The following is a 72,089-nucleotide window of genomic DNA, read 5'->3' as shown; positions in this document are numbered from 1 at the left end:
AGAACAACAGTGATGACATATTAGGTCTTAACGGTCATTTAGGTAAAATGGCCATGGAAGTCAAAACCATTTAAGGACCTTTTAATAGGATATTACCTATATTTAAAAAGAATGGACAAACTGTTTTTTTCCCCACTGTATTTATTAAAAGCAGTGGCGGCTGCTATCATAGGGCGGCTGGGCGCAGCCCCACCAGAAAGAACAGAAGCAGTAAAGAGATTCAGAAGAATCTAGGTCTGAAATCAACGTTGCAAATTGCAGCAGCATTACCTTTGCCAACATAGCGGGGGCGCTGTGGCAACAATACAGTCAGTGTATAAGAACTCCTAAGTGCCGGGCCCAGCTTTCACAGCAGGGCACGTCCCGTTTTACTCTGCTTTCTTCAATAGTAGAGTGCGTGGAGCTCGAAGCTCTACGCACTCTATGTAAACCCCTTTAATTAGTAGGCTGGCGGGGCGCTTGAGGGGTGGCCCGCCAGTATAAAATGTGCGCAAACAGCACACTGAAGAATGAAATTCCCTCCCTCGAGTCCCTCCTGCGTGGATACAGTAATGTCATTGGCTGTTTGCCAGCCAATGACAACCCTTGCATTGGCTGCCAAACAGCCAGTGACATTACTGTATCTATGCAGGTCACCGCTGCAGGGTGTGTGCGTGCACCTGCTCCACATTCACACGTCTCTCCCCCTGATTCTTTGACGATGACGACGATGACGTGAGCTGAGCTGCTGCGCAGCCCTTTCCAGACCACCAGCCCAGCAGAGACGGCCTGCTCCACGAGCTTGCCAGCAGTAAGTACCCAGATGAAAGTGTTGTTTGTTAATTGTTGTGTTTGTAGTTTTTGAGCCCGGGGAGTGTAACACCACAGCCCCAGTCAGCACTGAACGATGTGTAGGCCAGGGCCTACAAGTCGTTCAGTGCTGCTGACTGCAGTGTAGGCAACTTGGGGCCTTGTGTCTGTCCCACTCCCCAGACCTACTACCTGAACCAATGCGGGGGCCACCTGGGGTCTTTCTTTACCCACGGTCCATGGCCCAAGGGCATTGGGCCACGGACCGTAATAAAGCAAGGCTCAGGCAGGTGTGCTGCTGCTGCAGTGTTACCCTGAGAGAAGCAGGATTTCGGGAAAAATACTGAAAATATAAAACGGCACATTTTGGAGATTCGCTACGTGCAGCTGCTGATAAACTTAGAGAGTGTGGATAAAATCTTCCGGTGGCTCAGCTCAACTTAGAAACTGTCCATAACTGTGGTATAGGTAAACGTAAAAAGAGTGAATAATAGCTTGCTGTGGTTTACGCTGAACCTAGAAACTATCCCTAACTGTAGTACAGGTAAATATAGAAAGTGTGTACAATTAACATCCGGTGGTATAGTTGAACTTGGAATGTATGAACAAAATCATCCCATACCAACTGTAATACAGTTCAAACTTAACCACACCATGGGCCTCATTACGAGTTTGGAGATAGCCATGCCCTTAATAAGGGCATGGCTGCCTCCAAACTCGGGTCCGGGTTCCCTGAATGGGGAATAACCGGGCCATTCCGACTTTGGAGGGCCCGGTATTTCCCCATTCTGGGAACCCGGACGATCCCCATCCTCATTTGAGCCCCTATAGGGCGCAATGGGAATGGGGAGCATGCTAACAATGGGCTGTTAGCATGCTATTTCCCTCGCGGGACCCGCAAAGGACGTCTGGTCTGACCAGACGTCCAGAGCGGGTCCCACGAGGGAACCTCGTAGTAGGGCGGAATGGGTTTAACGGACCGGCACCTTTACCGGCGCCGTTAAACCCATTCCGCCAGGGTCGTAATGAGGCCCCATGAGTCCACACAACCCACCATGGTCTGCCGAAAGAGACCTGCTTGCGCCCGCCTCCTTTCCCTCTCGCCCTACTTCCTACTGACCCCTCCCCAAACCATCCCGCCCTCCACCACATCCTCAGCCCATTCCCTATCCAACTCCCAAGACAGAAGAACCAACCCATCCAAACCAGCCCACCCTCCCGCTCACCCCATCCCCTATCCAAAAACCAAGCCAGAGGAGCCTGATGGCGAGCCGACCACCCCAAGACCCCTGTTCCTCCCATCCCCTCCCCCACCCGCCCACTATCATCATGCCCGCTCCCACAGCCCCTTCAACTATCGGCCTGCCCAACCTCACAGGCACACCCAGCCCACCAACCACCCCCCCACCCTTCCCCTCATCAACTCCCACCAACATCCTCCTCCGACCCCGCTCTTTGCCCTCCCTAAAAACTGCACGTCTCGCCCTGGCAAGAACAGTAGCTGCATCCCTTTCACCCTCCGACCCCCCTACCCTCTCTCACACACCAACCGTAACAAAAACCCTGAAGAGAAAACGTACCTGGTCTCCCTCAATCGCTCAGTGCTCCTCACGACTCCTGTCATGACCGACCACCTCAATCTCCCAATCTCGATCATCACCACCCTCCCCCCTTCCTCACCCTGCCTGAAAACCCTCTCCCTTGAATTCTCACAAACCACAACTGAAACTCCTAACCCCCTACACCCCACCTTCAAGTCCCCTGACCCAAATCCAACCAACCCCACACACCCGTCCATTCCGTCCCCCCCACACCCACAACCTCGACCGCCTGCCTACTCTTCCCATCAAGCACCGACCACCCCCTCTCTCTTACCCCAGTTTCCACACTTTGCCCTCACCCCCTCCACCCACCCCGCCACCACCCCTCCGACGCACTGCCCCTCCCCTCCCATCCTCCACCTCTGCAACTCCCACATCATCCTCCTGTACTGAAGTATGATGCATCCTTTCTAATGCCTGATCTGTAGCAAAAAACCGACACAGCATCTTTGACCTCCTCGCCTCTGACAAACCAGACCTCTTTATCACGGAACCTGGTTCTCTGACGACTTAGCCCCTATCGCCAATGAAGCCTTCCCCAGACTACTCCCTCATCCCACTAAACTGACCCTCTAGAGGAGGATGACTAGCAGTCGCCTTCAAGTCACACTTCTCCACCTCAATCATCGACAACCAGCCAACCATCCCTTCCTGCGAAATGCTTGCCGTAAAACTATCCCTCCCCCCTTCGTTCTCCCACAGCTTCCTAATCATCTACAGACCTCCTGGCTACGACAGACAATTCTCAAACAACCTCTGCGACTCGATAGCCACCCTCCAATTAAAACATCCCACCCTCACCTTTTTAGGAGATTTCAATATATGGCTTGACATCCCCACCAACCCTATGACCCACTCTCTGGTCGACTGCCTAGACGCGATTAACTTCCATGCCCACATTAACCGGGCAACTCATTATAAAGGACACACCCTTGATGCAATCTTCAGCTCCCACGACCAGATACATCTAAACCCTCCCACCCCTATCATCTGGTCCGATCACTTAATTGCCTCTTTCACCATTCGCTCACCCACGCCCCATACCCAAACCAGAACCTCCAAATCTATGCAAATGCCGGAAGAACCTGAAAGTCCTTCCTGACCTAACTGACACGCTCCTTCAGTCTCCTCCCCCTACCTGCCCACCTAATGAATACCTAACCTCTGACGCCTTTGACTCATGGCTCAATACCTCATTAATCCCGCTCACTCCCACTTGCAAACCATCAGCTCGCCATGGCCCCTTTCCTAGATGGTTAACCCCAGAACTGAAGACCGCAAAACAACTATATAAATCCCTCAAACGCAAATGGCGGAAAGACAAAACCACCCTGAGAAGATCCACCTTGGCCCGGCACCATCGCCACTACAAAGCTGAAGTCTGGAAAGCAAGAAAAGCCCATTACAACACCTGAATCCTGAACTGTGAAAACCCCAGAAAATAACTCCACAAAATCATCTTCGAATTCACCAAACCATCATGTATCAGCACCCAATCGACCCCCTCACAATCACTCTGTGACTCTCTCTCTCTCTCTCCACTTCTACACCACTGCTTTCGAAAGAACAAATTCTCTAACCAACAAACTGGCCCTCTTACACCAACCTCACAATCCACCCACCACACCTACCATCCCACCGCCTGCAACTGCTACCCACCCGACTTTCGACTCTTTCACTCCACTATCAACTGACCAATTTTTCAAACTTCTCTCCGCCCACAAACTATCCGGCTCCCCGCTAGACCCCTGCCCAGCCCAACCCTCAAAGAAATATTTGCATCTACCTGCGCAGGAGAACACGCAAGAACCATCATAAACGACTCCCTCTCCGCAGGAATTTTTCCCAACACGTTCAAAACTGCTCATGTCAAGCCTCTTCTAAAAAAACCTTCCCTCGACCCTCTTGATGCCAAAAACTACCAGCCCATCTCAAACACCAGATTCCTTGCTAAACTCATTGACTGAACCACCTACTCCCAACTAAGTGCCTTTGTCGAAGCCAACAATTTCCTAGACCCGCTCAATCAGGTTTCAGACCCCGACACGGAACCGAAACCACCCTGACCTCAATCTGGGATGACCTTAAAAACACTGCAGATTCTGCAGGATGCGCTGCACTAATCCTTCTTGACCTGTCCTTCGCCTTTGACACAATCAACCACTCAATCCTTCTTGACCGCCTCTACTCCCTAGGAATATGTGGAAATGCTCTCAAGTGGATAGCATCCTTCCTCAACAAGAGGAGCCAAATAACCCCACTCTCCTCCTATGCTTCCCCCGCCCGCCCAGTCAATACCGGAGTTCCACAAGGAGCGTGCCTATCAGCCCTCCTGTTCAACCTCTATTTGTCCACCCTCTCACGAATAATCCGCTTGCACAATATCCTGTGCTACAACTACACCGACGACACCACACTAATCCTAAAACTCCTTAATTCAAAACCCAGCTGCCAACCCGACCTCGCTGCCTGCCTCCTTGACATTAATCAGTGGATGACCACAAACCACCTCCTGTTAAACCCCTCCAAAACTGAAACTGTGGCAACACCGAACTTCTTCCGCACCCCCTACCCTGCCATCTGCCATGGACAATTTCCCGACAACCTCAACCTCAGTAAAAAACCTTGGATGCACTCTCGGCTCTGACCTAAGCCTCTCACACCAAGTCAACAACGTTTCTAAGTCCTGCCACTACCACCTCAAAATTCTTAGGTGCATTTTTCCATACCTCTCCTTTCCCAATAGACTCTCCGTGGTCCAATCAATTGTAATGTCAAGACTGGACTATGCTAACCCCCTCTACCTTGGAGTCCATGTGTACCACCTGACTAAACTACAAAGAGCACAAAATGCTGCAGCAAAACTGCTGCTAGCACTTGGCCCAAGAGATCACACCTCCCCAGCTCTAAAAACTCTGCACTGACTTCCGGTTGCACGACGGGTGACCTTCAAAACCTTATGCATCTCTCACCGAGCAATGCATAAAACAGGACCTCAATATCTTCAGGACAAACTTAAAACCTACCATCCACCACGCGCTCTAAGATCAAGCTATGCCCGCCTCCTAGTGATACCAAAAACCAACTCAGTCAGGTTAGGTGGATCATCATTCTCAGCCCTGGCCCCCACTCTGTGGAACTCACTTCCACCTCACATCCGACTCACCGAAGACCTCATGTCTTTCTGAAAATTACTGAAAACGTGGCTCTTCCCCTAAAAAAATCGACTCTCAACACAAACAGTATAACAGCAACAATAAACAGTAGCCCATGGTTGCTGTATCAAAAATAACAATCTAGCATCAAGACCCGATCGAGAAAAATGGAAAACTAAAACTGCTAGTGTAAATTAAAACGGATAAACTCAATAGAACGAATGAAGTGAATGAAAGGAATGAAGTGGATGAAAGGAATGAAGTAGATGCAGTGGGTGAAACAAATGCAGTGGATGAAACGGATGAAATGGATGCAGTGGATAAAACGGATGAAGCAGATGAATCGGATGCAGTAGATGTAACGGATGAAGCGGATGGAAGGTATGTAGCGGATGGAACGGATGTAGCGGATGGAACGGATGAAGTGGATGCAACGGATGAAGTGGATGGAACGAATGAAGTGGATGGAAGGATGAAGTAGATGGAACGGATGTAGCGGATGGAACGGATGAAGTGGATGGATCGGATGAAGTGGATGGAACAAATGAAGTGGATGGAAGGATGAAGTAGATGGAGCGAATTAAGTGGTTGGAACGGATAGAGCAGATGAGGTGGATGGAACGGACGAAGTGGATGGAACGGACAAAGTAGATAGAACGGATGAAGTGGATGGATCGGATGAAGTGGATGGAACGCATGAAGTGGATGGAACGCATGAAGCGGTTAGAACATGAAGCGGATGGAACGGATGAAGCGGATGGAACAGATGAAGCGGATGGAACGGATGAAGTGGATGGAACGGAACAAGTGGATGGAACGGAATAAAGTGGATGGAACAGAAGAAGTGAATAGAACGGAAGAAGTGAATCGAACAGAAGAAGTGGTTGGAACAGGAGAAGTGGACAGAACAGAAGAAGAATTGGATAGAATGGAAGAAGAAGGGATTAAAAGAAGTATCCTGAATAGATGAAATGTAACGAACAAATGAAAAATATGGTATGGACCAAGTAAACGAAACAGAAAAGTAGATCGAACGCATGGAAAGGATGGAGTGGACAGATAAAGTGGATAAAGGAATGAAAAGAATGGAAAAGGTGACTGAATTGAGCGGAGGGAGTAGATGGAACAGATGGAGTAGACAGAACCGATAGAGCGGATCGAACGCACAGAATGAATCAACGGATAGAGTGAATGCAAAGGATGGAACAAAATGCCAGCGAAAATAAGTCTACTTGTCAAAACGAACGGATGAAGTGGATGGAATAGACGAATCAAATGGAATGGAGTAAATGTACTGGCTGGCAGAGCAAATGGAACAAACGAAACACGTAGAGTGGTTAGAACGGATGGAGTGGGTGGAACTGATGGAGTGGGTTGAACGGATGGAGTGGGTAGAACGCATGAATGGATGGAATAGACTGAACGGATGGCAGGGTTCGAACAGATAAAACGGATGAGTGGAGATTGAATGAATGGAAAAATGAGTAGCTTTAACAAATGGAACAGATCAAATGGACTGAACGGATGCAGTGGATGAAACAGATACAGTAGACAGTACAGATGGAGTTGATGAAACAAAATGAAGCGGAATGAACAGATGGAGTGGATCGATCTGATGGAGTAGATGGAATAGATGAAGTGAACGGAACAGGTAGAGTGGATGAAACATGCAAAATGGATGGAACAGATGAAGTGGATGGAACAGACGGAATTGATGAACAGAAGGAGTGGATGGAACAGAAGGAGTGGATGGAACAGATGGAATAGATGGAACTGATGGAGTTGAACGAAAAGTTGGAATCGATAGAACGGTTAGAGCGGATGAAACGAACAGAGCGGATTGGAGTGGATGGAACAGATGGAGTAGATGGTACAGGTGAAGTGGATAGAACAGATGGAGTGGATGGAACAGATAGACCAGATGGAACGAATAGAGCGTATGGAACAAACCAAGTCGATGGAACAGATAGAGTGAATAGAACAGATGGAGTGGATGGAACAGATGGTGTGGAGTGAACGGATGGAGTGGATGGAACGGATGGAGTGGATGGAATGGATGGAGAAGTTGGAACGGGTGGAGTGGATGAAACTGATGGAGTGGATGGGATGGATGGAGTGGATGGGAATGGATGGGATGGAGGGAACGGATGGAGTGGATGGAAAAGATGGAACGGATGGAGTGGATGGAACGGATGGAGGGGATGTAACTGATGAAGTTAGTAAAATATATGGAACAGATAGAATGAATAAAAAGGATGGAACAGATGGAACACACTAAACAGAAGGGAAGGATGAAATGGATCAACAGATTGGATGGAGTAGTTTATGTAGATGAAGGATGGAATGATGGAATGGATGGAAAGACTAGTAAACTAAATGATGAACCAGACTAAATGTATGAACAGACGAAGCTGAGTGAACCCACCGAGTGAATAAAATGGATTGAATAGATGGTACAGATGAGTGCTCGATCTCAAGCGCCTTACTGAAAACCACCATATCACACTACCACACTTATTATTTCCTATACACCACCACTCAACTAGAACACAGCAATACTATGACACATTCGGTATAGCTGTTCTCATACTAACACCAGCCACAGACTCCTCTTCATCCTAATTAAACACAGCTAGCTAAGCACACGCCGCTAGCTCAAGTTTCACCCCAGGCCTAACACAGCCAGAAATCAGTCTGGGTGTCCACCCTCCAGAATGAACACATACAACTGACTGCCACACCACCACACCTACCGCTAAGAAGCAGCTATCATGCAACTTCTACACCAGCTGCACACATATCCGGTGCACCCACACATCTTATGACTCTCTCTACTGACTTGAACTACGGTTCCTGAGGGCGTTCAACCTACCAGCGCTTTGAGATCATACCAATGATACATAAGGCGCTATATAAATGCAACATAACATAACACAGATACATTTATAACCAGGGAAGTTTGTTGATAAATCCTGGTCAATGATTTAATTTTCAGGCCTTGCTCATGCAGCATTTTTCTCCCGGGTAAACAGCAGCGCCCACCACCCCAGGTCAGTGCTATTTTGGCTTGTTTAACACAGCAACGTCACAGATAACACATACTTCTGTGTCCATTGATTTATAGATGTTTCATACACTATCTGTAGCCTATGTTAGAGATTTCTGTTACCCTGTTACAAGTTCTGCATTATGTATGTTTTACCTATAGACTTCACGTCGAATCTGGAAAATGGCATTCCCCAAATGTGCGATTGTGAAATGAGAGCGTCTGGAAACACAGGTGTTAGACACATCTGAAGGTTGTGTGCCAGCAATTCCTGTCATGTCACTTGGGGCGGGGTCAAATGGCATCTCTTCCTGTGATGTCATCAGAGGTGAAGGGTCATGTGATGTCACTTCCACTACCCCTGGCATTTTGGTGCAATGACGTCCCTGCGTACTGCTAGCATGTCCCGGTTGCTAAATCACACCTTTCTACAGAGGGACAGGGCGAGTTTTGATGCCCGTTATTAAGCCCCCTCAGGGTCGCCCATTGCTACCCCGCCTTGCTTTAGTTAAAAAGATGCACTGGCCATGTAGGCCTCAGCGAGAGAGGTGCCTCGAAGTCGGAGCTGTGTAGGGTCAACACATTATAATTTGACAGGGATCTCGAACATATTGGAGGCTAATAAATGAAAATGGTTTTTTGAAAAAAGGAGCTCAGCTTGTTAGAAATAATAATAAAACAATGCCATCTGTCAATCAAAGACATACAAATGGGGTACCACGCCACGTTAGAAAGAAGGACCCCCCATTTATGATATGTAGTTCAATCATTACATTGACAGCACATGATGGATGCCACATATGAAGGCGTGTTTTGAAGCACAGATGGCAAAGATCAGACTAATCAGGAGGCCGCATCGCGGGACAGGGAAGCTCTCCTCAGGTGATTAAAGAGCCTCTTGTAATTGCTGCTTGACGCTGGGGCTTCCAGGTGCAGTGGCAGGGGACGCCACTGGGTGAGCGGGTCCCCTGGGGCCCCCATTCCTTCTCTTTAAATGGCTCTGCTCTGCATTCAGAGAAGAGCCGAGGGGAGAAGGGCCGACTCTGGTGCCAGGAGGGCCGGTGAAGTAATTGTCCGATCTATATAAGATTATCGCCTGTAATCGATACACAGTGGGATTGCTATAATCAGCATAACGACCGTCTGAATTGTTAGATCCGTGGCATAATTGCGTATTCCCCACCGCCCCCCACTCTGTGTTACTTGGTTCGGTCCACGGTCATGTCTTTCCAGGTCAGGTACAGTCTTTTCTTTCTTTCTCACCCCCTTTCCTCTAATTCTTCTTCTCATTGCATTACACCTGTCTTTGTTGCCAGACAACCATTTCTTCCTCTATTTCCGGGCAAATGCGTGCTTCCCATGCTCTTAATTTACACATATGTACATGTTTGAACTGGCCCTTTATTCTGCCCATCCTTGCACCATCTTTTCCTTAATCTGAAATGAAATGATATTTTAGTTATAAGGCGCTCATACACAAGTGATTCAGAGTGCAACCAGGCAAAGGGAGGGGAACAAAAACAACGATCTTACTAGGACCAGTGGCATTAAGAACACGCAAGTGCAAGGACAAGGGAAAAAGGGGGAACGTGCATGGAAGGGGGGAGAAGTGGAAAGTGCTGACCAGAGGAGAGGACAGAATAAATAATAAGTACAATAAATAAATAAGGCGATACGCAGTGGTAGTGCAGCCAGCAAGTGGAAAATAAATAAATAAGGCGATACGCAGTGGTAGTGCAGCCAGCAAGTGGAAGATAAATAAATAAGGCGATACGCAGTGGTAGTGCAGCCAGCAAGTGGAAGATAAATAAATAAGGCGATACGCAGTGGTAGTGCAGCCAGCAAGTGGGAAATAAATAAATAAGGCGATACGCAGTGGTAGTGCAGCCAGCAAGTGGAAAATAAATAAATAAGGCGATACGCAGTGGTAGTGCAGCCAGCAAGTGGAAAATAAATAAATAAGGCGATACGCAGTGGTAGTGCAGCCAGCAAGTGGGAAATAAATAAATAAGGCGATACGCAGTGGTAGTGCAGCCAGCAAGTGGAAAATAAATAAATAAGGCGATACGCAGTGGTAGTGCAGCCAGCAAGTGGAAAATAAATAAATAAGGCGATACGCAGTGGTAGTGCAGCCAGCAAGTGGGAAATAAATAAATAAGGCGATACGCAGTGGTAGTGCAGCCAGCAAGTGGAAAATAAATAAATAAGGCGATACGCAGTGGTAGTGCAGCCAGCAAGTGGGAAATAAATAAATAAGGCGATACGCAGTGGTAGTGCAGCCAGCAAGTGGGAAATAAATAAATAAGGCGATACGCAGTGGTAGTGCAGCCAGCAAGTGGGAAATAAATAAATAAGGCGATACGCAGTGATAGTGCAGCCAGCAAGTTGCAAGTCTAGATTAGTCAGATAGGGTACTTCTGATAAGTGCAGACAAAAAGTGGGAGGGGGACTGTATGGTTACATATACCGGCCCCAGTGCAAGGGTGGGCCGGAGGCAGTGCGGGAGGGTGGCAGGGTGAGCAGGTACCTGGGCCCGAATGACAGAGGGTGGCCAGGTTCACGGTGCCGAGAGAGAGAAACAGATCAGCAGGGGACAGGGGGAGCGAAGGCAGAAGAAAAGAGGAAGGTCTTGAGGTGCTTCCGGAACGGAGATGGTTCTCTTCTGCTCTCTCTCTCTCTCTCTGTTTTTCCTCTGTTTCCCTCCTCTTTGTGTTTTATATTTACCCACCTGCCGCCTCCTCTCTTTGCCTCTGTTCTTTTTCCACTGCCTGCTAAGAGTTATATTGCCCTTGCCTACACTGTGTGTGCACTCGCATGACTTTACTCCAATACATAAAGACGGTTTGTTAACTACTTTTAGAAGTACTGAGGTACTGGATGAAATTCACAAACTAGAGATTCACTAAAATGCCTGAGAAATGTGTTTAAAAGGCCCAGGCTCCCTACCAAGGGCATGTGTAATTCCCTGTGCATAACTTACTTACTGACCCAAGGATTTAGGTTGTTCCAGACCTGCGTGATAAAAATATGGGAACCGTAGACTTATATCCGCTGGGCTTCACAGGTAGGTTCATGCGCTGCAGGCTACCTCGCCAACTCAAGCACAACCAGGAGGACCTGGATGTGTGTTTTATTTATTTAATTACTGCTTGCTTACTATGCACTTATACAGGAAATACATTCTGTTTCAAAGCACTCACAGGGCAGCAGGAAGGGAACATGGGATAGCATTCCAATCAAATGCAAGAAATACAGTGGGGGAAGGTACAACCGAACCTACTATGCCTTGTGAGTATTCAGAACCTGCAAGTGCAGGAAGGAAGAGGGCAGTGGGGTAGGTGCTGGGGTGTCCGTGCTCGAGGTGAGCCACAGATGAGGTGGAAGGTATGGTATGTGCTATTTGGGCAGGTCTCCCGTTCGGTGGAATGTGCGAATCTCCAATGCGGTGGGTGTGCTGAGGAAGACCGATGCTGGGGAGATTGGGTGTGAATGGTCAGAGTGCCAGAGGATGCATAAGGGTACAAAACACCAATCACAGCAACTGTGGGATTAGCAGAGGAAGGAAGGAGGGAAGGAGGAGGAAAGAGGAGAGTCTTGAGGTGCTTTAGGAACTTCAGAAGGTCCTGCTCAAGGCACAGAGTGAGGAGGAGGCTGTTCCAGAGGAGGGAGCCAGCTGAAGAAAGCGACTGGCCTCCTGCTCTCTGTTTAGCAAAATGCTTTACACACAGAGAGTTGGTGCCAGAGCAGCGTAGAGGTCTAGAAAGAGAGTATTTTGTAGGAGGGAGTTGCATGTGGTCCCCAGGCCCAGTCAGCCTTGTGGATAATGTAGAGGGATTTGAATTTGATCCGTGCAGCACCCGGGAGCCAGTGGAGGCTTTTCAGGGCAGGAGAGATGCAGTCCCTGGGCTTAAGGCCAAGGATAGGTCTCAGTGCTCTATTCTAGATTAGCCAAAGGGGTCACAAAGTGGAAGAAGGTTGATTGATGAGGAGGCTGTTGCAATAGTCAAGCCTAGAGAGAACCAGGGCTCAGGAAACATTGAGCTTCTGGGGGAAGGTGAGAAAAGGGGGAAATCCTTTGAGAAGGAAGAGTTGAAAGTTGGACTTCAACTCCTGAGTTTGAGGGAGGACGAAGAGAGAGGGGTCAAAGATGACTCCAAGGTTTCTGGCTTCAGAGGAAGGAGCACGGGGAGAGCCCAAGGTGGGAGGCCAGAGAGAAGGGAAGAAGGAGGAAGCAGGGGTTCCAATCGGAAGGGTCTCGGTTTTGCTGGGATTGGAGCAGTGATCATTGGAAAAGCACCAAGCCTGGTTGGCAGACAGGTAGTCAGGGATGAAGGAAGGTGTGAGTGAGTGAGCAGGAAGTCTGAAAAAGAGTTGAGTGTCGTCTGCATAACATTGGAAGTTGAGAGAGAAGGAGGAGACGAGGCATGCCAGCTGTACAAGGTAGATGTTAAAGAGTCAAGGCAAGAGGATAGATCCTTGCGGGACACCACAGGAGGACAAGGAAGTAGGAGATGAGAAGGTGCCCAGGATGACATGGGAACAGTGGTTAGTTAGAAGGGAGGTCAGCCATTCCAGAGCCCGTTCCGAGATACCAAGGTTATCATGGAGCCTTTGTAAGAGGATGGAAAAGTTGACAGTGTCAAAGTCAGAAGAGAGATCAAGTAGAATGAGGAGCGCAGGGGAGTTGGAGTCCAGGGATGCAAGCAGTTCTTCACGGATGTTCAGAAGAGCAGTTTCCATGCCTCTGGATTGATGATCATGGAGACCACAGACAAGTTCAGTGTGCGAGTTGAGTTGGGGCAAGGCCAGCTTCTCCAGCAGTTTCCCCAGGAAGGGGGTGATAGAGATAGGGGGGGTAGTTGGAAGGACAGGTAGGGTCTGCTGAAGGGTTTTTTCAGTAGTGGCCACACAATGGAGTGATTTACGCAGGAGGGGAAAGAGCCAGTGGCGAAAGAGTGGTTGCAGAAATCAGCGAGCGAGGGGGCAATGGATTGTCTAGTGGATTCTGTTGTTAGTTATGCATTTTAAAACACACGATTTTGAGTTTTCTAGATTTCTCCTTCATCTTTTGCTCATAGTTGTTTCCCATTCCAGGTGCGGCCTAGTTACCATGGTGATATGAAGTCTACCTGAGTCTGGATGACAGAAGGCGCAGTGTGGTGGGGAAGGGACAGCTTGGTACCTGGTATTGCAGCAGTTCAGCGTCTCTTACAGAACAGCAGAGACTCAAGGCACCTCTTCGAGTGCAGGCGGTGGAGCAGGAATTGACTTCCAAGTGCAAGTTGAATATCTCAACGCCCGGACCCCAGTTCTGCAGAATATCAATTTCCAGCCATCAGAGATGTGACCAGGACTTGCCTCAATAGGCTCATCACACACACCCTACGCCACACGACAGCCAGCAGTATTTTTCTCAGACATGCCTGGTGCTGCCTGGGAGGGACACCACCAGCATCAGTCCAGAAAAGATGTTATCCTTCACACTGCGTTCGGGTCAGGTATTGATAAAAAGTGAAAGAGCAGTGCAGCCGTTCTTGTGGGGTGTAAAGCAGCCCCTAGCACACACGGTCAGGGCACAGACCCATGAATGAATGCATAACACTTAGATAGGTCCTTGCATTCATGCTAAGACTGTCGCTCTTCTTTGCATAGGGGCACGGGTATCATGTTTTTTTTTACAACAGGACTAAACCCCATTACCTCCCGTTTTAAAAGACTTGGCCCTGCTTCTCAACACTTCAGGTCTCCACACCCTGCATGGATTAGTCGGCTGCTTCACCACCAGGTATGTGCGATTATGTTACAGACGATCAATGCCACTTGTGGCTGATGATGCAGGAGACCTTAGCTCTAATCCTGGCTCCACCACTTGACCAACTTGTGTGATTCTGTGCAAATCAGTCTTTCCTCTCTGTGACTCTGCTTCCTTATCTGTCTAGGCCGGGGACCCTTGAATAAAATCAAGAAATGTATCTCCCCGCTTTTTCTTCAGCGGAGTGGGCCACATCACAAGTGCGGCAGTCCGGAAATAAGGGTGCCAGTCGCACCATACCAGAACCCTTTTCTGGACCGCCACACTACAACTCTGCGAACGGGTGCCGTTGCGCCCAACAGGTCTGACCTGCAGGGCGCAACGGCATCTGCCGCAGAATTTTCACGGAAGCTCTGGCACCGTTAGCCCCGTGACCTGTAATGTCCCAGTGGCACCAGGAAGTCAGGTGCCGGAAAAGTGTTAGGAGTCTGGCACCAGACCGCTGGTCACACCAGCGGGTTACCGCCAGACTGGTAATGAGGCTCAGTGTCACCAAACAAGAGAGTTCCCCAGTTCTGCATAAACATGTCTTCACCTCCAGGAAGGTGAAGGACACACAAATGATTAATTATTTTGCTCTAGGCAATCGACACGTGAGCCTAGCGAGAACCTCTTGCAACCCGGCTCCGCTTATTAGCTGAACCCTCGTGGTGCCTTACAGCAGTTCCATGTCATTACACTGCAGGATGTTTTTTCACAGGTTTTTTTACCGTGATTTGTTTAACGAAAAAAAACCATTGAATATTTTTTACATTATTTTTGGGGGGGTTACCCCTCAAACCTCCCATTTTCTAAAAAATTAGATGGTTTTTTTCGAAATAAAATTTGCGGTAAAAAAACCCTGCGAAAAAACATCCCCTGATGAAAGGACGTCGTACCCTTCCAGCGACCACCAGAAGCCAGGTATCATTCTGCCCTTGTGAAAATCCATGGAGAAAATTAATTTAGCACCAGTTTTGCTGCTTAGGTAATACAGAATGGGGCAGTTACATGTTGCCCTAATCCATATTATCTAAAAGGATTTGTGCTGGGGCACAAATGAAGCAGACTGTTTGGTTTTGATGGGTTTGCTGCCTACACTAAAGAGAAATATAGTAAAGAAGTTTCTTTTTATAGTACGTAGATAACATGGTACAGACGAAGAGTCTGTCCCATTGATTTTAGTTCATATGGATTGGGGTGAAACCTGTTTGCTCCACACTGTGTTACATAAGAAGCAAAATGGCTGCTAAGTGCGTTCGGTCCATTTTATATCCCAGTGCAAATTCCCCTGGGGTCTAGACCCATAAAGGAACAAGGTGCAGCAGAAGCCCACCTTGCAGTGGAGCACTAGGCTCGCCAGCAGTGGCAGAGGCACTGATGGCCAAAGCACCGAACTCACAACCTCAACTTGTATTTCAAAGATATGGGGTAGCGCTGATTTCCCAGAGAGAACTTTTCTCGAAAAGTAGAAGCTTCATTCTTAATTTGCATAGTTCATCATGAGAGGGAAAATGAGTCACACTCTTTTGTAACAGACTTTCTTAGGTCCTTTGCAGTTCTTGACTACTTTTACTAGGAAAATGGTGGCTTTTAAGTAGAAGGCAAGAGGAGGGCAGGGACGCTGTGCACACATGCTGCTTAATTTCAGCAGGGGTTGGGCATGAGGGCAATTCCTCCAATCAGTATTGTTCTTCTTCTTCTTCTTAATTACTGAATGTGTGGGCGGATCCAATAGGATGATGTTCACCAACCCACCAATCAATACTTAGCTCACATAAACTCACAACTCCTCCCACCGCCCCGTCTGTCTCACAAAATCCAACAACACACTGCTCCTCCTCCTGCCTCTCACCCCGTCACCTCCCACTCATCTCAGCCACACCCAGCGCAGACAACCGAACCCTCATCAATTCTCTCTCCACAACATGGCCCACAGTCTCAGGCACCCCACACACTGCACAGTCCCTCGACTGCCCAGAAAGAGGGCGGGCCAAAGGGACAACATCAATAATGATTGGGTGAATGCACTAGAGATAGGAAACCGCAAGGCTAAGCAATTTATCATTACACAAAGGCTGAAAGCCCTCTCTAACAACATCTATTTGCCACTGAGGTGGTGCAGACGCCATCTCGCAGCCAACACCCCTCACTGGTATCCCACAAAATGAGTGCTTCTCTGCACCGTACATGGCATATGTATACAACAACCCATCATTTATTATTTTGGATTTCACCCCAGTAAACATAGCACAACAAAATGAAGGTACGTACAGGCATAGATCACTACAAACATCAGTCCAAGACATGATCAAATACTGTGTATACACCCATGCCATCAGCACAGCAAATGAGCATTTACAGAATACAACCTTCCTCTAAAACTCACTGAACCAGCCCACAGTAATGTCCAATCATGCTGGCATCACTGTGGTGCTGCCCCCTTAAGGGATGCGCACGCAGCAGCGTGATGTTGCACGCTGCCGCGTGCATTATGAATAAAGGGGGCTTTCCCGTCCGCGACAGTGCGACCGGGGAGCCCGAACTGAACGGACGTGTTTGCCTGTGTCTGTGGGGTTGGGGGCTCACGGGGAACGCCGCATGGGTCACTGAGGGACCCCCAACAATCACCATCTTCATGCACAGCCAAGCTCTCTTCAAAAACGGTGACACCGCAAATGCCACCTCACAGCTTGGGGGCGAGAGGTACAAGGCAAAGGCACCAGTGATCTGCTTCTCACAGCATATGTCAAATAACAACTTTACAAAGCGAACAGGAGGCTCAACAGTTTGTAGCGGTGCTGAGGCCCGCGTTCATGGGAGAGCTGGATGTACACAGCAGGCAGTAGCATCGTTTGTGGTGGGGTGAACGGGTGAGGAGGGCTATGGAGGTATTCCACAAAGAGAAAGCTCCCTTCCTCTGACACAAAACATGAGCGCAGGCATTGCGGGGTCAGACAGTGAGAAATAACTCCACAGACAGTTCTTTCCTCCCAACTCTAGTGTGAGTGAGCCTATAGGAGGGGATGTCGTAGAGGGCGGGTCCAGGCTACAACATCCAATACTGATTGGATATGCACTCCTAGAAAGAAACAGCAAGCCAATGTGCCCACACAGCACCTACAGTTTCATCTTGGATGGCAAAGTGGTGCATGCGTGACCTCTCACGCAAAACTAAAAATAACCCCTGCAGCCGTCCATTTGCCTTTACTCCCAATTATCTTTGCGCATGCACACAGTTTTTATCCCCCATGAATTGGCATGACACAAGATTTCAATTGGCAAAATTGGCCGCAGTTTTATTTCCATGACAACAGAAGTATTTGTACACAATAGTGACCTCATTCTGTACGTGTGGCGCTTGCTTGCCGGATTTCCTTTGCTTCCCCCTATACTTGGTATAGTAGGCCCCCAACTCCCCCGACCCATTGTACCTGTTCCTATCCTGCCCGTGCAGGGGTCCGTGGGTGGGGAGAGCGCCGTTTGTTTTGGGGGGGAAGCTGAGCCTTATTTGTTCCTACCAGACGCCCCCGCCGTTTAGGCCCCCAAGAGGCGCTGGTCCAGAAGAGCGAAGACCCATTCCGTTTCCTTCTGGCTCGTCCGGAGTCTATCATTTGTGCTTGGTTGCCCAAACACCGCCAACTTGTCATCCTCTGACCTGGGTGCCCTGCGACAGCAATGCCCAGGTGTCCTCCTCCTTGTATTTCGTGGGTGGGTGGGAGGAAAACGAAATTCCTTGCACTTGTCAGGTGGCGGCGACCGGGTCCCAGTGCAAGAGCGAGATGCCTGGACCCTGGTCCCGCCTGCTTATATCCTGCAAGCCCCGCCCCTTTCCTTTTGTTTCCCCTTCGCGGGCTTTTGGGCCATTCGGCTTTTGGCGCCGTTCCGCCCCTTTGTCCTTTGCCCTTCCGGGTGAGGGTCCCCGCTCCCGGCGGCATGACCCCGCAGGGGTTACCCTGCTGCCTCCTCCATTTTTGAGGACGTTTTCCGTCGTCAGCTCCACAAACACTGTTTTGATCTGAAACAATTCGTCCTATAGAAAGACAGCACATGCATCTGTGTAGATCTTTTCTTTGTGAATGGATGCCAAAGGTGTGTGAACGTGAGTCAGAAAGGTTGCGTGGAAAGCAGGAAATAAACAAGACGGGTTTGCCAAAGCCAATAGGCCTGGCTTTTTAACAGTGAAAAACGTGTGCTGGTTTAGTACGAAGATGTACTGCTGTGTGTGCTTTTGTGAGACTGTGTATGGGGAGGTTACTGGCCTGGAGTGGAAGCACCAGCAGAGAGGGCAGGGATCCACTGGGCCTGCCTACACACCATCTGGGGGGGTGGGGATATTGGAGCCTCTGGTGCTACCCTTGTGACCCCTAGGTCAGGGATTACAAGGACAGCACCACGAATTGTAAGTAAAGAGAGTTCTTCAGAACTCTGCTTATTAAGAGATGTTCTCACCTGTTTCCCATCAGGACCCTCTGGAGACTGTGGAGGGGCTAGTAAAGCCTGGCAGACAGATTTGAGAGTGTATAATTAAACAGATGTAATTGAAAAGTCAGGATGAGGGTTGATTACCCCGTTGAATCAGTGCCACTTTTCCATTTCTCTTCAAGGTTCCAGCTTTCAACGGATGGAAACTTTTTTCATGAAGGGTGAGTTTAGGGGGCCCGGGGGGCTCCCTTCCCAACATACACAGTTTTTAAATCCTATGTTCATTTTTGGTTCATTTTGGTGTCACTCACCACTCTTAGTCTGCATGGGCAGGTTTGTACAGCTCTTGACGTGTCTTCTGTTCTTGCACAGCACTCTGGGAGATGTAGTTTGGTGGGTTTGTATCCTGCCAGGGGGGAGCATGCATTAAGGCGGTACCGTGTCTCATGTCAGGTCCTCACTATGTTCTGCTTCTTTCTCAGGAGAGTCCCTCTTTGTACTTAGGGGCCTATGACTCATTTCCTCAATGGGCAAAGTTTTCCACGGATACAAGGTCTCACAATTCTTTGTTTGCCAAAATGTTGTTCTTTTGTAAGCATGCAGTTCCTTAAATCAGCATGATAATGGATGCCTGCAGTGTGTTATGGCTTGGCTTGAGCCTATCGCTAACTGGTACCTCCAGCCCCCAGACACCAGGTTTGCAGAGCTGCAAGCTTCTTTGGCAATTTTCTTTTGCCGGCCAAAAGCTCTGGCCAGTTTTTGACACCGGCATTCTGGCCTCTGGCTTCCTCGATGTGGATTGACTCGGTGTTAACCACCCTTGGCCTGGGCATCATAGATCGGGTTCTTCTGACTCTCATGCTTGGGGCAGTGCAGCGCCACAGCGTTGACCCTCCTCTCTGCTACCTTATCTTACATGCATGTTCCAGCAAGATCTGGTGATGCGCTTCAAATTGAAGATCACCTGCTTGGGTCTTTTGAAGTTCCCATAGGCCTGGAAACTGCGTCAGCTGACATCTGAAGATGCACAGCATCACGCGAATGCCAGAACGCCAACTGCGCATCTGATGACGCACAGCCTCACACGATTAGCAGAACCCCAACTGCGCATCTGATGACGCGCAGAATCACGCGATTGGCAGAACCCCAACTGCACATCTGATGACGCACAGCATCACGCAAGTGGCAGAAACCCAACTGCGCATCTGATGATGCACAGGATCACATGATTGGCAGAACCCCAACGGCGCATCTGAATGACACGCAGCATCACGTGATTGGCAGACCCCAACTGCGCATCTGATGACGCACAGCATCACACGATTAGCAGAACCCCAACTGCACATCTGATGACGCACAGCATCACACAAGTGGCAGAAACCCAACTGCGCATCTGATGATGCACAGGATCACATGATTGGCAGAACCCCAACGGCGCATCTGAATGACACGCAGCATCACGTGATTGGCAGACCCCAACTGCGCATCTGATGATACACAGCATCACGCAAGTGGCAGAAACCCAACTGCGCATCTGATGATGCACAGGATCACATGATTGGCAGAACCCCAACGGCGCATCTGAATGACACGCAGCATCACGTGATTGGCAGACCCCAACTGCGCATCTGATGATACACAGCATCACGCAAGTGGCAGAAACCCAACTGCGCATCTGATGATGCACAGGATCACATGATTGGCAGACCCCAACTGCGCATCTGATGACGCACAGCATCACGCGATTGGCAGACCCCAACTGCGCATCTGATGACGCAAGCATCACACGCGTTGCGGAACCCAAACTGCGCATCTGATGACTGCGCATGAGGCGGCAAAACTCCAAGCATTCCCTGCAAACCTCCCTCACTGCGGCACAGTACCCCAGAGTATCGCACCCCATGGTCCTGGCATCCCATTCATAACACGTCCCTCCGTTTCCTGCATCAGTGCATAACTTGGGCATTTGTCCATCTTTCTACCAACACATTTGCTCATTCTTGTTGCCCCTTTCAATATCCAACCCAGTAAGGTGTAGAATGAAATATGTCTTCTTTGTTGGCATAACAAGGCCGCAGATTTATTTTCACAACATAATAAACTCAAAACACATCCAGAACATCCAGCCTTTGCTGCTTACCCAGCAATTTGTTGATGTGCTCTTGCAGCTGTGACCATCTCATTCCGGGCACCCCGTGCCCCTAAATTCGGTACTCGCCAGTGGTCAATTCCTCTCTTTCTGCCGTCCAGATTGCCCCGGCCCTAGACACAAATGAATGCCCCACTACCCGATGGACCGTTGCCTCCTCCGTGCTGCTGTTAGTTGGAAGGAGGTGAGAAGGAAGTTGTTAACACTACATTTTGTCCGGCCTGATGTGCCTCCTGAAAGATCCAGACTTCCATCCCCCAATTCTCATGATTACTTCCGGACCCAGGTCTACCTCTGCTGCTGATGTAGCAGCCCCCTATCCTGAAGGAGTGGGTACCAAACACCCCTCCGGTTACCGCCATTTTCTCCAAAGCCATGTCCATGACCCTAATGAATTGAAAATGGATCAAGGCCGACCCGTCCTTGTGCAAGAAAAGGGGGGACCCCACACCCGCCGGCCGCCTTCCCTGGAGATAGGTCATCAAGACTGCTACTCGACATACTAAGCTCCCCTGGATTTTATAGAGTGTTACCGGCCTCCCTTTCCCCTTCTGATCAGTCTTGGACCTTCTTAGGTAAATGCCTACTCATTCCTCCATTAACTGTTACAGCCTCCAACCTTAAAAACCCAGAGCCCTTTCCTTCTTTATTTTCATGCACCAGCTCGCTTACTCTAAAGGCTCAAAGAAAGCCAGTGCAAGGGCCGCTGTGAACAAAACCCTCTCTTCTATGCTATGGCAAACCGCCCGCAGGCTTTCAATTAAACTGTGCAGCTTTACAATATCGATGGGGCTCCTTACAACAGGTTTCCTTTCTGTTTGTCTAGCCCAACCCTTCATTGCCATCAAAATGTAGTGCTCCTTGGTGGGGTCCGCCTTACCCCGGAGTTTACAATAATGCGCTATCGCAGCCAAATGATAAGACATCCAGGATCTGGTTTTCCCAGACAGCCAGCCCCATCCGACAAAGGCATGCACTGGCGCTCCCCTCTGCCCTTCCAACAACATTTTGCCTTGAAAGGCCAAACACCGCTCCCAGCAACCCCTGTATCTTCTTGCTGTGCTGGGGGCCACAGCGGTGTGGATTAAAGAACTCATGTCCCCACAATCATGCCCCACCACTCCGCTTTGAATGGGGGTCATCGTCTTGCTCGCCTCTGGACAGTTCCCTCTGAAACTTCTCCCACTGTAAACGAGAGAAAGAGTCACCGGCCACATTTTTTACTCCCGGAATGTGCCGGGCTCTAACTTCTGTGTTCAATCTAAGCAGACTTTTAGTGAATTCTCTAAGGAGTTTCAACACCCTTGAGTTACTGGACATCCCCTGATTGATATGATCTGGACCACTGCGAGTTATCTGACCAGAGCACCACCTTCTTGTTATCCAAATTCTTCCTCCATAACTTGAAAGCCACTACAATAGGGAACAGCTCCAGCATTGTGATATCCCTGGTAATCCCTTCCTGGCATCACTTGCCCCCCAAAATGGCCCAAAACCGTGAGAGCCTGATGAGTCAGTGAAGAGTTTGAGTTTCTCGCTGGTGGCCCACTCCTCCCTCCATAACAATACACCGTTGAACTCATCCAGAAACCCATCCCACATTCTGAGGTCCTCCTTCACCTCGGCCGCCAGCCGCACATGCTGTGACGCATCCTGCAAACCCACTGTTTTGAGCTCAATACTCCTAGCGAACACCTTCCCTCCCGGGATGACCTTTCCCACAAAGTTAAGGTTACCTGACAGTGAATGGAGCTCCCTCAGGGTAGCTTTACTCCTGCCCCTCAACTCTTTGATCATTTCCTTCAGCTTCAACATCGTGTCCCTAGGCAGGCTGCACTTCCCTATGACTGAGTCAATCTTGATCCCCAGGAATGCATGCTTTGTGAGTGGGCCAACTGTCTTACCCTTGGCCAACGGAACCCCCATTTCCTCCATCAATTCCTGGAACATGCTCATGAGCAATCCGCACTCCCCGTCCCCTCTTTCCCGATGAACAAAAAATCGAGGTAGTGCAGTACCCCTCCACCTTGTGCCCTCTGTTTCAGAGCGAATTCCAGAAAGGTACTAAACATTTCAAAGTAAGCGCATGAAACAGCGCAGCCCATTGGTAAGCACCAGTCATAAAAGTACTCATCTTTCACCTTGAAGCCCAGTATATGATAGCTCTTCTTGTGGATTGGTAGTAACCTAAAAGCCGACTCGATGTCGGCCTTCCCCGTGAGTGTGCCTCTCCCTGACGACCTTACCAGCTCCACTGCATCGTCAAATGATAAATAGTGGAGCCTGCACATCTCTTCGGCAATGCCGTCATTAACCAATGCATCCTCGGGGAAGGACAGGTGCTGTATTAGACAGAACTGACCCTCCTCCTTCTTTGGTACCAATCCCAATGGTGGCACTACCACATTTTCCAATGGCAAGGAGGTGAATGGGCCCGCTACCCTCCCCAGCTCGATCTCCTTAGCAACTTTTGTGCCACAACCTTAGGCATACTCAATGCTGACTTCAAATTGTCGGCTTCACTGCTCACAATCACACCCTTGTACGGGATCCTGAACCCCCACCTAAAACCATCCTGAACCCTTACCTAAAACCTTCCCAGAGCAACTTTGCAACCACACTGTTGTGATATAAATTTAGAAAAGGAATCAGTTTATGCAGGAGTACTGGTGTGGGCAAGCGGGCCTCAATTACGTTTAGCCTTTTCTTTGGGTTTAGCGCCACTCCTCTCTTTCCCCTCGCTGGAAGAAGAGCTGTGTTCCCCTGAACTTCTGCCATCTCTGTGCTTAAATCTACATGTTTTACCAAATGGGCAGTGTTAAGAGGGATTTCTGAACTCTGACCTGGAGGGGCAGAGGTTCAGAAGGCCAACCTAGTTTCTTGGAACAGGGTAACGTCTGGACAAGCCAGACCAATTAGGGTAGCTATGGCAAGCGGTCAAGACTAAGTCTCAAAAGGGGTGAGGGTGACTGAAAGCCCTCAATGAGCACACAAAGCAAGGACACTTACAAATTACTCCAGACAGGTGTTATATTAAAAATATAGACACATTTATTACAAGGCCTTTGTAACATAGACCATAGCAACGAATCACAATAATACTAAAGTAAACCAATACATCACAATCGACACAATATATATACAAGACCAGAGGGGTCCAACGCATTACGAAGCACAAAATATGTAGACCACCTAGATGGGGAGGAAAACGGGCAGTGCATGTAATCTTTAGACCCAGTTCCACATCAAGAATACACCTAACTAAGAGGCAGTCCAAGCCCTACGAAGATAGGAGCCTTATGCTCAATAGTACATGCACGTGCTTGTGCCAATGGACAAAATAGGGTCTCTTCAAGGGTCACTAGCAGCTCAGGAAGGTGGATACTGTCGATGAAGAACAAGTCCCCACTATTCAAGCAGGACCTCCACTTGAGGGCAGAGGCAGGTTGAGAGTGCGGGATGGAGTCGCTATTTCGCAATAGCTGTGGAAAGGAAAGGGGCTCTCAGGGGCCACTTCGTGTGTACAAATGGGCTCCTGCACTAGGGGCCACCGGTTGGGATATGGACTACTCACTGGTCCCCGATGCAGGCAGACCCAGACTTCGCCAGTACAGTCCACTTCGCTGGCAGGTTCGAATGCGACAATCAGGACGTCTTGACACTGTGTAGTTTCCGTGGTACAGCGGAGATTCCCAAACGGGACAGGGGCGACTTCTCCACTCCGGGTGGAGGAATCAGCCCAATTCCACTACAGCAGGCTTCAGGGTCAAGGGGGTCACAAGTGCAGCGAACTTGCACAGGTCATTGCATTGCCACAGCAGCGCAACACAGTAACCGCGTTTACTCCGGTCTGGGCGCACTTGTCTCACTTCCGACCTGGGAATGCCAAGTGTACGAAATTCGGTGTGAGGGTGCCGTGGACACAAAGCAAGCAGTATACCAAGTTTCGAGGGCTTCCTCTAAACCGTGGCAGTAACAGACCAAATGTCCTGCGTAAGCTGGTCAGCCCACTGGTTGGCCCGGGGACACTTCCGAAGAGTCTTACTTGCAGGGTTTGATGAAGGTGCCGAGAATAGTTGGTCACACTATTCCAATGGGTCGAAGCGTCTTCGCAGACCTTCTAGGACGATCATATGCAGAGGGGTCTCGCAGGACGAAAGCGGGCTCAGGGTGCCAAACCTTCCAGCGGGTCACCAGCGGTTCCTCGACTCAGCTTCTTGTTGCAGGATACTTGGCTCCTTATCCTTTGTTTGTGTGAACTCAGGAGATCACCATGGTAGCAGTGTTCTCGGCCTCCTCTTATCCAAAGTTATATTCGCGCCAAAACTGAGAGGACCCATTGGGAGATCTACTCACAAACACTCACTCAGTAAGTGGACCATTCACGGACCACGGTGGTCCCAGGTATTCAGGACACTCCAGACTCTCTGGCACCCAGGATGTGTATTGGGAACAGACATCCCAGCCCACATCCTGGAGGCACACACACAAGGCCTGCAGAATCCCGCGAAAGCATCGGGTTTTGCGTGAAAGTGCATGACCAAATAAGGACTGACCCGGGTCGGCTCGACCTGGGGAGGGTGAAGGGGCAAGATGGCCAAAGGACAGGACAGAGAACCTTGTGGCATGGCCATTTTGGAGCCAGGCCACCTATTTGTGCCAAATGCGGTAAGCGCAGATAACATGGCAAGAAAGGGTTCAAAACATAAGAAAAACAATAGCTGCCACCAGTCCTGTCCGTAACACATCTGCACAGTTCATATAAAGTCCAGTGAGGGTTTCTAGGGCTTTTGGAATGACTAGAGACCCAAGAGTGCGGTAAAGTAAGTTACATTGCACTCTTGTTACATGTTGTTACATGTTGCACAAAAGCTGCAACATGAGGAAAGGACTAAGGGAAACGAAGTCTCCCAATACTGACTGTCTTAAGGGCATGTCATTTCCCCATAATAAGTGAGCGAAAGCCCAGAGGAGTGCGGCTGAGGTCTGCGCTTCTCTGGCAAAGGTTAGATCAGGGTGTAAAACAGCAGCAAAAAGTTTGGGGGTTGACACATGGAGGGAAAATTACATTCTAATATAAAATCTTTCCTAACACTCAGTACCCCTCTGCAAATTTTCAGCACACTGCCTGCTGCCCCTGATAACCAGGTCGACTATTCCAGGAGGAGCGCCCACGAAAGGACCCTGTTCCCCGGTATCCGTGGGACCTTCTGAATTTCCCAAAATGAGACTTCTCGCCTTGGGTCTTGTCTACCGTCTCCCTTGAAGGTAGCATTTTTCTACGTACTCCCTCACATCAACCTCATCCCATGATATTGCGGGCCAAACCTGCATTTTGAGCCTGAAACCCCTGTCATATTTTTGCCAGGCATTGTCTCCATACGTCAAAAACAATGTACGTATATACTGCTCATAGGCAAACAAAACCTCTGCATCCTGCGGGAATTTTTCAATAATTATGAATGCCAGCATCCTAAAAGTGGCCAACCAATTGTGGATGGTCTCCTCCACCTTGGGCCTCTCCCTATCCTTCTTCTCTCTCTTTTTCCTCAGATAACTCCCTCAAACCCATCCCCACCGGCTCCCTGTCCAATAAGGAAAGGATCTAAAAAACTCCATCTGCCAGATCCTCTTCTTAAAAGACAATGGAATGTGCCAAATCAATGAGTTCCCTGCTGCCCGCACCGGGGCAAAACCTGGCATTGCCCTCCCATATTGCGTGGCATCGCCCAATATTACACCCTGTACTTGGCCGGCTGCTGGCATTGGTATCGGCTGCCCCCACTGACTGCTGCCACCCAAGGGAGCTTCCAGGGATAGTGCCGCCCCTGGAACCCCCCACGCTGACCCCTGCCCCTGTGAGCCTGCTGGTGTTGCCAAAACCTATTGCAACTGACCAACCCCCTCTGCCCTGATGGGATTACACTGGGCATAGAGGAAACTTGACTCGTGCCCCTGGGGTTTACCGCCCCCCTAGCTCCCCCAACCTCAGATTCTCCCCTTGTTGGTGCACAGCCTCAGCATTTCTGCCTACATGGTCAAACGCATTTACATTACTACACAGCATTGCCCATTGCCACTATTCCCCCATGCTTGCATACACTGCATGAACATACCTTTCACCTGCTCCAAGGATGTGGGTCCCTCTGCTGCTGCTACCACCGCCGAGTTGGCCATAGGATCGCTCGGTGCACTGCCACTTTCCCTTGGAGCTTCAGCAGGTAAGGGCACCGTATTGGCCACAGGTGCCTGCTCCCCCCCCCCCCTTCCTCTAGCCTCAGTTGATTTTCGTTTTTTCACCACCTCAGCCTGCTGCTTGCTGGTTTTAGCCTTAGCTGTCAGTGTCCTCTTTCTTTTGGTTGCTGGTTCCTCCTCCTCGATATGTCCACCTTCTCCTTCTTCTATGGCCTGGATCTCGCGCATAGCCTCATCGGCTGAAAAATTAGGGAACAATAGAGGTGAATCAGCCTTCTGGCTTGGCCCAGCTGCTTCGTCGTCCAGATGTGTGGCCACCAGGTGAAGCCAATTTGGCCCCATCTTATCTGTTGCACAGTCCCAATGTTACTTCTTGGTACACTGCCCAGGCACATGCACTGCCTACTATCCACTTCAGCAGCAGCCTTAGGCCACACTTTTCTTTTAAACCACAGCTGCAACACTTGCCTTTACCCCGCTGCTTTCAGGGGTTTCTCCACTTACTATGCAAGTCCCGTGATTCACGCTCACCATTGTGTAGCCCCATTATCAACCTCCGTTCGGCCCGCTTCCGCTGCATACTCTATACAGGTCTGTTTTCACCCTGTGGCGGCCCGGGAAGTAAGAGAAGTTTGCAACACGGATTTTAGGATCCGTTGCCTGCTACGTTGCTTTCACCCAATGCTGCCTTGGTCCCTTGAACTGCTACGCACACACGTGGATGCTTTTAAAATGTTTCCTCCACAAGTAATGTCTAGCGAAATACTCGTCTGCCCGGTTATTCCTAGTTTACATGCAGCAACTTTGACTTGTCTAATTTCACCTATAGCGGCCCGTGGGTCAACGTCCGCTCACCTCGCACTGATTGCAGTGGCTCCGTCCGTGTGATGGAGTGGCTCCGTCTGCTCCCCTTAGTCTGCTCCACAACCCACTGCTTCTTCCGACGCCATTCCTGGCTGCGTACGACAGATTGCAGTGGCTCCGTCTGCTCTGCTTTGTCTGCTCCCCGACCCACTGCTTCTTCCGACACCATTTCTGGCTGCGTCCGACAGATTGCAGTGGCTCCGTCTGCTCTGCTTTGTCTGCTCCCCGACCCACTGCTTCTTCCGACACCATTCCTGGCTGCGTCTGACAGATTGCAGTGGCTCCGTCTGCTCTGCTTTGTCTGCTCCCCGACCCACTTCTTCTTCCGACACCATTCCTGGCTGCGTCCGACAGATTGCAGTGGCTCCGTCTGCTCTGCTTTGTCTGCTCCCCGACCCACTGCTTCTTCCGACACCATTCCTGGCTGCATCCGACAGATTGCAGTGGCTCCGTCCGCTCTGCTTTGTCTGCTCCCCGACCCACTGCTTCTTCCGATGCCATTCCTGGCTGCGTCCGACAGATTGCAGTGGCTCCGTCTGCTCTGCTTTGTCTGCTCCCCGACCCACTACTTCTTCCGACACCATTCCTGGCTGCGTCCGACAGATTGCAGTGGCTCCGTCCGCTCTGCTTTGTCTGCTCCCCGACCCACTGCTTCTTCCGACACCATTCCTGGCTGCGTCCGACTGATTGCAGTGGCTCCGTCCGCTCTGCTTTGTCTGCTCCCCGACCCACTGCTTCTTCCGATGCCATTCCTGGCTCTGTCCGACAGATTGCAGTGGCTCCGTCTGCTCTGCTTTGTCTGCTCCCCGACCCACTGCTTCTTCCGACACCATTCCTGGCTGCATCCGACAGATTGCAGTGGCTCCGTCCGCTCTGCTTTGTCTGCTCCCCGACCCACTGCTTCTTCCGACACCATTCCTGGCTACGTCCGACAGATTGCAGTGGCTCGGACCGCTCTGCTTTGTCTGCTCCCCGACCCACTGCTTCGTCCGACACCATTCCTGGCTGCGTCCGACAGATTGCAGTGGCTCCGTCCGCTCTGCTTGGTCTGCTCCCCGACCCACTGCTTCTTCCGACACCATTCCTGGCTGCGTCCGACAGATTGCAGTGGCTCCGTCCGCTCTGCTTTGTCTGCTCCCCGACCCACTGCTTCTTCCGACACCATTCCTGGCTGCGTCCGACAGATTGCAGTGGCTCGGACCGCTCTGCTTTGTCTGCTCCCCGACCCACTGCTTCGTCCGACACCATTCCTGGCTGCGTCCGACAGATTGCAGTGGCTCCGTCCGCTCTGCTTGGTCTGCTCCCCGACCCACTGCTTCTTCCGACACCATTCCTGGCTGCGTCCGACAGATTGCAGTAGCTCCGTCCGCTCTGCTCCCCACTACTTCTTCCAATGCCGTTCCTGGCTCCAGGCCTCACCAGCTCTGCCTTCGATCCCTCGCCGCACCGCGCTGCTTCACCTCGATGCAGCTCTTCCTTCTCCGCCCCAACAGCTCCCTGTGGCGGCCCCAGGGTTCATGCACCGCAGGTCTCCTCAACAGCACTCGAGCTTCGACTGTGCCCAACTTCTTCTTCCTCTTCCTCCTCGCTCGGCTCGACTCCGCTGCTGGTCTGGATACACCTACGGAAAAAGAAAACAAATGAAAAACAGGTCATTCGGTGCAGCGGGCATCCTTCTGCTCGAGCTGGATTCTCCTGCAGCAGGACGCCCGCCGCCTTGTATGCAGTCTGGCACGCCCCTTCCTATTGTTGCCCTCTGCAGGCATTTTCCCAGATTTGGCGCACTTCATCACGCCTCCCCCTTAACCAGCGGGCAGGGAAGAGGACCCTTCCCATGTTATTAGGGTGCCTCCTCCATTTCTCGTCGTCACCTTCCACTTCATGCACTTTGGCATCTGCAGTCCAACCAAACCCGGCAAACACCTCTGTACATGGCTGCCCCCCGGGCCAACGCACAGCGCCTCATCAGCGCTGGCTAGCACCTCACTTCCTTTCTCGTGACCCTCTCTGCATTCACCGCAAAGGTCCCAATCGGCACCAGACCACTGTAGCCACCCTGCATCTGACGTCATCATTCGGCCCCGGGGTGCCAAACAGGACGGAGCATGGACCCCGCTGCCCAGAGCCTCAAGCCATCAAAACACACAGCAACTGCTCCAGTCCACCACCTGCCGAGCCATGTGCAGCGACCAAATGGCCTGACCTCAGCTCCACACAGGCCGCGCCGAGATCTCCCTCCAGAGCACAGCACAGACACCTTCCTGCAAGTATGTAAGACTACAAAGAGCGGCCACGGTCACCCTTCTTCACTGCTCGGGTTTCACAGACATCACACAGTAGCAATGGCTCACTACAGAGTGGCCACATTCCAATTCAGCCTGGCTGCCCCTCGCAGCAATTGCACAGTACACGGTGGCTTCACTGCACTGTAGCTTGGCTGTCCCACGCAGCAATGGCACACTGAACCGTGGCTTCACTGCACTGTGGCTTGGCCGGCCCACGCAGCAATGGCACACTACACAGTGGCTTCACTCCACTGTAGCTTGGCTGCCCCTTGCAGCAATTGCACACTACACGGTGGCTTCACTCCACTGCAGCTTGGCTGCCCCTTGCAGCAATGGCACACTACACGGTGGCTTCACTCCACTGTAGCTTGGCTGCCCCTTGCAGCAATGGCACACTGAACGGTGGCTTCACTCCACTGTAGCTTGGCTGCCCCTCGCAGCAATTGCACAGTACACGGTGGCTTCACTGGACTGTAGCTTGGCTGTCCCACGCAGCAATGGCACACTGAACCGTGGCTTCACTGCACTGTGGCTTGGCCGGCCCACGCAGCAATGGCACACTACACAGTGGCTTCACTCCACTGTAGCTTGGCTGCCCCTTGCAGCAATTGCACACTACACGGTGGCTTCACTCCACTGTAGCTTGGCTGCCCCTTGCAGCAATGGCACACTACACGGTGGCTTCACTCCACTGTAGCTTGGCTGCCCCTTGCAGCAATGGCACACTGAACGGTGGCTTCACTCCACTGTAGCTTGGCTGCCCCTCGCAGCAATTGCACAGTACACGGTGGCTTCACTGGACTGTAGCTTGGCTGTCCCACGCAGCAATGGCACACTGAACCGTGGCTTCACTGCACTGTGGCTTGGCTGGCCCACGCAGCAATGGCACACTACACAGTGGCTTCACTCCACTGTAGCTTGGCTGCCCCTTGCAGCAATTGCACACTACACGGTGGCTTCACTCCACTGTAGCTTGGCTGCCCCTCGCAGCAATGGCACACTGAACGGTGGCTTCACTCCACTGTAGCTTGGCTGCCCCTCGCAGCAATTGCACAGTACACGGTGGCTTCACTGCACTGTAGCTTGGCTGTCCCACGCAGCAATGGCACACTGAACCGTGGCTTCACTGCACTGTGGCTTGGCCGGCCCACGCAGCAATGGCACACTACACAGTGGCTGCCCATTGCAGCAATTGCACACTACACGGTGACTTCACTCCACTGTAGCTTGGCTGCCCCTTGCAGCAATGGCACACTACACGGTGGCTTCACTCCACTGTAGCTTGGCTGCCCCTTGCAGCAATGGCACACTACACAGTGGCTTCACTCCACTGTAGCTTGGCTGACCCTTGCAGCAATGGCACACTACACAGTGGCTTCACTCCACTGTAGCTTGGCTGCCCCTTGCAGCAATGGCACACTACACAGTGGCTTCACTCCACTGTAGCTTGGCTGCCCCTTGCAGCAATGGCACACTGAACGGTGGCTTCACTCCACTGTAGCTTGGCTGCCCCTCGCAGCAATTGCACAGTACACAGTGGCTTCACTGCACTGTAGCTTGGCTGTCCCACGCAGCAATGGCACACTGAACCGTGGCTTCACTGCACTGTGGCTTGGCCGGCCCACGCAGCAATGGCACACTACACTGTGGCTTCCCTCCACTATAGCTTGGCTGTCCCTCGCAGCAATGGCACACTGAACCGTGGCTTCACTGCACTGTGGCTTGGCCGGCCCACGCAGCAATTGCACAGTACATGGTGGCTTCACTCCACTGTAGCCTGGCTACCCCTCGCAGCAATGGCACACTACACTGTGGCTTCCCTCCACTATAGCTTGGCTGTCCCTCGCAGCAATGGCACACTGAACCGTGGCTTCACTGCACTGTGGCTTGGCCGGCCCATGCAGCAATTGCACAGTACACGGTGGCTTCACTCCACTGTAGCCTGGCTACCCCTCGCAGCAATGGCACACTACCCTGTGGCTTCCCTCCACTATAGCTTGGCTGTCCCTCGCAGCAATGGCACACTGAACCGTGGCTTCACTACACTGTGGCTTGGCCGGCCCACGCAGCAATTGCACAGTACACGGTGGCTTCACTCCACTGTAGCCTGGCTACCCCTCGCAGCAATGGCACACTACACTGTGGCTTCCCTCCCCTATAGCTTGGCTGTCCCTCGCAGCAATGGCACACTGAACCGTGGCTTCACTGCACTGTGGCTTGGCCGGCCCACGCAGCAATTGCACAGTACACGGTGGCTTCACTCCACTGTAGCCTGGCTACCCCTCGCAGCAATGGCACACTACACTGTGGCTTCCCTCCACTATAACTTGGCTGTCCCTCGCAGCAATGGCACACTGAACCGTGGCTTCACTGCACTGTGGCTTGGCCGGCCCACGCAGCAATTGCACACTACTTTTTTTTTTTTTCTTTATTGTTGTTTTGGCAAGGAAAAACAAGTTTTTCCAAACTTTCAACATTTCACTTAAAACTTTGTTACAAACAAAACAAGTTTAGATTAGAAATTAAGTTAAAACCACTGTAAGCAGTCAGATTTTTCAGAAAAAAACACAATACATATAATTCATTTTTTTTTCCCCCATTTCTAAAACAAGTTTTTCCCAACATATTCAAATCTTCATGATTTTCAAAAAATTAATAATCGCATACTGTATTGCTTTCTTATTCGTGTGAAACAGTGTGGACCATAATTGGTCATAGGTTACATTGACATGCCCTTCAAAGAAGGGTTTGAACAGTTTAGCTCTTAATTCTGTCTGCTCCCCGACCCACTGCTTCTTCCGACACCATTCCTGGCTGCGTCCGACAGATTGCAGTGGCTCCGTCCGCTCTGCTCCCCACTACAATGGCACACTACACGGTGGCTTCACTCCACTGTAACTTGGCTGCCCCTCACAGCAATGGCACACTACATGGAAGCTGGCACTGCTTCACAGAGAGGGTCTACTTCTAGGTTTGGGGGGGGTTGGATGGCCCTTTCCTCTGCTGTGCCCCAGCACAGCCCATGCAGGTTCTTCAGCTCGTCACCAATGTTAAAATGGTACCTTCTTAGTACAGATGACATGGTAGCCTCAGGAGAGAATATTCACCCAACATTCCACACCCAGGCACCCATGACCTCACATACATTCACAACAGAATAGAAGGGAAAGGTAAGTCACAACAGATGGCCTTTGCCAAATGGAGATTGGGAAGGAATGTGCCTTTGTTAACCTCAAAGACATCCCTTTTAGAGCTTCAAATACCATCTGTACCGTCAACACCCAGAGCCCAAGGGAAGGGAATGGGGGGGCGTGAACCGTGGGGATGCACAAACATAAGGAATGGCCTTGAATTTGGCAAAGCCCACTAGTATGGAAATGAGGGATGCCTGCTGGTTTTTCCTACTGCTGTACAGCGGCAGAGAGGGGACAGGATAGGCTGGTCTGCCATGCATTCCATCCAATCAGAATAGCCAAAGATGTCTTGCCAGTCAGTGAGGCAGAGAGAAGGTCATTCTGTGCAATCAGAGCAATCTAGCGAATCAGAGCGCCTGAACGCTCGATAGGCACAGATTGGCACAGAAGGTTCCTGCCTCTCTGATTGGACAGATTACTGTGCTCAATAGGAGACACTTTGGTGGCACCAATTAGGCTTCCACACTGTAGAGCAGAACTGAGTGGGGGGTCGTAATACCGCCAGTGGTAATACCACTAGACCAAGTGGTGGTAACAGTAATACTGTTTGCTGGTGGTATTACCGCCAGAGATACCACCAAACTCATAATGAGGCTGTTTGTCTTAACAAGGCAGGTCTTGCCCAAGCCCAGCTGCTTAAGGAGTGGCAGGGGATAGGGCATTGCCTCTCATTAGTTTCCCTATCATTTTGTTTCTCTGATTGACCCCCCCTTGTGCCCTTTTGTCTATTTGCCCTCCCCCCCCCACATTACTAACTTGGGTCCAGGGGAATACCATTGCGACACACTAATAACGGAAAAGAATCAGTCACATGTTTCTGTGGAAAATCAGTCTGGTTCTCTTTCAGCATACATGGCAGCAAATTATGGTCATGAATTGTATGCTATTTTCCACTGAATTCTTGATTAAATTAATTTAATTCTGGGAAATGTGTCTGTTTGCTTTCATTAAATGATTCTAAATAATCTTCTAGAATAAAGCAGTCAGGAGGTTTGCCACACGTGATTACTGCAGTGCGCATTTGTCACCTTTTAAATGCATATTTCAATTTCTATTCATCACCAAAATGTTTAGAACTATTGTTGTTAGTTTCGTGTGAGCTCCTACCAGTAGTTATGTATACATCAGTGATCATATTAATGATGTGATTTGTGATGTGCCACGTGATAAAAGGCTAATGACGTCAGAAAAATCATGGGAGATGTTTTATTCAGTACTTTCTAAATGTCATGAGTCTCTAGATTTAATTTGAAAACAGTAGCAACATTTTAGGAGGTTTGTTATTAATGAATATTGATGAGTTAAAGCAAAAGAGACACTGTGTTATGTGTGAGTTGGAGCCTAAGTGACTGAAATATGGCAATTTTTAAAGTTCCTGTTGTTTATCTACATTTTAATGTTAGTCGTCAATAATGTTTATATACAATTGGAGCCACCTGTATACAGTACCAGTAATTTGTATTTCTCTCTTAGATGATTTGTTTGTACCATATGTACAGTTACTTTGCTTCCCTAAACTTCTGAGAGCAGACTATATACTAATGAAAGATCATTTATATTTAAACCTTTTTTTTCTTCTAGAACAGTTCTCATCCTTTGATAATCTTTTACCTGCTTATTTCTACAGGTCATGATTCTAGTCATTACACATCATCCAAGAAGCATTGGGCGCATGGAGAAGTCAAATCAAACTTTGCTGACTGAATTTTTGATTTTGGGACTATCACAAAATGCTCAACTTCAAGCCACAATTCTTATTGTGTTTTTACTGATGTATTTAATAACTCTGGTTGGAAACCTACTCATTATTACAATAATATTAGTTGATACTCATCTTCACAGCCCCATGTATTTTTTCCTCTTAAACTTGTCCTTTCTGGATATTGGATTCACATCGGTCACCATTCCGAAAATGCTGACAGTCACTGCTACAGGTGATAAATCCATCAGCTTTTCCCTGTGCATTCTTCAATTCTATTTATGTGTTTCCTTCATAAGTACAGAATTTTACTTGCTGTCAGTCATGGCTTATGATAGATACATTGCAATATGCAAACCCCTGCATTATACAAAAATAATGAATAACAGAACATTGATTTTACTGTCTGTTACCTCATGGACCCTTGGATTTCTAGACACAATCCCACATGCTGTTTTGATATCTAAATTGTCCTTTTGTCAATCAAGGGAAATAAATCATTTTTTTTGTGACCTCACGGCACTATTAAAACTTTCTTGTACAGATACTTACTACATCAATGTTGCAACATTTGCAGAAGGGGCTTTTATAGGTCTGGGTCCCTTTATGCTGACAATTATTTCCTACATATTAATTATATCAAATATCATGAAAATACCCTCTAACACAGGAAGACAAAAAGCCTTCTCCACATGTTCTTCTCATTTAACTGCTGTTATTTTGTTCTATGGAACAGAGCTTGGGGTCTATATGAGACCGACGTCAGAGTATTCACTAGAGAAAGATAAGTTGTTTGCTGTATTATACACTATCGTCATTCCAATGTTGAATCCAATTGTGTACAGTTTGAGAAATCGTGCTGTAAAAATAGCCATGAAAAAAGTTATAAATAAATAATTGAACACCAAATCATCTGGCATTAAACTCCATGCTGAATCTAACCGTGATGTGATCCTGTCAGTGATTGGACGTACCTGAGGTCTTTGCTTACTCTTGCCTTTGCTGAATAATGGCCGATAATGGCCGACCTCCACTAAGAGCCACGTCACCCTGTGTCCAACTGGAACTGGAAGATGAGTGACCCTCAGGGAAATTTCCAGAAGGGAAACCCTCTCTGAAAATAAACCCCTTCCCCACTGTGACAGGGATGATGTAGTCCTAGGCAGGACGGAACTGGCCGGAAGACACAGGAGACTGGTAGGCAAGAGCAGGGCTGGGTCTTGGCAGAGATTACAGAGTAGCTGAAAAGGCCTGGAGACTGGAGAGGACCTTAGAACAAAGGGTACTGGAGACAGAAGGAGACAGGGAAAAACAGCAGAAGACAACACCCGAGGACCCAGGTAGTCAGGCGGAGAAGAAGGCTCGAAACAGAGAGCGGGGCGAGCAAGAGGATGGATCAGGCAGAAAGGGAGCAGGAAACAACTAGCGAGCATCAGGACCAGGGATTACCTGATGTTGAGATGCACCAATTGCCTCTTGAAGGCAGCACCAAAAGGCTGCTGCCGTAAGAGTAATCGGAGTGAAGAACCCTGCGGGTGTCATGTTGGAATGGGCACCACGGCTGATAATGCCCATCATGTTGGTTGTGGCAAAGATTCCAGCTCTGCCACAGTGTCCAACGGGGACCACAGCTAGTGTGCCGCATGGCAGACCCATCATTTGTACAAAGCAGTGAAGAGTGTATCCCAAATAGAATATCGATCATCCACTATAAACTAATGACGTAGTTTGCCAAGTCACTTGATGCAGAGTTTCCCTTTCTAGGACTTGCTGATATTGAGTACTGAACCCTCATCCTTAAAATGGCGGATTTAACCATTGTCGTCCTGCACTAATCTTTTTACTGTGGGTGGACACTGCTTTGGTTGGCTGCTGGACATTGGCTTACATAAGAAAAGTGTTGTATAGGAGGAAATGTTTAGGTGTGATCTAATGCGTGTTTGACCCTTCACTCCAGAAGAACATTTGTCGATGTATTGTTTTACTTCTGCATTGAGTAATTGTCAACATCAAACCCTGATTTCCATTGTATTGCTAGTATTGGTCTGATCTAAACATAATTAGTGGTTTTTGAATAGTATTGTAATGTTTTCTGATGCATTCTAATTATTTTATTCTTGACATCATTTTATGTAATTTTGTAATGTCATTTTAAACTGATGTTTTTTATGCATATGTATTTTTATCTGAAATAAACACAATGAACTGATATCAAGTAATGGACAGTGGTCCACAGGAGTAGACAATTATTTGTACTTAACAAGGTCTATGCAAGTGTTTACGAGCATATACAAAACTGCGCCATTTTCATGATCTTGACAAACTAATATTTACTGGGGTTTCTCTGTAGTCGGCCATAGACGACCATGATGTGTCCATGGTATTCACCAGTGTTCCTGTTGGCTAGAGAGCAGCGCAGTTATACAAACACCATTAGTTGGGTTCCATTTCCCTTTGCTCCATTTAAATGGAGAAGGGGAGGGCAGAGGATGATTGCAGATCTTACAAAGGTCACGCTCCAGCTGACCAAATTCCCACTCAGAGACAATGCAAGGTTTAGAAAAACCTAATGGCTCTGTGCACCCACACAACCTCCCCCAGTCCCAGGACTCTAAACAATCACCTTGGTCTTACATCATGTCTCCACCACCCCCTATTTCATGTAGTGCTGTCTTTTCTATTGTTGACTTGCTAGTCTGTTTGTCCAATTTAAACTAAACCACAGCCTGCAGGTAAGGCAAGAGTCTGTCTGGACTAGTCACCTCAAAGTACAGTGTTCTCTTAACTTGCACTGTCAGGGAGTATAAAAAGGAAGGCATCTTGAAATTGATGAAAACAAAATTTACCTAAATCTTAGTTAATTACAATAGATTGTGATGATTAGGCTCTCTTGAATGCTAGAGACACAATACTCACTTTGGCACAAACATACACAGATTCCTGTTGGCTCTCCAATAGTGCAAACACTGAACCCTTACTCACCTTTGCTAGACTTGTGACCTGCCTCATGCACCTCAATTTACAATTAATCAAATATATGGAACAAGTTACTTACCTGTAACTATTGTTCTCCAGCATGGGTCTGGCATGGATTCACATGCTCATGAATACAATTATACAGCAGTACATATACACAACCACGGGAGGTGGCAAGGCTCAACAGAAGTACAACCACTTACTTCTGGAACAGACTCACCTCAAACAAAAACAGGTTGAGTAGCCCCGCCTGTCCGACTCTAGACTCCTCTGTGGAATCCCTGTCGACACAGTAAAATATTGTGAAGGTGTGCGTAGACCTCCACGTAGCAGCCACGCAAATGACCAGCAGGGGAACATCAGAGAGAAACGCTGTCATTGCTGCGATGGCTCTGGTGGAATGGGTACTCGGCCGGCCTAGAAGAGGTCTGTTGGCCAGACAATGACATTGCATGATGCAGCCGCAGAGACACCTGGATATGGAAGCCTTCGACAGGGCCTTCCTGTGATTCACAGGTCCAAAGTTTATAAAGAGGTGTGATGTCTTCTGAAAATTAATTGTGTGGGCCACATAGAAATTAAAGGCACGAGCAACGTTCCAGCATATGCAGCGACCTTTCAGCGTCCGAAGAAGAATTTGGGAAGACTATTGGAAGCACCAAAAGTTTGTTGAGGTGGAATTCAGACAGAAACATCGGCATAAAGGTGGGTAGGGGCCGAAGCACCAGCCTTGCAGCATGAAAAGACAAGTATGGGCATTTGCAGGAAAGAGCCTGAATCTCGCCGACCCGCCTGGCCGAGCTGGGGCCACAGTGATGTCCTTCCCGGTGACTGCGTGCACCAGGAAATGGCCGCCAGATGCACCTTGATGGAGGCGTGGGCCAATGCGGCCTTGGCTAAAAGTAACAGGTACGGCAGTAGTCAAGGGGCTGTGACACAGAGAAGTTTAATCTTTTGTGCCCTGCACCACACAGTGAAGCATTTTAATTTGTGGCTGTAACACAATAGTGTAGAGAATGCTCTAGACTTGGCCAGGACCTTCCTGCATTCTAGAGAAATATCACAATATCTGAACTCTGGGGTGGCAGGAGCCAAGCCATGAGGTTTAGTGACGCTGGGTTATGGTGTAGTATCCTTCCTTCCTACCTGGAGAGGAGGTCAGGAAGAGCAGGCAGCAGGATGGCTAGTGCCATCGCCATGCAGAGCTGTTCCGGGTACCAGATCTGGCGTGGCCATGCCAGGGCAATCAGCATCATCTTGCCGTGACAGCATTTGAGAGTGTTGATCACACGAAGCAGCAGAGATATTGGAGGGAACCTGCACAGAAAAAGGCCCTCCCGTGTGAACGAAAATGTATCTCCCAGGCTCCCCGGCTGGGGGAACCTGCTGGCTAGAGCCTGACACTTTGAGTTTGCTGCTTTTGCAAAGAGGTTGATCTGGGGTCATCCCCACAAGCTGAATAGACGAGACGGATGTGCCTGCTGGAGCTCCCACTTGCGGCAGGACCGCATCTCCCTGCTGAGGGAGTCCGCAACGGTGTTCTTGATGCCTGTCAGATGAAATGGGATGCAAAACATGTCCTGAAGCCACTGGGCCTGAGCCTCCAAGGAGAGAGCGGGACCTGCCCTGCTTCTGGATGTAAAACATGGTGGTGGTGTTGTCCGTGAAAATTCTTACCACCCATCCTCGTAGAAGAGGTAGGAAAGACTTGAGGGCCCAAAACACGACCCGCAGCTCGAGAACATTGATGTGAAGATCCTTCTGCTCTGGAAACCAGAGGCCTCTGGCATGGGACTGTCTGGTGTGGGCCCCCCATCCGTCCAGAGAGGCATCTGTAGTGACCGTAGCCTGAAATGAGGGAACCTGAAATGGGGCCCCCTGCGTAAGGTCCTGGTGCGCTCCCCACCACTGAACGGCATGTCTGAAATCCAGGTTGAGGGCAATTCTGTCTGTCCACTTACCCATGATCTGGAGCCACCTGGTGTCCAGAAACTCTTGTAGAGGTCTTATCTGTAGCCTGTAAAACTGATTCAGGTGAATGGAGGACGACATCATGCCTAGCAGTGACTTGATGGTGCACACAGTCATGGACGGAGCCGAAGATGTGGTACCTGTATCCGTGCCTGTTCCAGTGTCCGCATGGAGTGGATCCACCACTGGTACAGCTTGAGTGGGGAGTGGCGTTGGCCGCCTGGGCATTGGAGGGCGCTTTGGACCCTCAGGGTGGTGGTTGTGCCGTGGTTTTGGTAGGCTGTGCCTGGAGGTGCTCACCTCCGGGGCCAGCGGGGGCGGGAGCCGATGCTGTATTTCTGACACCAAAGTGTGCAGTGTTGTCAGAATATCCAGGGTCATGTCTCTGGGGCCCTGTTGAGGGACCACCGGGACTGGCACTGATGTAGGGCTAGCGCGCCTTGCCGGGATTGATGGCCGGTACTGATCCACAAGGGCATCTCTTCATGCATCGGGCTGTCTCCTCCTTTGTCTGAGCAGCAACCTTCTTGCAAGCATTCTACATCAGAGCTTGTGTAGATCACCATGACAGGATCCCTTGCTAGCTCCCTTAGACCCACCATAGGACTGGGGAGAAAATCTGTTGGTGGCAACAGTTCCCTTGACCTTCCTGTCTCCTTTGGGAAAGAAGAAACGACTGGGGCTTTCACAGACTGGGTAGTCATGGTCGAGGCAGTCGTACTCGTGGCTGGAGTGGTGGTAGTCGTGGGCCGGGGAGACAGTGTAACCCTCGATGAAGATTTTGCCGTTGACTTTGCTGTAGTTGACGACAGTACAGTCATCGACGAGGCTGCAGTTATGGTCGTCAACGGGGCAAACGTTGATGGGGTCGTGGGTGTGGCCATGGTAGATGGCGTTCTCCCTGATGGAGGCCTCTGCTTGTGAGGCACTGACGGTGTCGCTGCTGGCAAAGTCATGGATGTAGGCATTGGTGAGGGTATCAGAGTGTCTTCCCTGCGACAATGTTTCCTTGGTCTATCCTTTGATGAAGGGCCATGCTTGGAAGAGAGCGTCGGTCTCTCTGAAGATACACCACCCACCGGCAGGCTCACCATGGACAGGGAAGGTGAAGGGGAGCGGGTGTGCTCCGAACTGTAACCCGTGGCAGCAACGGCCCATTTCGGATCTGCAGCATGATGCTTAGACTTTCTGTGGACATCGTGTGGAGGACCATCCTCAGTGGATCTCAACCTCTTGCCTGAGGGAGAATGCTCCAAAGGTTGTCCAGACCTGGAGGAGGCCTGTGCATGTCCATAGGCCGCACCTGGGGCCCTTTCTTCTTTCAGCCATGCCACTAACCTAGCATAACGGTCCTGCTTCATCTTGGCGGGGAAACCTCAGCAAATGTTGCATCGGTCCTCCTCATAATCAGGATGCAGACAATAGAGGAACCTTGAGTGCAGGTCTTCTACGTAGATGTTCCTCAAGCCACATCAAGAGCAGAGCCTGAAGAAACTCCTCTTGCCTTCTTCCAACATGGTGAGGCATGGAGCAGGCCTCGATTAGGCCTTCCCAACTGGAAAACGAATCACTGCTGTCTGCACTGACCAAAGGTCAGTGAAGGAGAGAGGTTTGGACACAAATAGAACAATGAATCTATAGAAAAATCACAAATACGAAAAAATAGCTCTAAAAGCAACTCAGGAGGACTCCCTGCACGGAAGCGTGCAGTAAAAATCTGAAGATGGCCACCGGGGGTGGGGCTTTGGCGGACGGTCGTCATTGAATGGGTGCAGTATGATCCAGTCTCCAGTGATTGGTTAATAGGTGAAAGTCAGTTTCAAGCTTTTAAAGCAAGACTGCTTTCTTTTTTACAGAGAGTTCCCAGCCTGTCGACGGGGAATATTCATGAGCATGTGAATCGGTGCCAGACCCCATGCTGGATTACTTATTCGTCGGCCTCTCTGCATGAACCCATTTCTTCCTTGATCCATCTGTCGCTGATTATTTACCTGTGATACACCCATAGGTTGCTGAGTTCCCAGCCCTTCTCTGCTTGCCAAAACCATCTCTTCTAACAAGTATTTTGACAAATTCTTCTGCACTAGCTTGGCTTCTTCAAGTTTCATAGCTTCTTCCCATTTCTTGTTCTATTCTTGCAGCAGTCGACAATGATGCACTTAGTCAACTGTATTTCTGCCCATGGTTTTGCTTCCATAACCACTAATTTCTTAAGCTGCATCTGCGCTTGCTCTGGCAGTCCTCGACAAAGAATATGGTAAAATACCACTATTGATTTCCCCCAAGGCTTGCAAGTTTCCAAGGTCCACCATTCCAGAATACTTTGAATACAAGCAAGCATATCTTCCCCATCTTGGATCTTACGTGCCATTATTGCACCCATATCTGAGGTGTTAGGATACTGCACCCTCAGAGCTCTCCATACGTCTGCCCTACAATTATTAAAAGGGGCTCCATCATGAGCTGTATTCTGAGCTGTGACACTAGAAGAGCCTGATCCTGCCCAAATGTCATAAGCCCTTTCCCAAAGGATGGCTGCAAGGAGGCCCTTAATGTCCCTACGGCTAGAGTATTTCCTCCTGTCATTTTTTCTAGTTCATAAATCCATTTTACTGCACCCATCTTTAAACTGGGAAGTTTACATCTTAAATTATCCTTGTCAATCTGGGTCAAAGGGATATACTGTGGTCTGGCACCTCCATTCTCCAATAGGGGAAACTGCGTAAACCCAATTCCACCCTCTGCTCACATTGTCTGCCTATCCATAGTAGGGACAATGGTTCTTCATCGCCTTCTTCCTGGAAATGACCCCAATCTGCTCACATATGGTGGAGATCCTCCTCTCTCACTATGCACTCGTCCTTTGGGGCTCTCGGGATATGCTATAGGATCAGGCGTCCTATCCTTGGGTTGTTCCAGATCCAACCATCTCACTTCCTAGTCTAACAGTGTGCATCCCTCGGGAACACATGCGTCTTTTCTCTCCTCACAGAAGGTTTCCCTTTCTTTATCTGACAAATCTAGTCCCCAACTACTCGGGCTCTCATCCCTCTCATCTCTGTTCAAAGACAGCCTGTCTAATGACAAGGCTCTATGCACGAGATTAAACTGGCTTCTTTCATTGCCTCGCGACTGAGCAATTATGGATCGATTTTCCTTTCCCTTGCTTCCTAATTCACCTTTTGTCTTCATCGCCTTATAAACTTTGTTGATCCTGTCACTGATGCTTCCTATGTCAAAACTCTCATCTAGATTTACCCTAGATGGTCCTGGCGTAGCCTCCTTTAATGGAGCAAACTCCTCTTGGTTTGTTCCAAGTGGTTCTGCCATTGCTGCCTGTCGCAGGAGAAACTTCGCTATATGACTGCATGATATCACTGGACATGGTTCTAGTAACCCCTTTCGAATATGCTCAATGTCACGTTCCCTTTGTCTCCTTTTTCATTCCATTTCTTCATCTAATTCCCTTTGTTTTTTTGCTTCCCATCTAACCCTTTCCTCCTCCTTTTCTCTTCCCTTCTCTCATTTGCTCTACGCACTTCCTCATCTCTTTGTCTTTGCATTCTTTATCTTGTAATTTCTGCACTTCCTCCACTTATTTCTTTCTTTGTAGCCTATCCTGTTCTTTGAGTGCTCTCTTCCTATGTCATACTTTCTTTGTTCTTCCGCCCTTTCTTCTTTTCTCTTTTGTTCCTCTTTATACATTTGGTCTTGTCTCTGTCTATTGTTTCTTTTATTCTCATCTTCCCTCAGCCTTTTTTTTTGTCCTCTGTCTTTTTTATCTTGTTCAGCTTGGGCTTCCCCTTGACTAACTTCATCAAAGCTTTTCCCATCAAATTTAAGCAATATCTCTCCACCCATCCATTCGTTCTCTACGAGGGTTATCTCGTCAGCCTTATCCTTTTCTCCTTTCCATCTCTTAATCTCTCGTTCTATATCTAAAGCTACGTTTGGTCATTCACTTTTCCCCTCCTTGTTCTGCAAGGCCTTAAAGATGTATTCCTTTCTTTTACTATCTTCTGAACTATCACCACTGCTATATGCAGGTGCCTCCTATATCGGATTACTATACCCTGTCGTCGCTTTCAGGTCTCTCAACGGATATAGTTTTACATCTTCCGCACTATCCCCATTTATTTCTGATGGAGTAGGGGGAGCAGAAGACGCAACACCTTCCTCCCTGTTAAGCATCCATTCCTCAGGGTGCGGATCCTCTCGCTCCTCCTGACACATATTTCAGAGCTCTAAATAGCCAAACTTTTCTCTAACCTCTTTCCCGTGAATGATGCCTGCAAGTATGTGTTCATGTGCTGTAATACTGCTTTTGACAGTTATCCCCCTTGTGACCATGACATTAACATCTTATCTGCCATGCCTTTTACCCATTCTGCACTGTACTGTTGGTCTTGGGCAAGGTTTCACACATATGCATCAATGGTGTGACTTCTCCCATTTTGACAAGTCTCAATTGACTGTCTATACTTACCAGTGTTTACACAAAACATGTCTTTGGAAAAACAATAAATATGAGCGTGCTCCACACTTGCCGCTTAACGCCTTTACTTCTCAATGCATTTAATCTACCCTATGGTATGTGCCGACAATGACCCAGAGTAGATCATATCTTTTTACCTCTATTCAACACAGCCTATTCTTGCCGTCTCTCCCAATGCTTCTTTAAAACATAAAATTCACAAACAGACAAACGAGTCGACTTTCACATGAAAGTCATGACACCTCTTTTCAATTAGCCTCAAAAGTACTCCCATGGAGTTTGAATTGTCTTCCTTCGCAGACCTGTCTGCGTGTCGTCTATTTATCCACTTGGATTTTAAGACAATGGGCCTTATTATAAGGTTGCCGGTCTGGGAACAATGGTACCGACTAGCATACTGGTACCGTAGTTCCCGGACCGGCAAACTACGAGTTCTGCTCGCGGGTGCCATTGCAGCCACCAGGTCTGACCTGGCGGCCGAACCGGTTTATAACGGTGCCAGTGCATCCAGCTTCCCCATTCCCATTCAGCCCTGTGGGGCTCAAATGGGAATGGGGCATCATATTTTCCGGCGCCCAGGAATGGGCAATTACCGGGTCCGGCAAGGCCGTAATGACCTGGTAATTGCCCATTCCTGAGCGCCGTAAAAAAAAAATACCGGCGGCAGCCATGCCTGTATTACAGGCACGGCTACCGCCAGCCTCCTAATGAGACCCAATACCTTCTGCGCTCCTTGAACGAGGACTACAAGCTTTCCAAATGCTATACGTGTCACTTTAACTCTTTATCATATACCTTGACGTTCCTCGTCACACACTCAAATATTCCCGTTACTTTATTTTACCACAATCCCACCCCCACAGTTTGCAACTCTTCTTAGCCTATTCACCATTCGTGTTTCAGCTTTAGGCCCTCGGTATCGTCTCCCCTCCTTCAATCCGGCCACTGTTGCCTTCAGTCCTCCCAGCGCCTGTGGAAACCAGGAGGGATTTCATAAAAGAGGGGCCCGTCCCACCTGTATCTTCTTTGCTTGCAAGCTTGACTATTTCAGCCGCTCTCCACAGAAAATGTGCGTCCTTCCAGCTAGGTGGCGGAGGGTATCTGATAATCCGAAAATCTTGAGTCTACTAAACCAATGGATCTTTTATTTAACCATCCGACCCGCTACCATTTGAACCTATATAGGGCCCTCTAAGGACCCGTATAGGGCACTCGCTATCAAATCCACTAAGAGCAGAAACATCGTTCCCGGCCTTCAAGCGCAAGGCCTCAGCCTATTTGTCTGCCCAGGACTCGCTCTGACCCTAGTTCACAACGCCTATGGCCTCTACATCCGCCTCTCTGACTCACTGCCATTACCTGCTCTCTTTCCCAGTATATACTTCTTGTTTAAACAGCCTATTTATGTATATTTCACTCAAATGCCTTATTTTTTACCATGCCTGTAATTACATGCTGTATAATATGCATATATGTATAAACTACTCTAATGCTTTATTCTCACCATGCCTGTAACTAAACTGTAAACTGTAACTAAATAATGCGCCCAGATGCCCTTGGGACTGGTGAGCTCTACAAATAAATAAAATACAAATACAAATACGAGGTGGCACTCTTATGGGATGGATGGGGATGCAGAAGATGCAGAAGTTACTCAAACATCGATAAAAAGATTGACTCCGAAAGTTGGCAAAGGGTATGCTGTTTTATTAACAATTATCTAAAACAGGGAGTACAACGGACATCGATGGACGTCTCAAGGCAAGGTCTCAACGATTTACATAAAAAACAGTCTTTTATAAAAATGTGTCATCATTGACGTCATACTACGTGGAAAACTGTAAAACTTAAAGTGAATTGTGAAAGGTCCATGTGAAACATCTACATATTCTTTCTGTGGGATTTCGGGGTTGTGATTCGGTCCCTATTTTCAGGTGGGCAATTAAGCCCTCCCCCCTAGTGCAAATCATCTTCATCCTCATAAACTGCATGACAATTTATTGGTTCACAAACTAGATATGTGGCCCTCTATAATTGGTTGGCAAGCTTGTACCCTTCTGGAATAGTCCACTTGCTAGCAGCCTGCAAGCTGGTACCCCAGGTGTGGGTGGGTAGGGCTTGACCATCCCTCCCCACCCAATAAACCCAACATCTATCATCACTCTTACTTTCTGTCATCCTATTCGCCTTTGAACATGGCCTTGAAAGCGTCACAACTCCTGGGAATAAAAGGGAGTGTGAGCATGCTTGCATCTTCTCGCCTCAGCGGCGTCAGCCCAAGTATATTTTCATCTAGGTCACATGACTGAAGACCACATTTTGAGCTTCATCTCTGTATTTAATGGTTTTAAAACAAACAAAACTTGGCACTCGTTGCCCTTTCCTGTACCTTGGCAGGGCTCGGCCTGCCTATTGCATTCATTGTTTCTTTTGAAGCTAGAAAACCAGTTCTCGGCTGAACTGGCTTTTTGACACTGGGCCAGACAATCCCTCTTGAATTCTTCTTTGCTCATTAGCTACTTTTATTAACTGCGCAGCGATTTCGGCTTCCATGTTCATGGGGTCCCAGTTTGCTAAAACACGACGTGGAATATCCAGATTTCTTATGCATATATATACATTGGCGCATCGCCACAATCTATTCACTACGTATAGCCAGCCTTTATGATTACTTATTTCTACTTTTGTTACAGCATCTGTACAATTATAAAATGGTTTGCATTTTCTTCTGAGCTCATCACACGCGTATTCTTCATTTGGCATTGTGAACGTTTACTCGATTATTTTACTAGTCAACAAATTCTATATGGTCTCTTTACTTTCTCTTCTGTTATCTCCTTCTTGGTGTGTCACTTTATGTTATGTGACGACACCAGTCAGCTCTTTCCTCCATCTTCTCTCGTATTTCAGGAATGTTCTTTGTGACTGTCAGCTCTTCATGTATACATAAAGAAAGGTTTTCTCAATGGATACTTTGCTACAAAGGCTGCTCGTGTTATTGGCATCATCACAGTTGTCTTGCTTGACACTATTTCTGGTTCCCAACATATAGGCAATTTAGGGGTGGGACTTCCGGTAGAGGCTTTTGGCTCCTCCTCTACGCTGCTCTGTTTAGTAGGAAGTTGGGGCTGTGTGTATTGAATAAGCATTCGTCACCTACTCTCCGTTGGACCCTTTCACTCCCAGAGCCAGATTTGGCATCTCCCCCACCCCCACCAACCCCATCCTCCTCTTTCCCTCATGCGCTGTGAAACGACTTTTTGTCTTGGTGTGCTTTACAAAACACCACAAAATTAATGCAATGCACTCCTGCCTCTTTATGCTTTTAGTCTGGGTCATATCACATCCCAATTGCAGAGCCTGTGGGTACCCCATCGCTGCTGCCCATATGATGTGGCATCGCCCACACAACTGGGAAGAACATACCGAGTAGCCTGGGCAAACCCGGAAACACTCATCAACCTGTTGACAGCGCCCTCCACCAACAACCACAAAATAATCAATAGAATCAGAAACGTACTTGTGGACAGTGCCATCAAGCAGATTGCCACTATGGGCACAATATAGATAAATAATGATGCCAACCAGCAGCACCCCTAGGCACCCACAGCAGGAGAGCTATGGGGAGTCAGCTGTGTGATGCCCGCTGGTCTGCGGATGAGCTGTCTGGCTTAGAGGAGACAGGGGCACAGGCAGCTGCACGTGTGGGTGGTGTCTAGGTGCAGGGGGCATGCTGAGCGTGTGTGGAGGTGGGTGTGTGTGAGGCAGCATCCAGTCCTCGCGTGCCGTGCTGCAGGTGGTGGCGTCTGCTGAATGGAGAGGTGCACAGCTGCTGCTGGTCAGCTGGAGATGCAATGCTCTGGCCAATCAGTAATTTTTGTGCCAGGTGCACCGTGGAGCATAGGGGGCTGCTGTAGTTGAGGGCAGCTGGGCAGGTGCCCCATGGTACGGCATGTTGTGGGAGGCAAACACGTAAGACAGCTTTGCCCTGGTTGTTTTGGGCATAGTGGTTGCCGTTGGCCCATTTCAGGCGCACAGAGGAGTGGCCAGAAGGGCTCGCCGTTCCACCTGTCTACCTGCAGCTCAGGGCGTCATGGGTGGAATTTTTGGGGACTCTGCAGTAAAAGTGGACTTTAAAAGTGGCATATAGCTTGAGGGGACATGGCTCATGCACACCCGACTATCAGGTTATGCACACACAAGAATGGAGGAATTAGCTGTGGAATGAAATAAGCAAGAGTGTGAAGGGGGTCCAAAGGTTGTGGTGCCCCCCTTTAAGAGGCCCCCGCACGCGGCGGAGTGACGTTGCGTGCGGTATAAATAAACGGGGTGTTCCCGGCCGCGTCAGAGCCCGAACCTGAAGCAGCTGTGCCTGTGTGAGTCTGTGGACGGGCGGGGCTCATGGGAACTCCGGTGGGGGCCGGAGATTTGTAACAGTGATGATGAGTATCGATCTGCAGCCCGGGCACGGCAGTGAAAGGGGCGGTGATAATCTTTGCTTTTATGATGATTTCACCGTCCGAAATGCCACGGAGAGGGATGCAGACCACGCAGCCAGCGGCCATTTTACAATTCGGGACTAGGATGGTCGCAGATCGATTTTAGAGTGATGATGAGCCATCCAAGCCCAATTTTTGGAAAATGCAGCAGCAGACAGCTGCTAGCGGCACATGTTGTGCTTTCTGGTGTGAATTTGTGTTCCCTGGGCCCACCCAACTCAATTTTTGGGGCCACTGGCCCATGACTTTCACTACAGAATCTGTCCATCAGTAGACTGTGGGATTGTGATCATGCAGTTCACTCTGGAACGCCCTGTTTGTGTTCCCGTTTGACTGTCAGTGAAGTATTTCAGCCTCCCTGTGAGTTGTCAAAATGAAGGGGAGGGAAGTTGACACTGCAAGGTGAGGAGGTATGAGTTGCAGCCCCATTTAAGTCCATTTGGGGTGCCTGTGCGCTCGCTGCCATGAACAACGAACAGGCTGCGGTCCAGCAGCCCCCAGCGGCTGTCCCCCAACCGCCCCCAGCACTACCACCAAGGCCGGCGATGAGGCCACCTGGCGCTTTGCAGCCAATGCCTGAATTTGATATTTCGGGTGCCCCTTCCAGTCTGGGACCCAGATGGAAAATGTGGATGGACAGGTTGGAAATGTACTTCAGGGCCACCATGGAAACCAACGATGATAGCAAGGTGGCGACCCTGTTGTACTGTGCTGGGCCTGCAGCGCATAAAGTGTTTCTGTCCCTCCAGCCTCAGGACAATTCTTATGCTGCGGCGAAGGAAGCCCTCCACAACTATTTTTTGCCTCTTGCCAATGCCCATTATGAATGTTTTATCATGAGTTTGTCTCGCCAAAAGGACGCCGAGACACTGGACACATACTATGGGAGGCTGCACAGGCTAGCAGTTCCATGTGCCTGGGACAATCCTGATACCATGATAAGAAACCAGCTGATTCAAGGATGTGCGTTAGGCAAGCTGTGCCAACAGATCCTGAGAGAAACTGGCATAACTCTCCGTCGCATCTTGGAACTGGGGAGGTGTCAAGAGCTGTCGGAGCTAAGGGCGTCCTGCATGGAGGCTGGGGTACGCCCCAACTAAGTGGAGGACATCTGTGCTGTGGGCCGGAGCAGAGGGTTCAGGCGTCTGGCTGGTGGTCAGCGTGACAGAGGGTCTGGCCGGTCAACTCATGCATGAAGTGCAGATATGAGCACCTGCACCCAGCAGAATGTTCAGCAGTGGGGAAGTCATTTGGCCATTGCACCTTTAGTGCCGTGACACAGGGATATCTTTTAGACTTCCCTTGTGAACTCCATTTCTGGGGATGACTACTGTCCCCCAGAAACATGTAAAGTCACCATTGGCTTTACTAGACCTTTTAAAATACAGATCGAGTACAAGCCATCTTGGAGTACTGGAGGGGAATATCTTTCCCCTGTCCTTCTGTACCTCAAGGGGCACTTTGTGTCCCCCTTCCCAACTCGACAAGGCTGGTGTCAGTGGTAACTATAATTTTTACACAGGTTCCTGTGTTAGTGTTCTGGCTATGGTGACAGATGTGAACATAAAATCATCTACCCCATATCATTTTTATCGTGGATCCTAGCTTGGTTTTTGCCATTTTGTGTTGGAAAGGTCTTTCTTGTTGTTTGCTTTTCGCAACAAACCAGGTTTGGTTTCCTTGTTCTCCGTCCTTTGGTGGGCTTCTGCAAAGAAGTGCTCCTTTGGCGTCTGGGTGTCTAGGTAGGCTGAATGTGAGGGAGGGATTTAGTAACCCCCTGCACAGGGTCTCCTTGGAGACCCAAGTCACACTTTGTGTCAATTGGCTCAGGTGGTTATCTGGGCTGGACAACCCCCCTGCTGTGTGATTGACAGCCAGACTGTGTGAATGGGGGATTTTGGCATAAAAGGCAGGACTCTTGGGCTGGAAGTCAGAGTCGCCACTGGAACTACAAGAACCGAAGAGAAGTGAAGAAGAAGACGGCTGCTGCAACTCCTGGATCTCGGTGATGCCCTGCTGCAGTCCTGAGATATCTACCCTTCAACGACAGAGAAGATCCAATCCGGAGTCTTCTTACCTTGAGCCTGGTGGGATCAACCAGCTCACCTTCTACAGCCAGAGAGTCGAAATCGCTGCACTGAGTTGTAGTGGTCCGGATAGCCATCAGAAGAGCCCTCTCCTGTTTTTAAGGAGCGCACCTTTTATTCATCGTTGCTTTGCTGCTGCTGGCTTCATCCCTGGGTAGTGCAGATCGCGCCAGACGTTCTCCTTCTTGTCCCCACGACTGAAGCTTCAGGAACCGTGAGTCTGCAGGAACTACCAGGAACAACTGCCGTAGCACCAGCTTTCTTCATACGAATAAGGTTCTGTGTCCATTTGGTCGTTCTCTCCCTCCGACCTTGAGGAATCGGGGTGAACCCTTTTCCTTTCCGAAGGCTTGTCCTTTCTTCCTTCCGTCTTATAACTTTTGCTTCCCTTTGACAATAGCCAGTACTCCTGGCAACGTTAATCTTGAACTGTTCTAACCGTGTGATACTCGACAACAGAGCCTCTGCTCCATGTGACATTGGCGCAGGCCTATTGACTTTTATCTGCCTCTTAGAACACATCCTCTGATTCTATTGCCTTGACAAAAGTATTGCCTATGATTTTTATCCACTAATCCCTTGATTTAATTCTATGTGCTAAGTGTGTTTGACTTTGGTTACATTTCTTCCCGCGGATACGCTTTTCTTTCATAAGACCGAACTGCCATTACTGTTAAAAAGTGATTACGTATTAACCCACCGTAACGTCTTTGTTTCGATACACCGGTCTGTCAAATCCAAATGTACTTGCCTTGAATTGACCTGAACAAGAGGAATTGGTTTTGTGTAATATATTTAGAGTGTGGTTTTATTTAATAGAAGTGAAGTATTTTGTGAACAGATGGTTTAAAAATAAATGTACCTTGAGTCAGTGTTTGTTTGAGTCACAGTAATTGTAGTCCTTTGTGTAATCCCTATTACTGCTCATTTGCTCTTGAGATAAGTCTGGCTGCTCAGCCATCGCTACCACTTTACTGTGTAGTACAAGCTTGTACCAAAGGTGAAATTGTACTATCACTTGTAGTCTTAATTGTATGTAGTGTTCCCTAAGGGTACTGAATATGATTCTGCCTAACAACAAACACTCAGGTCTGTTTGAAGGAATTGGGCGGATGACTGGTGACCCGGTCAAATTGCACATAGATGACTCCATCCAACCTGTTGCATTGAAACATCGGCGGGTGCCCTTCCATCTGCTGGACCTAGTGGATCAGAAGCTAGACAACTTGGTCGAACTTGACATCATTGATAAGGTGGAGGGCCCTAGTCCGTGGGTCTCACCGATTGTGATTGCATGAAAGCCGAAGCAGCCTGACTCGATCAGGATATGTGTGGACATGCGTCTCCCCAATAAAGTGATCAAGCGGGAACGACACCTGATACCCACTATTGATGACATTATCACTGAGCTCCAGGGTGCACGTTTCTTCTCAAAACTCGATCTGCGGGCCGGATACCACCAGGTAGTGCTCCACCCAGACTCAAGGTATATTACCACATTTACCACCCACCGTGGTTTGTACCGGTACAAGAGGATCAGCTTTGGGGTGTCATCCGCTGCTGAGGTATTCCAGAATATCTTCAGGGAGGCCCTTGCTGATCTCGAGGGCGTGCTCAACATCAGTGACGATATTTTGGTGTTCGCCAAGACCGAGGCGGAGCACCTGGCCAGGCTGGCAAAGACATTTGATCGCCTCCATTCCCTGGGTCTCACTCTGCATCGTGACAAGTGCAAGTTCCTTAAGACCGCCATTGAGTTTTTCGGATTCGTCTTTAAGGAAGTGGAGTGTCGCCCGATCCGCTGAAGGTGAGGGATATCCAGGAAGCTCGGCCACCCGAAAATCAATCAGAAGTGAGAGGCTTTCTGTGAATGGTCACATATTGTGGCTGGTTCATCAAGAACCTAGCCTCCCGCTCTGAGCCGCTACGGGCCCTCACAAAGAAAGACCTCACCTGGCAGTGGGGGCCGTTGGAACAAACAGCGTTTGATGACATAAAAGGGGCTCTTACTGCTGAGGAGTCAATGGCTTTCTTTGATCCGGCTCTTCAGTCGGAGATTGTGGTCGACACAGGCCCTTTTGGTCTGAGGGCAGTGCTGACCCAGGTCGACGCTAATTTGGAGGTACGCCCCAAAGCATACACCAGCAAAGCCTTATCAGCCACTGAACAAAGGTACTCGCATGATTGAGCGGGAGGCGCTGGCAGTCCTATGGGGTTGCCAACATTTTAGACAGTACGTGCTGTGGAGGCCGGTGACAGTGGTCACAGACCACAAGCCCCTGCTGCCCATCCTGGCAGGCTCATCCTCCAAACCACCCGCGAGGATAGAATGCTGGATGTTGGTGCTACTTGAGTACGGCATGTCGCTGGTGTACCGGCTGGGCAGCAACAATGCGGCTGACTTCCTCTCCAGAAATCCCAGGGTCAAGAGGAGACCCTACCGTCCAGATGGGTGGACGAAGCGGACGAATATGTCCGGCTGGTGGTGGAGGCAGCGATGCCCAACTCCATGCCGGTGGGTGAATTGGAGCAGGCCTCAGCGGCAGATGAGTGTTTCATCATTCTAAAGACCGCCATGTAGCAAGGCGCATGGAGAGCGGTGCTGGACTCTCTGGCCAGAAGAACTCAGGAGGCCAAAGTCACCCTGGAACAACTGTGGAGGGTGCGAGAGGAGCTGGCATTCTCCGAGGCAGGCTTACTACTTAGAGGAGACCGCATAGTGGTACCACAGGCAAAGGTGCAGCAGATCATCGAGCTGGCCCACCAAGGACATCAGGGTGCGGCTAAGACAAAGGCCCGCCTTTGTCAGAAAGTCGGGTTCCCGAAGCTGGAAAGGAGGGTGGAGGAGTTTGTGGCATGTTAAGTAACTACAAAAAATGGAGTCGATAGGTATTCGCCTCCTATCTATACCTCAGTATTTTAACACATATGTGACAGAAGGCTATTTTGTTTACAAAGTTATTCCTAACACTAAGTCCCTAGTATAAAAACTGATTAGCCCTATGTGTAGACAATCTAGTGCCCAATCTTGCTTGGCCCTAGTTGGTGCTGATGTGCCGATTGCAAGGGGATGTCGAGATCCTGACCCTATCCTCTCTAAGCCACTTTCCTACTATCTACAAGTAAGTGCGCACTGTTTGGGGGTCGATGTCTGTATTTAATATTTTCGCCTCCAAAGTGTGTGTCTTATCAATGGTAAAAACAAAAACAAAAAGTTGTTTAAATGAGAGTTCTATGATATTTAGTCACATGCAACTCTATTAAAAGACTCATTCACTCTGCACCGTGCTAAGACTGTGGAGAGAAAAATAGAGTTATAATAACTGAATACATTTCTTTGTACAAGCCCTTTACTCAATGTGTAAGGGTATCGGAGTCTGGGTTATCAACCAGATACTACCATAACAACAGTCAACAGGTTTCAGCAGGATTCACAATTTGCCGCTTTCTTCAGGATGAATATCAGTAACTTTAATATTCTTTTGGTACTCTTCAATACTATGAAGCTTGTTGAGGATATCTCCAGGTCTCTGACCGGATTAGTTGGGTCAATCCCTGAATCCTACAGGATAAAAACAAAAAGAGACAAAGGGGACTATCATCAGTCTCCGAGTACTTCTAATCCTACTGGACAGATGTTTGGTCATTCGCCTTGCTGGGAAATGAGGCACATCTTACCTCTTATTCCAGGACTTATGGTCATGCCTGCTCCGTGCTGGGTATGTCTGCAACTCAGCTGCAGGTATTCTTGGCAGGGGCCTGTCTTAACTGATTCTTCCTGTGAGGGGGTCTGTGTCTCCCCAAAATTATTTCCTGTAATGGAAAACGGGAAGCTTCAGAACGTGGTGTATGCTTGAAGCTGAACATTTTTTCATTTTATGCTATATCGTCCAGCCAGTTAGCCAATGGGCTCATTACCACTCTATTCAGACTAAGTCAAGACAACTCTACTTGTGTTAAGCCACATTAGGCTCTTTGTAGAGTTATTACCACTCTATTCAGGCTACTAGTAACCCTGCGTATATTACCCCACTTTAGGGCACTGGCTCCTCAATCCCATCCATGTCTACCCCTTAGTGCGAGCGGGATCTTACGTTCTGATTCCTTTTTAATCATTGATAATGTGGCATGCCTGCCCATGGAAACTCTGATGCGGGGTCTGAAGAAAGGGGTCTGAACAAAGGGGGGCTGATAGGTACGACCGCTTACCTCGGTTACTTCTCTGTACTGCCGCTTTTCTTCCGCAATCGGGATATGCGCCATTTCCTCTGTGTTGGTTGTAGTCGCGTCCCTATCACATGATCACTCGCGAACTACAATTCAACCTCAGAGTGGGTAGGGAGATGTAGTTTCTCTCTCGCTGACGCTTATTCTTCCGTGATATTTGTTGTTGTACATGCATCGCGATCATGTGATCGCGTGCAGCCAGCAGCTCGATCCCAGAGGCAAGCTGGGAGATGTAGTTAGCCCAATATTTATACTCGAAAGCCTGTTTGCATAAATCATGTGCCAGACTGTGTTATAATGTACGTTGTTGTGTCATTGTCAAAACTGCTAAAATCTGTATATTCCAAAAGGGTTGTAGTGAAGTTATAATTATTACCCCTTCTGTTGTAGATAGGTATTTATACTAGTTGTGGTTCTCTCATAGGACTGCCAAGGCTTGCCAGCAAATTTCTTCATTAAGGCCTGTGACATGGCTCCGAGTCCTATAAATCCATTGTTGTTCTCTTCTCAGTAAAAGGGCTGATATATTCCCATCTCTTTTTGGTATTTTGACCCTTTCTAGTATAGTCCAAATTAGGTCATTCTCGGTATGGTTCATTTCAATGTAGTGTTCAACCAATGGGGCAGTCCTCTTCTTAGTCCTGATGTTAGATCTGTGTTCCCCAATACATATCTTGATTGCTCTTGTCGTCATTCCAATGTATTTTTTATTGCACGGACAATGGATTAGGTACACCACATTACTGGTATTGCAATTAGTGAACTGTCTCTGCTCCCAGGGGTATTCCCAGCCAATGTCTACGGCTGTTGTGCGTCGAGTAAATTTACATACAGTGCAATTTCCACATGGAGTGTGGCCCAAGGGTCTGGGTCTGGGTGTGTTCCACAGTGTTGTTGTATCAGTAGGAGTAGTTATATCCTTGTAGGTATGAACTAGTGAGTCCCTAAGGTTTTTTCTCCTTCTTATCGCAAATAATGGTTCAGTGAGTAGATTTTCATCGATGTTTAATAAATGCCATGCTTTCTGAATCTCTTTTTTCAAGCGGTTGATAACTGGAGAGTGACTTAATACTGCTCTGATTGAGTTAACATCTCTCTTTTTTCTACCATGTTGGTTGAGGGTTATTTCTCTTGGTATATTTCTCACCCTCTTTTTGGCTTGTTTTATTATTTTATGTGGATAGTTTCTCTCCTTTAGATTATTGGAGAGTCTTTCCGCTTGTTGGTTGTATTCAGTTTGTGTAGTACAGTTCCTCCTAAACTGGAGAAACTGGCCAAAATGTAGGTTTTCTTTTAATGACCTTGGATGAAAGCTGGTATAGTCCAGTAAAGAATTTCTGTCAGTTGGTTTCTGGAACACAGTAGTTTCAAATGTCTGGCCACTCCTTGTAATTTTCAAATCCAAGAACGTGGCCGCTGTTTTACTGGCCTCATATGTAAATTTGAGAAAAGGGTTTAGACCATTAATCCACTCTGTAAATTGGGTCAGAGTGGCGCTGTCTCCATTGAACAGTAAATAAATGTCGTCAATGTAGCGGCGCCAACTCACTATGTTACTAGCAAAGGGGTTAGTTGCAGGGTATATGTGTTTTTCTTCAAAATCTGCAACATATAGGTTTGCTAAAGATGGTGCAAACGTCACGCCCATGGCTGTTCCGGCTATCTGCTCATAGTAATTTTCTCCATTTAAAAAATAATTCTTAGTTAAGGCTATTTCTGCTAGTTGCATTATCAATCAGATGGGCATATTAATAGTTTTTGTTTTTAAGACCTTTTCAACAACTTTCAAAGTTTCCCTTTGGGGAATCTTAGAGTAGAGTGACTCTATGTAAATGGTCACGATGTAAATGTCTTCACTCTCAAGTGTAAGGTTATTCAGATACGTCAAAATCGATGTTGCGTCTTTTGTATAGGTGCGCATTTTACTCACTTCTTCCCTTAGAAAAAAGTCGGTGAACTGGGAAAGTGGTTCTAAAATGGAGCCAATTCCTGATACAATCGGGCGTCCAGGTATTGGGAGGACTCCCTTATGTATTTTGGGCAGTGCATAGAAGGCAGGTCGCCTAGAATGTTTTGGGCTCAAGAAAGCTGCTTCTTTGTTAATTATATGGCCTTCTGCCTCTGCCTCTTCAATGATGGGACTAATCATGTTTCTAAGGCGTTCTGTTGGATCACTTCCAAGTTTTTGATACGTGGTTCGATCTTCTATCAGGGTGTTTACCATTCCTTCATAATTTGTTCTGTTCATAATGACGATGGCTCCCCCTTTGTCCATGGGTTTTATGACTATATCGTCATTTATCTGTAATTCTTTTAGAGCTATATTTTCCATTTTGGTCATGTTATGGAAAATGCCAGAGTTATTTTCTGCTTCAATTTCTCTTATGTCTTTTTAGGATCAACTTTTCAAAAGTTTGAGATTCAACAGTTATTCCATGCGGTGGTGGGTAGTATGTTGATTTATTATGCAATCCTGTTACGTCCACAGGTCCTCTGTGGCTGTTCTTGGCAAAAAATGGTTTAAGACGTATTTTCCTCATTAATTGGGTGATCTCAATTCTCGCCTGGAAAGGATCATGTGAGGATGTAGGTACGAACGAAAGCCCCTTTTGGAGAACTCTCAAATGTATGTTTGAGAGAGTAAGGGTAGAAAGATTACCTACCAAGGATTCTTTTTCGGGTTTCTCATATTCTGTGCGTATTCCTAAGGGTTGTATTGTGGGTAGGCATTCTGCTGGTAACACCCTCTCCCTCTGCTCCTGGTGACTCTGGGTGATTGATCCTGCCACCATCCTCTGGCTTTGCCGCGTCCTCTTGGGGCCTGAAAACCCTGAGTTTTACCACCTCTATTTTGCTGTTGGTCCTCAAACCTGACGTTGCTGTTATTTCTATCTGTGTCTTTGTACGAACTTCCACTAGAAAAATTCCAGTTTCCCGGTCTTGGTCTATTCCTCTGTTGATTTTGTCTGCCTCTCATAGGTCCTGTGTATGGCATATTGGCATTTTTCTCTTGTTCTTCATAGTACGAATCTGTTGTATATGGATACTTTTTTTCGTGGGAGAATGCTGCAATATCGTTTTTGAGTTTAGTCACCTTTTTGTTTAGGTTTAATTCTTTAAACTCTCTGATCGTTGCATCTAAAGTAGCCATGCGCTTGAGATAATCACCTACAATCATTTTTGTTGTTATTGCATCCTGTTTAGCAATGATTTCATTCATCAACATCTCTGATACAGTTTGGCCGTATTTATGATTTGTATGATCCAATCCCTGGTGCATTTATTGGAGATAAAACTCCAATCTTTCCTGAATTTCAATTCTTCGAGTAAGATTCTGGGTTCAATTCTGTTAATGAGTCCATTGGGGGCAATGTGTGCCCGTAGATACTCCGTCATAATGGCCCCATGAAGTTCAGTTCTAATTAACTTCTTGCGTAGTGCTTCCAACTCATTCCAGTCATCGCCTTTCGTGGCTATTGCGGCTTGTTGTTCTATGCCTAATATTGAGGGGTTTGCGAGGATTCCCTCTATTAGTTCCTCTGCAAAGGCCAAGTACGTTGCCTCTGCCATCGTGTAGGTGTTTGATCTATATTGGTTAGAAAGTACTCAAGTGTGTAGTCCACGTCTCTTTTTGTTACTCATTCATTCTTTTTTTATATAGTGCCCTATTGGTACACTGACTCGCGGTTTTTCACTGCCAGAAGGTAAAGTAACTACAAAAAATGGAGTTGATAGGTATTCGCCTCCTATCTATACCTCAGTATTTTAACACATATGTGACAGAAGGCTATTTTGTTTACAAAGTTATTCCTAACACTAAGTCCCTAGTATAAAAACTGATTAGCCCTATGTGTAGACAATCTAGTGCCCAAGCTTGCTTGGCCCTAGTTGGTGCTGATGTGCCGACTGCAAGGGGATGTCGAGATCCTGACCCTATCCTCTCTAAACCACTTTCCTACTATCTACAAGTAAGTGCACACTGTTTGGGGGTCGATGTCTGTATTTAATATTTTCGCCTCCAAAGCGTGTGTCTTATCAATGGTAAAAACAAAAACAAAAAGTTGTTTAAATGAGAGTTCTACGATATTTAGTCACATGCAACTCTATTAAAAGACTCATTCACTCTGCACCGTGCTAAAACCGTGGAGAGAAAAATAGAGTTATGATAACTGAATACATTTCTTTGTACAAGCCCTTTACTCAATGTGTAAGGGTATCGGAGTCTGGGTTATCAGCCAGATACTACCATAACAACAGTCAACCGGTTTCAGCGGGATTCACAAGTAGCCGCTTTCTTCAGGACGAATATCAGTAACTTTAATATTCTTTTGGTACTCTTCAATACTATGAAGCTTGTTGAGGATATCTTCAGGTCTCTGCCCAGATTAGTTGGGTCAATCCCTGACTCCTACAGGATAAAAAACAAAAAGAGACAAAGGGGACTATCATCAGTCTCCGAGTACTTCTAAATCCTACTGGACAGATGCTTGGTCATTCGCCTTGCTGGGCAATGAGGCTCATCTTACCTCTAATTGCAGGATTTATGGTCGTGCCTGCTCCGTGCTGGGTATGTCTGCAACTCAGCTGCAAGTATTCTTGGCAGGGATCTGTCTTAACTGATTCTTCCTGTAAGGGGGTCTGTGTCTCCCCAAAATTATTTCCTGTAATGGAAACGGGAAGCTTCAGAACGTGTTGTATGCCTGAAGCTGAACATTTTTTCATTTTATGCTATATCGTCCAGCCAGTTAGCCAATGGGCTCATTACCACTCTATTCAGACTAAGTCAAGACAACTCTACTTGTGTTAAGCCACATTAGGCTCTTTGTAGAGTTATTACCACCCTATTCAGGCTACTAGTAACCCTGCGTGTGTTACCCCACTTTAGGGTACTGGCTCCTCAATACCATCCATGTCTAACCCTTAGTGCGAGCGGGATCTTACGTTCTGATTCCTTTTTAATCATTGATAATGTGGCATGCCTGCCCATGGAAACTCTGATGCGGGGTCTGAAGTAAAGGGCTTGTACAAAGAAATGTATTCAGTTATTATAACTCTATTTTTCTCTCCACAGTCTTAGCACGGTGCAGAGTGAATGAGCCTTTTAATAGAGTTGCATGTGACTAAATATCACAGAACTCTCATTTAAACAACTTTTTGTTTTTGTTTTTACCATTGATAAGACACACGCTTTGGAGGCGAAAATATTAAATACAGACATCGACCCCCAAACAGTGTGCACTTACTTGTAGATAGTAGGAAATTGGCTTAGAGAGGATAGGGTCAGGATCTCGACATCCCCTTGCAGTCGGCACATCAGCACCTACTAGGGCCAAGCAAGCTTGGGCACTAGATTGTCTACACATAGGGCTAATCAGTTTTTATACTAGGGACTTAGTGTTAGGAATAACTTTGTAAACAAAATAGCCTTCTGTCACATATGTGTTAAAATCATGCGTATGTTGCCAGGTGGCATCGCCGGCGCTGAAGGAGCCGGTCATTGAAACCATGCCTCGCGGGAACAAGACCATGGGAGGTGGTCCACGCAGACTTCGGATCCACGACCAGGGGCACACATTTCCTGGTTGTCGTGGATGAGTAGTCCTGGTAGCCAGAGGTGGGATTTGTCGAGTCAGTGGCCTTTGAGAAGGTGGTGGTGGCCATGGAGAAAGTCTTTGCTACCCACAGAATGCCCAAGGTGTTGTGCTTGGACAACAGTGCACCCTTTCAGGGCAAGAGCTTTGCAGACCTGATGAGAGGGTACGGGATACACCCCCAGAAGGTCACCCCTTTGTGGCCCAGAGCAAACGGCGAGGCGGAGCGAATTATGAGATTGCTAAATAAGGTGTTTCGCATTGCCCAGGGTCAAGGAGAGTGTCTGCAGAGGGCGTTGTATGTCTTTCTGCAGGGATACCGGACCACCCCACACACATCTACAGGGGTGGCGCCAGCAGAGGCGATGTTTTAGCGGTGCACGAGGGGCTTTCTGCCAGAAGTGGGGGAGCGTGAGCCCGCCATCATTGACAATGAGCAGGTGGAAAGGGAGAGAGTAGAATGGACAGAACTGGAAAACATTTGAAGGGGTCTCAAACCCCAGAGACTGGCTCCCGGCGACTAGGTGTTGGTGAGGAAACGGCATCCCCAAGGGAAGCTCTCTCTCATGTATGAGCCCGGGCCCATGGAGGTAGTGGCGGTGAAGGGGTCTATGGTCACTGCGTCGGATGGAACGGCATCTGTCACCCGCAATGCCAGCTTCTTTAAAAGACTGGGCGGATCTAGGTCAGAGATGACGTTGAACATGGACACGGCGGAGGTGCTGGATGAGGGCGGCGGCCCGGTTCTTCTGTTGGGGTCTCTGACCCAGGAGGGGTCAGGTGAAGGAACTCCGATCCAAGAGACTGGCAGGGGGTACCCCCAGAGGACAGGGCGAGGGAACCTGCCTGTCTCACTATGTGATGGACTGATTGAACTGGTAGTGTGTTGTTAATACATGGGGGCCGATGGTCGCAGGGGAACCAGGGCGGCTGTCATTAAAGGGGTTTCCATGGACATGTGTGTGCAGTGTGCCTTTATGTGTGGCAGTTAGTAATCCTTCATTCATGTGTTTAGTTGTTATGAGAAAGGAGGAGTGTGGTGCTGCCCCTTTAAGGGCGCGCGCACTTCGCTGCGTGCGGTATAAATAAACGGGGCGTGCGGTATAAATAAACGGGGCGTTCTTGGCCGCATCAGTAAGACCGGGGAGCCCGAACCTGAATCAGCTGTGCCTATGTGAGTCTGAGGATGGGCGGGGCTCACGGGATCTCTGGTGGGGCCCGGAGAGTTTTAACCAAGGTGACCACTAACCTAAGTTCTCCCTGCACAGAAAATGCCTTATCTCGTGCCCAATCCCCGCCACACGGCTTTATTCTAAAGCGCGAATAAAATGCCATTGCAAGACCTAAAGTTCCTGCAGTTAAGCGCAAGCCTGCCATAGATGCATGTATGTATTTAATATGTACATGCAGTCAGTCTACGAAAGTGCCCTGCGTTCCCCAGTGTCCCCTTCAATCAGTGTGATCCTGGGCATGCATTTGAAGTGTGACACAATGTCCCTTCTAAGAGCTCAGCATGCGTAAGGTCTGCAAACTCGCTCGCACACACGCACACAGACCCCCCCCCCCCCCCCCACACGCGCAACAGATGAACTAATCCGTGTGTTTTAGGACCTAATTACACGCATTCCACATCACCCCTCTATGGGTGGTTCTCCCCTCCCCAGTGCCACTAGAGGAATGCGCCTTTCCTTTGCCCAAACTGCACGTGCCCATGAGCCCGTTCGCACAAGCGAGGACTCATCTGCCCATTTGCGAGGCCTCATCTGCCCACGCGGACACGCTGCCAAGTCCTGTGGGATGCGCTGCGTTCAGGGGCTAGGGGCCGTCTCCAGGGGGCCGCCCTTCGCAATATAATGCCCTGCCCTCCATCGCTGAGGCGCAGCTGCCAGGGCACGTTACACCGGCACCGCACTGAGAGCGCCGCCCTGCCCACTCCAGGCGCTGGGTGACCTGCGGCACTGCCACTCGCGAAAGCACACTTTCCAAAGAGCCCGCCTGCTGAAGAAGGTGTGCACTTTCCCATGCAGTTCCTAGAAGCCGCGATCAGTGCACTTTACAAAAGGCGGAACGCACCCTCCAGCAGAGAGCTTATAGGAACGGCGCAGGTGAGTGGCACTCGCGGGAGTGTTCCAAGAAACAGCTACACATCGTTTTCTAGGGTTGTGCTGTAAATAAAATGCATTCATTGGAAGATCACTCAGTAAATAATATTTCCAACACATAAGGTATGCTTCACAGTAAACACTTTAAAATAAAAAAAATTGCAAATGCCCGTGCTTGGCAGTGTTTCGGATACGTATGCATAATTATTAACCCTTCAAACTAGTTCAAGTGTAGCGCCAATTTTAAACGTTTCAGGTCTCGCTGAGCATTTTTTGCGACGACAAACCGAAGTTCCATTGGGAGTGTAACTTTTAAGACTGTACCTCGCTGCATGGCCTGCCCCTGATGAAAACAGGATTTATACATTTCATTTATAGTCAACAACATTTTTAATGCATACAATTAAAATAAACATGAAAATTGGTAACAGACCTTTAGAAAAGAGATGATTGATATGTACACACCACAAATCCAACTATATACTTCTGAAATATTCAACTATAGTGGCAATGTCCATGCAGCATGACCATGGGAAGGATTATGGGAATTGTAGTCCAAAACATGTGGAAAAGCCGCGGAAGGACTGAGCAATACAGAGGCTCCCCACTCACCTATAATGCCCGGGCCCTGTGCAACTATGGTAATAAAAGTACAGATATGCTTATGCCAATTACAATAATCACATATCATAAGATAATAATACTTTTGGGCACCGGGTCTTGGGGTTACCCCCTCTGGCCCGTGTCGCCACACGTGGCCAGGTTGACGGCTGACCGCATCCCCCCAAAGATATCTCCTATTTACAACCCCTGGGGGCTAGAGTTGCTGCAATTTCGCGAAAGAAATGTTCCATGCCCTTGGTTGATAGGTGGGTGCCGTCTTTGTGAAAAAGGTCCGGATCACCCAGTGTAATGGCTGGGTGCTTTATGAAGCCCCGTCCTCTTGCTGTGCAGAATTTTTCTAGCCCCCTGTTGATTTTTCGTCTGGAATGTCTACAGATTTGTAGCAATTGGCCCCAGGATGGCTGGGAAATATATTTCCGTTCCTTTCCAATTGTGTGCGATGCCTGCAAGGGAGTCGCACATGTCCTCGGGTAACTGTCTCCTCCCCACTGATATAAGGTCATTGCCCCCTAAGTGGGTGATCAGAAATTCCGGCGGATCCCTGTGTGCGACCAGTTCTGCTAATGTTTCATGGATTTCTGCCCATCGCAGGCCTCTGTAGCCCCACCATGATGAAATGGTGTTCGTGAATGGTGGCCTTTCTTTGGTCTCCTCTGCCCATCGGCCCGTCCTGAAGATATTAGAGTGGCCGGCAATCCATGCTGATTGAAGCGCGGTCCTCCCTTCGCCTGGTGGTTCTGTATGAAGGGAGGGAGAAAGAAAGGGTGAGGGTGGCTGGCTATCTTAGTTGCGGTCTGATGTATCTTTTGTAGTAATCTGATTTCCAACCCCCTATGTTTTTTCAGATTTTGGGGGGGCTAAACCTCCGTGCCATGCTGAGGTGGCGGCACCTATTCTGAAGGAATGGGTGCCGAAACCCTTGGAGTCCCATCCGACATTGTTGATTGCTTTCATCAGCACCCCTTTAAATTGGTAGCGGCTTAGTGCCGAGGCATCCCTGTGGATCAAAAACCTCCGCCCAACCTTGGGTCTTTGCAATAGTAAAGCTTGGTGATATATACCGGGCAGTTTACTGCTTCATCGATACAACAAATATTGATGGTTCTTTTTGCCCCAGTTTTCGATTGTTGTACTTCTATGCTGATGCTCTCCTGTCTGACCCTGACTTCCATGACGCCCAGGCCGTTGCTGGCCTTGGTGCTGGAAGCAATGAGTTCACCCACTCGAAAAGCCCCGAAGTATGCCAAGAAAAAGGCTGTTCTGAACAGTAAGATCTCATATGGATGCCAACATATGGCCTCCAGCTGGTTTGCAATTTGAACCAGTTTGCGGAAATCAAGGGTCTACCTGCGGGCCCTCTATTCTGCCCCACCCTTTTAATGCATAAGTAATGAGGGGACTTTGTGTGGGGTCTGAATCACCCCGTATTTTAGAAAAGTAAGAGATTGCGACTAAATGTCTTTTAGCCCAGTCTCTCTTAAAGCCCTGTTTATGTGACCATTTTAAAAATGTTTCTATGTCTTTAATCGTTATTAACTCTTGGTGTTTTATGCCTGTGGCTTTAAAAACTGTTTGTAAGCACTAACTGTACTGCGCTGCGGTGGTGCTTGCCAACGCTTTCCCTGCTATCTCTGTGAGGAAGCCTAGGGCGGTGTTGACACCCGTCTTTGAGGTGCCTGGTTCTTGCTGGACATCCCGGCCTTGGCTCTCTGGCACTGGCGTTGATGCCGTTATATTATCGGCACCCGTTTTTGAGATGCCTGCCTGGTTCATGTTGTGCATCCCAGCCTGGGCGCTCTGGCGCTGGCGTTGATGCCGTTATTTTTGTTTTCCCATTATTTCCCAGCATTCCGCCGGTATTCGCGTCATCTGTTCCCAGCGTGCAGCGCTAGCTCCCGGAATCTTGGCCACTGAAAGCCAGATAAGGCATCTGCAATGTTATTATCTGCCCCAGCAATGTGCTTTGCTTTGACCACAATGTTTCTTTGTAATGTGACTGCTGTGATGGCTCGTAGGACTCTTAGCACTAAAGGGCATTTGGTAGACCTTCTGTTTATGGAGCCTACTACTGCCATGTTGTCGTACCAGACCAAGAGTTCCGTGTTAGCAAGCTGCCTGCCCCAGATGTGTAGTGTTAGCCAGATGGGAAATATTTCTAGGAGGGTGATGTTTTTTGTCCACCCGGCCTGTTGCCATGAGTTGGGCCAGTGTCCTGCCACCCACTCTGTGTCTAGTATGGCTCCAAACTCCTTGCTCCCGGCTGCATAGGTGAAAAGGATTCTTCTTGTCCATGTATTCACAGGTGTTCGCCACATGGAGGTCCCGTTGAAATTTTTAAGGAAATTCTCCCAAACGTCCAGATCTTGTTTCACCTTTGTGCCTAGTCGAAAGTGTAGGTGGGTTTGGTAAATGATTTGATTTTCAGTTCCAGGCTTCTGGAAAATATCCTCCCTTGAGGAATTATTCTGGCAGCGAAATTGAGACTGCCTGCGAAAGACTGAATTTCTTTGACTGTGCCCTTGTCTTTAGTTATCAGGGCTTGTGTCTTCTCTAAGAGTTCTGCGATTTTTGTATTCGTGATCCTGCATAGTCCTTGTGCAGAGTCAATTTCAATGCCCAGGAAAATTATGTTGGTGGCTGGTTTGGTCGTTTTTTCTTTTGCTAAAGGTTTGCCCCCGTGTGCGGCCATTCCTTCTAGCTTCGCCAGTGCCCTGTTGCATTCCTCTGAGTTTGCTGGGCCTATGACCATAAAATCATCTAGGTAGTGAACTACTTTGCTCCCTGGTCTCTGTTTTTGAAAGGCTCATTGCAAAAAGGAGCTGAAAAGCTCGAATAGGGCGCAGGACACTGCACACCCCATTAGAAGGCATCTGTCTACATAGAATTTGTTGTTAAAAGTGAAACCTAACCATTGCTGGGAGTCTGGGTGGACTGGCAATAGTCTGAAGGGGGATTCAATGTCTAGTTTGGCCATCCAGGCGTTCCTGCCGCATTCCTGTATGAGTCTTACCGCCTCTTGGAAGTGTGTGTAGGATACCGCAGATTCTGTGTGCGGAATGCCGTTGTTTAGGGATAGGCCTTTGGGGTAGGATAGATGGTGGATTAGTCACATTGTTCCTGGCACTTTTTTAGGGACCAGTCCCAGCAGTGATATTATGTACTCTTTGCGGGTCATATGGTCCCAGGGACCAGCGATCCTGCCTAAAGACAGCTCTTTCCTGATTTTGCTTTCCACTATTTGGGGGTTGTCCCTGGCAGATTGTAGGTTCAGTAGGATGTTCTGTGACCCTGAGCCCTGAAATTGTATAATAAAACCTTTGGAGAAACCCTGCCAAATATTTTCGCTGGTTTCTCTGTCTGGGTAGTTCAATAGCGCATCTCTAAAGTTGTATGGGTTAATTGGTGTACTACCTGGGGCCAAAACTTGTGGTTGAAACAGCGTGGTTAGCACTCGTTTTTTGGGATTTTGGCTGGCAGTCTGGTGCAGTTACTTGCTGCGTGGTCAAGTGTGTTTGTACCAGCATTCCTTCCCCCAAGAACATTGTTTTTTTCCAAAATTCCTGCACGGAGTATTGGCTTTTGAACCATGCTTTTTGTTTTGCTTTTGGGTATTGGACTTAGCCGCTCACGGCTGATTCTTCTGAAAACGCTGTTCCCCCTTTTTATGCTTTTCATTATCGTTATTTATGTGACCTGTGTTTTTGGTATTTTTCGAGCGAGTCGGGGTGGCCTCTTCCTCTGCTGGGTGTTCCGCATTTAACATGTACAAATCGTTTTGGACCTCGACCCATTCTATGGCTGGCCTCTCTGACATGCTTCTCCTAAATCTGATGTCGTATGCTAGCCAGGTCTTCCCCTTCTGTGCGACTTTCACCTCTCTTATTTTATCCATGTAGGCCCATATTTTTCTCCCATCGTGTGGGAATTTTTCCTCGTAGATTGTTGCTAAGACGGAGAAGGCTTGGAGCCAGTTGTCCCAGTTCTGTTCTACCTGGGCGTTTCTGGCTATGGCTTTCTCCTCTATCTTTTTAGGGTCTCTAAAAGCATCTTTTCCTTTGCGCTGGGCTTCTATTAAAGAAAAGATTTCTATGAATTCTTTGGCCCATATGGCTTCTTTAATTGTGATATCAATATTCCATGCTAGGCATCTTTTATATCTTTTCAGTATTTCAGTCTGGAAAGATGTAATTTTTAATTCTATTTGGGCATTGCAAATCGTTGCTATGTCTGTTGGATTGTTGTTGCTCTGCCCACGTTCGCCCTACTGTAACTGCATTGGGAGTTGACCATGCCTTCAGAGCCCCTGTTGGGTCTGCCGTGATTGCTGTTGGAGCAGCTGTGGGGGCAGTCGTTGGTGCAGCTGGTACTTGTGGATGTGCTGTGTCTGGAGATGGGATAGTTTGGATTGTTGCTGGTGCGGGGGGGGGTCATTGATATGTTAGGTTCTAAAGGTATGTTGAGGTTTGATGCCCCTTGTTCCCCTGTTTGCGGTAATTGCTTCTCCCTCATTTCCCTTAATAACTGTTGCATTTCAGACATGCTCTCGCACAATTTTGCCAGCTTTTTATTACCTTTTTTGGGGCCATCCATCACTTTATGTCTCTTTGCGGGTGTAGTGATGTCATCTTGGGTGGGTGGCATGGTTATCCCATCCCTTGGTAGGCCTTAAATATTCTCCCTTACCCAAGGCCAACGGTAGTGCTCTGCTGCTTCTATGGCTGCTAAAAGGTGTGGGGACTTGGGTTTTTGCGCTGTTGTGCTGGTATCCCGTGATTTTCGTTTGGGATCCATGTCTCCTTTTTTACCTGTTTTGATAGAAAGAAATTCTTACTGCGTGCTTCTTGCTGTGAAGCCAATTCTGCACTGTTCTAAAAATATTGACCTTCCTTCTCTTGTTTGTCTGCAATAGTTGCTTTATATCAATAATTTTGCACTTGTATCACACTACGAAAATTCAGGTATCTGAGCGCTGCTTAATATTGCCCCCGGCGTGTGGTGCTCATTTATCGACCACAAAGGAAGAAAGGCTGAATTTGGCCCCGCCGGGATTCGAAACTGCGCTTAGCAGTTTCTGTATGGATGTCAATAATGTGCGTGCTACTCGCTGTGCCACTTGAGTGCTTTTTATACTGTTGCAAATGCTTCACCCCTCTATGCAAAATGTTGTTTCCCGTGTTGGGAAAGTGTTTAAAGATGTCATAATATTGCACCCAGATTGCCTGTTAACTGGTAATACAAGAAGGCCCTCCCTGGGGCAATTTCTGATGCTTCTTAGCCAGAATTTTTCGATTTCCCGGGCCGGGCTCTCTCCTTTAGCTCTTGTGCTTACTTGCGTAAGCCTGGCCGGGCAGCGCGTGTCCCGTGTCCTGCCTGGGGAGCAGCTGACTGCAGATGTTTATTTTGACCTACTCGCGTAGGAAAACAAAGTTTTAATCTGCTCGACGGGACCCGGCGTGGCAGTTTACCTTGTAAAAGAAAGACGTGTGCTTGAAAACGCCACCGCCTACGCTGAGCCGCGCTGCAGGGTTTTCTCAGCTCTGCTTAGGAAATTGTTCCTGCCGCTTCTCCGCGATTCTTCTGATTGTGTTTTCTCAGAGCATGCCGCTCTGTATTTATAAGACCCAGGGGAGCCCTGGGTCTTTGATGTGTATAGTAGAGGGGCTGTTAAGTGTCAGCCCCCGGCCGGATAGCCGACTATCTGGCCCCCCGGGGGGGGGGGCGGTCTTTGAACCTGATCCCTGCCTGCTTGTTGGTGTCCTTCGGTGCTTAGCACCTAGTTGCATGAAGGAAGGGTGAGGTGATTGCTCACACCTCATCCTTCCTCAGCTTTGTGCAGGACAGACTGCGTGTCTCTATGACTAGGAGGGGGAGGAGAGGAGCAGAGAGGGGGAGAGGATGTGCTGCCCCTCTCCAGGCCTGCTGATGGTAACAGCAGTTACCCTGCCTCGCTTTGTGAGGCGCTGCAGCATTGCCCAAAGCTATTGCCTGGTACCAAGCTCCTTCCCGCTTTTCTGGCCTCCTGCTCCACACAGGCATAGCTATTGCCTGGCATCGAGCTCCTTCCAGATTGTCTGCTCTCATGCCCCCTGTTAAGATGCATTTCTGAACTCTGACCTGGAGGGGCAGAGGTGCAGAAGGCCATCCTAGTTTCTTGGAACAGGGTAACCTCTAGACAAGCTAGACCAATCAGGGTAGCTGTGGCAGGCGGTCAAGACTAAGTCTCAAAAGGGGTGAGGGTGAATGAAGGACCTCAATGAGCCCACAAAGCAAGGACACTTACAAATTACTCCAGACAGGTGTTATATTAAAAATATAGACACATTTATTACAAGGCCTTTGTAACATAGACCATAACAAAAGAATCACAGTAACACTAAGTAAACCAACACAACACTATCAATACAATGTATATACAAGACCATTTGGGCCTAAAGGGTTAAATGCACAAAACATGTCGACAACCTAGAGGGGAACGAAATAGGCAGTGCAGATAGTCTTTAGGCCCCTTTCGACATTGACAATACACCAAACTAAGAGGCAGTCCAAGCCCTAAGAAGAGAGGAGCCTTGTGCTCAATAGTACATGCAATGCAAGCGCACGCGGTTATTCCAATGGGAAAAATAGGGTATCTTCAGGGGTCTCTAGCAGCTCGGGAAGGTGGATGAGGCGATGCAGAACACGTTCCCACTATTCAAGAAGGACCTCCACTTGAAGGAAGAGGCAGTTTGAGAGTTCGGGATGGAGTCGCTATTTCACAATAGCCATGGAAAGGAGAGGACCCCTAGGGGCCACTCACGCATAAAAAAGGGGCCATCGGTTTGGATATGGAGTACTCACCGATCCCCGACGCAAACAGACCCAAACTTCGCCTGTTCAGTCCACTTTGCTTGCGGCAAAAAGGACATCTCGGCACCTTTTAGTTCCTGAGGTACAGCGATGATTCCCAAACGAGACAGTGGCGATTTCTCCGTTCCGGCCGGATGAATCGACCCAGTTTCACTGCAGCAGGCTTCTGGGGCAAGAGGGTCACAAATGCAGCGGACTTGCAAAAGATGTTGCTGCGGCAGAACAATACGGTAACCACACTCACTCCGTTCCTGGCGCACTCATCTCACTTCAGACCTGGGAATGGCAAGTGTGCGAAATTCGGTGTGAGGGTGCCAGTGACACAGAGCTAGCAGTATACCAAGTTTCGAGGGCCTCCTTGAAACGGCGGCGGGGACAGAGCAAAGCAACTGGGGAAGCTGGTCAGCACACTGGTTGGCCCAGGGACACTTCCAAGAAAGCTTACTTGCAGGGTTTGATGAAGGTGGCGCGAATAGTTGGGCCCACTATTCCAATGGGTCGAAACATCTTCACAGACCTTCTAGGATGACCAGATGCAGAGGGGTCTCGCAGGATGACAGCGGGCTCAGGGTGCCAAACCATCCAGTGGGTTACCAGCAGTTCCTCTAGTTGGATTTGTGTTACAGGATACTTGATTCCTATCCTTTGTTCAGTGTGAACTCAGGAGATCGACATGGTATGGGTGTTTCGGCCTCTTCTTATCCTAAATTCCCTTTGCGCCAAAACAGAGAGGACCCAATGGGAGATCTGATTTGGGTTATCTGATTACAAACACTCACTCCATACGTGGACCAATCATGGACCACAGTGGTCCCAGGCATTCAGGACACTCCAGACTCTCTGGCACCCAGGATGTGTATTGGGAACAGACATCCCAGCCCACATCCTGGAGGCGCACACACAAGACATGCAGAATACTGCGAAAGCATCGGGATTCCCGGGAAAGTGCATGACCAAATAAGGACTGACCCGGGTCGACTCGACCTGGGGAAGGTGAAGTGGCAAGATAGCCAAAGGACAGGACAAATAACCTCGTGGCATGGCCTTTTTGGAGCCAGGCCACCTATTCGTGCCAAAAACAGTTAACATGGCAGGAAAGGGTTAAAAAAAATGTGAAAAGATAGCTGCCACCAGTCTTGTCCATGACACATCTGCACAGTTCATAAAAAGTCCAGGAGAGTATCTAGGGCCTTTATGGTAAGATACAGCGCACACTTGTTACATGTTGCAGAAAAGTTGCAACACAGGGAAAGGACTAAGGGAAACAAAGTCTCCCAGCACTGACTGTTTTAAGGGCATGTCAGTTTCCCCATAAGAAGTGAGGAAAAAGCCCAGAGGAGTGCAGCTGAAGGCTGTGCTTCTCTGGCAAAGTCAGTCAATGGTGTTTAAACAGCAGCAAACAGTTTGGGGGTTGACACATTGAGGGAAATGTACATACAAAATCTTTCCTAACACCCCCACACAGGCATAGCTATTGC

The 72,089-nt window shown here is 48.5% G+C and overlaps 1 protein-coding gene across 1 annotated transcript; it reads left to right on the top strand.

The window, feature by feature from the left end:
* The first annotated feature begins 13,664 nt into the window (after window positions 1-13,664).
* LOC138579464 (olfactory receptor 5AR1-like) lies at window positions 13,665-37,253 on the top strand. Its single transcript, XM_069649798.1, has 2 exons — window positions 13,665-14,376; window positions 35,122-37,253. Exons 1-2 carry the CDS (start codon window positions 14,257-14,259, stop codon window positions 36,088-36,090), a joined length of 1,089 nt encoding a protein of 362 aa, XP_069505899.1. The 5' UTR covers window positions 13,665-14,256; the 3' UTR covers window positions 36,091-37,253.
* Window positions 37,254-72,089: the final 34,836 nt, after the last annotated feature.

The sequence above is a fragment of the Ambystoma mexicanum genome, chromosome 3p, assembly GCF_040938575.1.
Source record: "Ambystoma mexicanum isolate Mex_15411 chromosome 3p, UKY_AmexF1_1, whole genome shotgun sequence".
Lineage (NCBI taxonomy): Eukaryota > Metazoa > Chordata > Amphibia > Caudata > Ambystomatidae > Ambystoma > Ambystoma mexicanum.
This window is presented reverse-complemented; position numbering and strand designations above follow the sequence as displayed.

Bases quoted from the DNA above. Each gene is read 5' to 3' on its own strand.
- LOC138579464 (XM_069649798.1), top strand. From the start codon at position 14,257: ATGTTTTTTTTTACAACAGGACTAAACCCCATTACCTCCCGTTTTAAA. The intron at 14,377-35,121 runs GTATGTGCGATT...TTATTTCTACAG, and splicing joins GTCGGCTGCTTCACCACCAG to GTCATGATTCTAGTCATTAC.